A 72,089-nucleotide genomic window follows, 5' to 3' on the forward strand; every position below is an offset into this window, starting at 1 on the left:
ATGCCTTTAGGGTTTTTTTAAATGTACTGTATACTTTTCTAGTATCTTGCCAGTATTGTGATTCAATTACACATTTAAATCCAATGTGTACTTGTGGGTCACGGTTATGACTGTTAATATTTCAGCACTGATCTGTCAAGCTCTCGAAACATATTTGATATGCACATTAGCAGCAAGTCTCACAAGAAAACTGAAGTTAGATGCTTAAAGAGATCATAGGAAAAAGAATTGTAGGAGCATATCCTTTGGTAGAATATTATCTAGACTTGAGCAGTAAGTACAATGTATTTTTCCAATAAACATTAATTAACAGGATATTGAATCACAAACCTTGTTGATTAAAACAAAATTATGTGCAACTTCAGAATTTCTGGGATATGAGCTGTACAGATAATGTACATTTTCATTTAGAATCCAGTGTTCTCGTCAGACTCTGTTTTGTTCTGCTACCTGTATTGGGAGTTAAAGCTAAAAACGCAGTTACTTGTACATTTGTTGAGAAACAAAACTTGGAAGAAACAATCTAACCATATGGTGTGAAGACTAAGTTAAACCAACACTTACTGAAAAACAATCCAAAATAAATTTAAGTATTTCAAAATATAATCAGTCTGATGTAGATGTTTCTGGGAAAAAGGCTTCCTTTTTCTGCACAGTTATGTTAGACAGAAACCTGTCTAAAATGTGATAATTTTTTCTGAAGGAGCAGTGCATATCTACTGTCTACTCTCATGTAAAAATTGTAGATGACGGTATATAGCTATCACAGATAAGCAGAGAAATTCAAGAATACCAGAAATATAATTTTGCTGGATTTAACATGTATACACTGCCCTGTATAGTACAGTCTAGTATATAATGTAAAGTATGCCTTTCTGGATGTTTCTTTACAAATCTAGCTAGAGTAATCATAGCACAAAACCCAGGTTCAACGTAACAATTCTCTAGTAGGTGAAATTACATCTCATGTACATTTATTTATGACCTGTCTTTGAAAGGTATCCTGCAAATCATACACATTCCCTTACTTTACAGGTGCCCCACAGAAAGAGGGCTTTGGGTCTGGAAAATTGTATCATGCTTGGAGGATTTTTTACAGTGCAAAACTGAATCCTTATAAAAGCTTAAAAAAGCTACTTAAATGAATAGAAACTTGTGAAACCAAACTTATTTTAGATCTTTTACTCTTTCATAGCTGTTCAGCAAAATTAAATATACATAGCACTACAATAATATATACTATATTTTTGTGAAACTGTTTTATTTTGGTTTGGTTTCTGGCTTGGGTTTTCTTGACTGTATTTGTATATTGTGTGATAAACAAAGCATGAGAAGGAATTCAGGCTGGGTAGGCAAAGCTCATGTAAGTCTATATGCAGTACACTCTCTTCCCTTCCTGTGCATATAATTATCTGATGGGTTTCTAATGCATAATTTAACTTTTTTTTTTTTCTGAAAGAAAAGACAATAGTGGCAAATCAGCTGCTAATGTTATACACATCTATTGACTAAAATTATTCATTCAATTTCATAAAAATGGCTGAGTTTACATTCGCTTGAGAATATTAGTTGGAGATGCTTGAAAGTCTTTGTGTGTGTGTACGTGTGGGGTTGTTCCTCACTCATAAGATAAAACCTTTCAGTATTTTCTATGCTTTTTTGCTCATTTTCAATGAGAGAGAAGCTTTTTGGCTTCCTTTGGTTTTAAAAAAAAAAAATCAGATATTTTGTTTTAACAGCAGGGTGAAATTTCTTCAGAGTTTTGTATTTGTTCAGCAACAGTCTGTGCTTTCCACCCTATTTTAACAATATTTTACTCTCTGATTAGGCTGTAAAGCTCCAAGGGATTGTATATGTCTCTGTGCATGTATTTCTCCTCCTGCACCAGGAGATAAGCTGTAAGAATTTCATAGGACCAACCTTTAACTGTTTTTTATACTTTTTTCCAGTGTGACACTATAAAACAGAGTATGAAGTGGGGTTTACTAGGGATATGCAAGATTAAATTCAATTTTATTTTGATACAAGTTCAAAATGAAAATGTATGATCCATTCTTCTGTTCTTTGGAGAAAAAAAAAGCAGCAATCCCTCTTATGTTGGAATCTGATTCTGTTTCCACTGAAGCCACCTTACAATGTAGCACTGTTTAGAAACACTAAAGCTTATTCTAAACAAGTGGATATATTTACGTTGAATACTCAGCTACAGACAGCCTGAATCTGGCTTTTCAGGGCCATTATTCATAATGTACTGTGATCCTGTATTTGACACAATATTCTGGGTAAATCTGTCCCTGTAATTTAATTTAGCTTCTAAAATGTTAAGCCTAAATTCTGCTTTAAAAATCTAACCTGTATATAGGAAAATTAGCAATTTGTTAAGTATTCACTCCAAAGAAATTTTATTAGCTTAGCTGGTTCTGGGAAACATAAGTGAATTACTGAACTGCTGCTCTATGTGTGATTTTGGAACTACCTGGCTAGCCAGGTATGCACTATGAATTGCAGACACAGCCTGTTCATCTCAAGAGTTTAGGGGGATCTGGATTAGATTTTGGATTAAAAGGAATGAGGAATGATGGTATAAAATATGACAGCATTAAATAGAAGTATTTTGGTAAGGATGATATTGCCTAAGATATAAAGCTATAGATATACTGATAATAGTGTTGTACTTACAATACTACAGAAACATATCTATTTGCTTTAGGTGGATTAATACAGCAACGGAGATGGCTTTCACAAAAACATCTATTGACAACATGTATGTTTTTAGTAATACTTCAGACAATAAAAGTTCTTATATAATAGTGAACTTCTACAGTATTGAACTATCTCTATTGAAATAGAAAACATTAACATCCACCAATTCACAAATTATGACTGCACAAAAATATTTAAAACAAAGTATCTAGTTCTTGTTACTTAATTTACCAAATACTTTTAAAGCTGCAGGTCTTGGCACTAGTCCACCAAGAAGATTGCACAATGCTGTTCTCCAGTGTGATCTGTACCTATTTCTTGCGTGTCTAGCCACATCTGCTGAACTCACCAGTGACAATGAGCTTGACAGCTCCGCCATTGACATTGAGGATTTGTTAGTTCAGCCTTGGTAGTGAGGTCACTGTTGAGATGGACTCGATGATTGATAGAACAGCCTCATCACTTTGTGCACAAGCTGGTAGGATGATGGTCTGGCCAAGCCTGTAATGTGATGTAGAAGAGTAGAGCTGGAGACGCTGACCTTGTGAGCGGGGTAAGAATGGTTTGATATGTTCCAAACTGAGCAGGACGTTATTAAGAAACTTAAAAAGAGCCTCTCAAAACTTTCTGGAAGATTCTACTACTTTACTGAAAGATTTATTCTTAGGTTCTTAATTTTTTTAATCTGTTGCAAAAAATAAAGTTAGTATTTACATTTAACACTAAATATTTCCAAAATTAGCAAGTCCCTGTTTTAGGCTTTCTTCTGCCTGTCCCCTCCCAAGTATTTGTTTCTCCTTTCCATGGCAAACTTCTCCCTGGGAATAGCTGCACTTTGGTATACTTAAAAAGGAGGTCAATAAGATAAATCATTGCTGAAGCTATGCAAGCAAAACTCAGCCAAACCTGGGAATTTTCTACATACTCTGCTGCTGTCACAGTTTGCAGTAGATGATGAAAACCATCACCTAAATAGTAATTCTTGTAAAGTAAAGGACTTTTGCCTCATACTTACTCTGCAGCCTCTTGATTAACAATGTAAACATGAGGAAATTGTTAAGCTGAGAAGCTGAATCAATCCTTGCTGTATCTGTAAAGGTTTTGTTGGAATTTGGGCTAACCAGTGCAGATTATATAGTATGATTTTAGGATAGGCATATAATGAGCAAGCAAGTAGAGAGTAGAGCATGAGTCATAAAGTACTATCGCACAATAAATAAAAATAAATATTATGCATGTGTGTGTCAAACATAATTTGATTTAGTAATTATTCTGCCAGCAGAAAGAAACTATTCATTCAAACAAGTCAACGGAATATAATTGTGACAGAAGAGGAGTTGATGTCTGTATTTAGGGCTATATGCTGCCCCCCCTCACACCAGGAGAGCGCAGGGACAGTTTGTCAAGTATTTTACTTCAGTCATCCTGAGAATGAAAAGCACTCTGGATACTCCTTCTAAAAATAACAAGCACTCTGGATACTCCTTCTGAAAATAACATCATACTACTCCATATTAATTAACTTCATGTTGTTTAAAATAGTGGTAGTTTGTTCTTGAACATATATAGCTAGTTCTTATTTTGATATTAAATTAAGAGGGCTCAACCCAAAGTTCCCCAAAGATGACAAAGTCATAGAGTCAAATCTTACTCCCTCCTCTTCTGTTGGCAAGGAGTAGGTTCTTGTACCAAAGGACAGTCTGGCCATCTCCTCCCTGGCCCTCAGTAGGGACCATACAGCTAGAGGTCCACAACAAAGGCCAGATCCTGCGCTCTGTCACACTGCTGCTCTGCGTGTCCCATGCACAGCTCTCCCAGCACAGCATTTCTAGCAAACAGGTGGGCAGGGAAGCATAAGGCTTAGCAACATGCTTCACAGCACCCGCATCGGTTGCAGCTAGATGCATGGTGGAAGTGGTGTGGGTGTGCTGAGGGAAACAGGGACTCTTTGGTTAGCTGTCAGTCTGGGGCTCTGGGGATGCCTGAAACTGCAGGATGTGGCTCTACACAGTAACTCTGCTCCAAAAGCACTCTGCTGCTGCCCAGTTAGAGGTGCTGGAGAGTTTTATCTCTGGATACTTTTCAGTATCTTGATTTGCCCTTTTTTGTTGTTGTTAAGGAAACACTAAACTAGGATCCACTATATTTGGAAGCTGATGACCATTCTTCTACCCCTTAGCAGAACAAAAATTTCCCAGCATTATTTAACAGCAGCTTTGCCCTCCACTTTCTTTGCCTGTCAATTCAAGGTCAGTCTTGCCTTCAAAGCACACCAGCTGCAATCCCTTCCTACCTTTCCTGCAGCAACCCAGCCGAATGTGCATGCTCGTGCTTTTTCCCATGACGCAGGTAGGCACAGGTGGCACCAGCAGCCTAGAATACAGAGTCTCTTAAAAACGCAGGATCTGGCATGAAATGATCCAAATCACTAACCAATGGCTTCTCTTCTGTTTTCTGGTGTAATACAGTAATTTTTATTGTTCAAAGTCACTACTAATTCTGCTTCTTTTTCTTCTTGGTGATAAATGAGTCTTTTCAGCTAAATAGTTATAAATTGTGCAAATATGCTTTGATTTTTATTTTTATACATATATATATATTTCTTCTTTGGGATGGCTCTTGTAGTAATGCAATCAATGTTTTGCAAATGAGACACCTATTGTGGTTGTTGGGGACACTGGATTTCGGTGACCAATGGGATCAGCAGGTGATGAGGAATTGCTTGCTTAGCCCCTGTCAAGGAAGTTAACTGCCTCCCAGATAGACAAGTTTGTATTTAATTTCTACAGGAGTTTTGCCACAGGTAAGGATCTCCAGATCCATCAGGAGGCAGGGAAATACTGCTGTCTCTTCCTATAACAACTTCTGAAATGAAAAACAAATTTGTGGCTGCATCCAGCAGGTGGCAAGCACAGCACACTGAATTATGTCTGAGACAGAGCTGCTTCTGCCAGGGGAAGCTCCCAATGCTGCTCAGCATGTGCACATGTGTACATGAACAAAATATCATACAGCAAAATGGCAAGCTCTGTCAGTCATTTGTCAATTTACTGAGTGCTGAGGCAGTGGTACTGTTCGGGATGCTATTTAAAATGCATGTGATTATTGCCATATTCATTTTTAATGAATGGCTGTCTTGCATGTAAGGATAGATATAAGCTAAATATAAAGCATTCTATATAATAATTTAACTGTGTCTTTAAATGACACATTCAGGTTTCAAATTTTGAGATACTAGCTTGCAATTAAATGAACTTAAACCTTTAAAGAAAGAGCATTTTTTTTTTTAACATACAACTTCAGAAGTTTTAGTGACTCCTGACAGTGCCTTGTGACACATATAAGTAGAGATTGTTCCCATTTTTGCAGCTGGAAGAACAAGGGAAAAACTGAAGAAACTTGCCTTAAAATAAGTAAATAAGAGCAGGAAGAGGCACAAGACTCCCAGACCTGGTTGTAGTCCCGTTTTTTCTTAAAAGGTATTGAACTACATAAATAACTTCTTTTTTTGTTGTGATTTGAAGTAATTTCCTAAAGTAAAAAAATAGTTTAAAATATTGTTGTATATGCAAGAGACTGATAATCAGAAAATATGGATAATCCAACCACTTTCTACCTGAGACAAAGCTGCATTAGATGTATAATTTTGAAGATTATAAATATTGCAAATTCTCAAGGGTCACTGTAATTGTCTACACAATATATGTACAGTTTTGGAACTTTCTTAAGTTTTGTTATGCTGAAAAGTATTTATGAACTCATTTATCTTTGAAGATAGTAAATGAGTGTGAATCAAGAATACATATTTTCTGGAGTTCATTATTTCAGGTAAAAAGGACATCTGAGGATATCATTAGTTGAAACTTCCTACAGTGCTTATTGCCTTTCCCCCCTCACTTGTATGAAGAGTTTGAGCCAGACTTTTGTTCTGATTTATGCTAATATAAATTTGATCCATACACATAAAATGGGAGCAAATACTCTAGGCTTAGTTTTGTATAGATGGAGAGAAATTTCATAAAAACCAAGACTAAAGTTTGGTCCTGGATGTTCTGTGATGTAACTGAAAACATTATTAGTTAAACTGCAATATAAGCATTGTCACACTTTTGCTTATCAGAATGTGAATTTATTAAATGTCCAAGAATTTGAAAAATTGAGTAGATCTGATTAGTTGGTAAATTCTCTCATTGAGTGGTTATTATACAAAAATAGTTTGAAGCATTCTCATCATCTCTGTCCAAGGACTCACATTTTCAAACACAGAATTTTAGTCTCACAGAGTATGGAGTCAACCCCCTCAAAAAGTAATGTTCTTACAAGTCAGTGTGGCTATCATGAGGAAAGGTTGAGTGAACCCCATTTTTGTGTGTGTATATGTATAGTTAATTTTTTTTAAACTACTATAAAAATACCCACTGGGATATAAATGTACATTTATGAAGCAATGTTTGAAATTTATGAGTAGGAATATAAATCTAAAAATATATTTATTCTATATTTAATAAATAAATCTGCATTTTATTGCATATATTATTATGAAAAAATTGCCATTTAAAAAATGAAAAATAGTAGCATAAATCAGAATGGGACCAATTTAAAGGACCTTAAATTTTCATTTAAGTTTAAAATTGGGCCTCTATATATAGCATATATTTGAAAATGTATTATAAATATGGTGATATGACATTTATGTCATTAAAAAAACCCCAACAAAACAAGCAGTGTAGTTCCATCAGCTCCTTGAACAAAATTTGGAATAGCTCATGTATGTGCAAAACAGGTCCTTCATAATTCATGTAATTTATACAAGCTTTTCCTTTAAAAAGACCTCTGAACTTTGGAGTTTTCTCTACCCTTCCTTTGTAGTTCTGAGTAAATGGCAGGATGCTGACAGAAACTCTGACATGCCTGTCCGTCATTTATGTTCCTTTCAGTAAAGAAAAACAAAATGAAAACCAAGCAGTCCTCTTGACAATGCAAAATAAAAGGCCACAGCTAAATCTTTACAGTATGATTTCTCTGAGGTGATCTAATGTTTCTGTAATGAGCAGTAAGCTGTGATGTTCAGGACTGCAGATGAATTTTGTCATTCTTGCTGCTTCGTTCACAAGGTTGTTCAAAAAAAGTATATTGCAAAATGCATCACTCAGTGTCGAAAGACCCAGCAGTCTTTTTAGTGTGCAAGCGTATATTTTCTGATGGCCGATATGAGAGGGAGCTCATTTTTGTTGTTAGGCTTGGATGTGCACTGACATTTGGTGGAATGTATTTTATTAGCTGAAGGAAGTATTTTTTAAAGTTTTTTCCAAAAAAAACATAAAAAAAGGGATTCAAACAGTTGTTAAAGTAAGCGATGCAAATGGTGAAGGGCATAGCCGTATCCACAATATCAGTGATTTTGCAGTCTGTTATTACATGTAATTGAATTAATACATCCAGAAAAGTGAACACTTGATGAGGAATCCAGGAAAAGAAGAAGAAGAATACTATTGCCACAATCATCTTAAAAATATCATCGTTTCTAGTCTTATTTTTTTGAATTTGATATGCCTTCTTCAGGGTCTTCCAAATTAAGGTGTAGCTTGTTAATATAATCAGAAAAGGAATTAAAAAGCCCAGCAGATTTTTGGATAAACCTAACCCAACCCGGAGCGTTGTGTTGTTGTTGTCATACCGAAAACCACACACTGTCATGTTCAAGTTCTCAGCAAAGAATATATTACGGTGAATGATAACAGGCAAACTGGCCACACCAGCGAGAAGCCAGATGACAATGCAAGTTATCCTGGCAACAAACATGGTACGTCGAATTCGGGACTTCACTGGATGTACTATGGCCAAGTACCGGTCAATACTGAGGCATGTGAGGAGGAACACGCTGGCGTACAGGTTGAAACTTATCCCAGCTGATGCTAACTTACATAGACAGTTGCCAAAAGGCCACTGGTACTCCATGGCTGTGTAGGCTGCCCAGAGTGGCAGAGTTATTAAAAAACACAAGTCAGCCAGTGCCAGGTTTAGAAGAAAGATGCTGGCTACTGTTTTTAATTTCATGTAGCAGTAAATGACAATAACAACCAGGCTGTTCCCAAAAATGCCTATGATAAAGATGATGCTGTAAACAGTTGGAACCATAATGTAGATGTAACTGTGCCTTCCTGAAACGGGACAGTCGACATGGATTCTTTTAACTGTTTCTTCAGTAGAGTAATTTGGAATCATCTTGATCTCTTCAGCTGTAACCTAGTTTCAGGAGAAAAGATGAAGTTCACACCTAGGAGGAGAAAAGAGGAAGAAAATGTTATTCAAGACAGGGATTTAATTTTTAAAAAGTTTAAATATCAAGTTTTTGTGTCTCACACAATGTGTCAATGTCTTTGTATTTAAAAATAAGCCATTTTCAAGTGTTTTCTCATCCAATTTATATTGTAATATAGACTTTGTTTGCAGAATAAAACAGAGGTAAGAATGCTACGAGTTGGCTGAATATTGTTAGATTCTTTTTTAACATAAATGAAATCTAACAAATGTCTTTCCAATTAACAAGGTTCCAAATTAAAACAAGACTGTCTAGTGAACATGTGTCATAAAAATAATAATAGATTCAAAATAGCAGATAACTATAAATTCAGGAGAGTCTTTAGGCTATTTTCTTTCAATAAATAGGGGATATATCTAATGAGCAAAATTATTCAGGTATCTCAGAAACTACACTTATGCACTCTGAAGACTAGTTAATTCTGTAAATTCAAAGTGTAATGCATTAAGAAAAGAAGTGAATTCAGGTACTCATTTTGATCTCTGTGAATCACTAGAATTGTTCTTCTATAAAGCTTAATTCTTTCACAGAGAAAGATGAAGACACTCACACAATCTAGTGTTCTGTTGTACCATAAATACCTTAAATATTAAGAAGTTACCTAGCTCCCCATCTGGCTTGGAAATATGGTATTTAACAACTAATGAGGAAAAAAATAAATCTGTGAAAAACTGGACATGGGCTGATTTGTTGCACATTAATAACTGTAGAAAGAGTTTAAGAAAGATGCAAGGGGGAATGACAATTCATATTACCTTTTCAGTTACTGACAAAATTTATGTATCCAAGAGTTGAAGTTGTAGTTTTAGCATATGAAAAATATTTCTGGACTGTATTAAGTGTATGGCAATGGTATGAAATCTCCTGTGCAGGGCACCTGTTTGGTTTGCCAGGGCTTGTGGGCTCTGCAAGAAGGATTTCCTTATTAAGACTTACGACTTTAGGAAGCAGGTAATATGCTATAAATGACTCTGATATTAATCTTTTCCAGAGCCTACAAATAGACAGTCTACCCTCAAAAACAGTGGATATTTTAAAAAAATAAAATAAAAAATCAATACTTATTGCAGAGTAGTGTTTATTGCTGTGTGCAGGACCCTGGCAGCTGTCAGCCAAACCCAACTTGTGCTGCCTCAAACACAGATTAAGTGAAATATATTTGCTTTAAAAAAAAAAAAAAACCAAAACCAAACAAACAAAACCCTTATAAATGTAAGTCACTTCTATATAGTTAAATATGCACACCCTAAGACCCTGAGCAGTACAGATGCATTCAGAAAGAAAAGATGCCTGTCATTATAGAAATACAGGCTATGTTGCTATGGAGGTGGTTGCTCATTATTTGCGTTGTTCAGCACTGACGTTCCTGTTAAGTGCAGAACGCTATCTGTTAAGTGTTTGACATGCTCTTGTTGGGAGACAAACCTTATTCCAAATGGATCGTCTTTTTAATAGGGAAGTGAGGCATCAATATCTCTTGGCAAAGCCCACGCAGGAAGTCTGAAGTGGAGTCAGGAACTGAATCCAGAATATGGGTTGCAGGCAGCATCTTGTAAGCAAGGGCACCCTTCAGCGCTCTATTTATTAGATTTTAAAAGACTCAATATTTCTCTAACTTAGCTCATGTTCTATAATATGTTTGCATTAATAAGATCATTCATTTCCATAAAGCTAGCAGGGCAATTTCAAGATTTAGGTTCTTGGTAATTCTATCAAGTTTGGAATAGCTAGTTAAATGCAACTAATAAACCCTTTGTCAAGATGTACAAAGCGACACCTCTTGGGTTTCTCCAATTCATTCTGTGAATTGATCCTGTTGCCTCAGTTGGTACAGATGCCTCAAAATGACATCAGATATTTTTTGCCATGTTTAAGAAGTTACAAAGTCAAGCAAATACAGCTGACACAAAGAAATGTACGCCACCCTGATCACATGGCACTGTAATACATCCTGAGCAAAACTTCCTCGCTTTCTAACTGTGCCAAATCTAGAATACATGGTGTTTGGCTCTGTAGAAGGTCATACTATCCATAGGACAGGGAAAACCACAATAAAAAGACTTCAAGATAAATCCTCTTATCTCATCCCTTAGTTGTGAAAGTGCCCAAGGAGATTTGACAATAACTGATAGGTTCTGCAACATCAAGGTCTAGCAGTATTTGCCCTGTCCCAGCTACATGCTGGTGCTGTATGGTCTATTCATTGCCATAGCCTTTGCCCACTTATACACGCACTGAGATTAGCCCAGAACTTAGCAGTAAGAAACTGTAGGGAAGTCTCTACTAAAAAAATCAACACTGCAAGTCAGACTTGCAGTAAAGAAGATCAGGGCCGAGTTAAGGCTGAGAAAGACCTTTCTCCATGACTATCTTAATCAATCACTGGTACTATTTGGCAAATGCATCCTGCTCTGTGTGTACTAACTAGCAGATTCAGTGACTAAGAGAAATGTAGCTGATGGCGAATATTCCCCCTCTGATGGGATTGTTTCTGTGCAGTGGTAGATGCCAAGGCACCTTTCTCACAGTCACTTCATCCACCCCTTCAGTGTAGTGTGCTTCATTGTTCAACTTCCAATTTCCCTTTTCTACTCACATGGTGGCCTCCACCTTTTCATGCCAGCAGCTGCTTTACTTGATGTAATTAATAGCATATGTACTTTCAAGAAAGTGTAATAATGATTATATTACATTTTCAGAAATGTGTTAAAATAAAAAATAATTGAGTTGGGAAACTTGTGTCTGGTGCTCTAAGATACTGAATTCCCTGAGCTTATTTTGGAGTGCTTGGGAAATTAAAAACGCAGAACAATTCCCATGAAGAATTAGGAATTTGGTCAAGAAATAGTATGATATTTCAATTTATCTGTGTAGGACTGTAACCATTCTGGAATTAAAGGTTTTGGTGTAACAGTGAAGTCAGTGGAACTGTGCAAAGGATGTGTTTGGTATGTTACCAGTTTTACATTATACTAAGGATATCAATAAATAATCTATTTCAGTAAATGAAAAGGGAGCAGAAATACATAATGTGGTTGCATTTGGGTAAATAGATGTGGATTGCCGTATCTATAACTGAAAACAGTTCGAATGTTGCTGTGAGAGTGAACCTTGTAACAGCCTTACAGCTGAAGCACAGTGAGGAAGGCACTGCTCATTCCAAACAGAATTTTTAAATTGCCTGGAAATTTTAAAGTTACAGACCTAGCCTCGGGTAGATCTGCTGCCTTGATGACATCTGTCACTATAGAGCATTAGGAAAAACTTCAACACAGGAGAAGAAAGTAATTTATTTTGGAAGACATGGGCCCATAGCCATGCTGAGTGGCAAGACAGGGCAGCCGTGGTGGTATGATCTCCTTACAGGCAATGATTTCTTTGCTGTACCACTGTCATTTTTGCTGTTATTCTCACTTGCCACAGTTCACCTGCTTGTCACAGGATCATGGTTATATATATTCTATGCAAAGCAGATACTTCTACATGGGAAGTACTGCAGATTGTTTAAAAACATTACAGAAATAGATGGCTGGTACAGCTTTTATGCTGCCGGAATTCACCAAAGCAGGTTAAACCACTGGCCAGTTAAATGCAAGTATTGAAATTGTGCATATCGATAATTTCTTTTAAAGCATCTCAAATGACCTGTGTTAACATAATGATAATTGGATCATTTTAAGGCTGATACACAAGGAGCTTTCTCTAAGAGGATTGAATTGATGCGCCTGTGAATGGTGCGGCAACATCAATCTCAAAGCAAATTATCTGGTGAGCAGCAAACCCCTGTTGTATGTTACCGTCCTGTTTGACCTTTTATCTTTTTTAATTACAATGATTATAATAAGTCACTGATAATGAAATGCTTCAGACTGCTCTATCAACTATTATTTACCACTCCATTCATTGCTTCTGTTGGCTGAACATGCATCCTAATTAAACTGCCTGTGGAAACAACAAGGAATGCTGAGCCCATGCAAGGTAAACAGCACTTTGCCTACTGAAAGATAAGACAGCACTGACTGTGGCTTTCTGTGAGAACTTCATCAGCTATAAATAGGTAAGCAGGTGTCACAAGTCAGACTTTAGACAAAAATGTGGTTTTGATATTTGCTTTGACAAAGACTAAATGAACTCAGGCTTACCAACCCTGCCACAGTTTAGCTACCTCACCATTAGGTAATGTGACGGGTTTTTTTCCTTCTGATGGTAGGTGGATTATTTGCTTTTCTTACTAATGAGAAGATATTTCCATGTTTAAGAGGATGATGCATTCTATTTTTATATAAAATTATTGCACAGGGAGGACAGAGGCTGAAAAACGTCAGCTATATTGGAGCTATATTCAATATATTAGCTATGTTTATTTCTTTCTGGTGGCATAAGCTTTCTTCCTTTATCTCAAGAGTTTAGTCCCCCCCCTTTCCTAATTTATTCTTTCTTCTCTTCTTAATTGCTGAGAAACTAATGACACTTTCCACATGCTTTATTTCACAGGGTTTTTTTTTTCCCTATCCAGCAGAACAACCCTCTTTATCTTCATTGCCTTAATGAATATAATTTCTTCTACTTCAGCATCTTCTTTACTTTTCTGGAGTTCCTGAGCTGTGAAGCCACTGTGAAACCATAAATTTACCTTTCTCCTAGTTCTTATTTCTGCTTCTCCTTCTAACAGTCTGTACTCCCCAATCAGGGATTTCGTAAGTATTTTTAGTCCAGAGTTGATAGGTGAATTGTGGAGGGTGAGAGAAATGCAAACACTTGGGACAAATAAAGGCACGCAATTCTGTGGCCTTGAGGTGTGCAGAGGCCTCCTGTCATCACTGCCACTATCTTCCACAGAGGTCAGTGTCTGACTTCATCGTAAATGACAATAAATCAAAATATTACTGAAATGGAACTGCAATAGGCAGTACAGGACCAGAACACTGCACATCAGTTCATGAGCACCACAAATCAAGCTTCAGAAGATCTGTATTAGTAACTGTCAAGCTGGCTGTTGCTTTTGCAATTTTGGATCAGGAGGTGGTCTGACGTGAGAACAGAGTTTGCAGGACCTTGTACTGGCCTGTGCTTTTTCATTGAATAGCTGTCCTCCTGGTCAGTCTTTCATGAAGTAACTGCCAGTCTGTTGAAATTGCTGTTAATTTTGTGGTGTTTGCTTTTTTTATTTTAAAATATTTATCTTTTTAATTCTCTAACCTATACGTGGATCGTTTTTGCCTTCCCCTTGCAAGAGTTGAAGCTGCTCTGCTTCATTTATGCTAGCTTTATATAGCTGGAAAATAAACTGACTGTGATCTTTCTAGGATCTGGTTCTTCTATAACATCAAAACTCTAAATTGCTTATTACTTATTTTGTGCTAGCAGAGGAACAGTTATTGCTACCTTGTAAATGCAAACTGTTTATGTATTCTGACCTTCTCTGTCAGAACTTCTCTGTATTTATTTCCTCCAGCATACTTCAAAAGGAGTATGTCCTTCCATATGATAGCTTCATAGTTTATTCTGAAAAGAATGAACATCTCTCTTCTGTTTGTTTTCATAGACTACTCTCATTAATTTTCCCTTCACCTCCCAAGTATCTTTCAGCTGTATTCAGTTTCAGTCATAAAATTTATGTGAGAAAAGGACAGATGAAAGGACTTTTTTCTCTGAGAAAAATCAATGCTTGTGGAATGACTGAACAGTGGAACTGGGGGTGTGTGTGATTTTGAGTGATTGGGGGGGCGAGGAAAATGTAAAGGAAAAGGAAAGTAACACAGTTAAGCATAATGACGTTTAAATTGCTTTGAGACCACTAGAGGTCTGTATTTCCTATTTTAAAATAAGAGAATAGCTTTATTTTACATTCAAGTGCCATCACTTTTCAAAATATCCCCTTCCTTCAAGATTATTTAAGATGCAAACAGAAGGCAAAATACCTATCACTGAACTTCTGCATTTATGTAAAGTATAATGTACCAGAGTGAACTATCTTAAGTTTATTTTAGTATCTACTAACTGATATCTAATTTCCTTTATTCTAATACATACCTGGTTTTGCTAACCTTCAGTCCAATTCTTGCACTAGTAAGCCATGGAACAAAATCCTTGTATTTTATTTTTTTCAAAGACATATGCATCTTAAACTCTCTAAAGTTTCTGAACAAAATTAAGATGACTAAAGGGAGACTAAAAGTATAGTTTACTTTAAAAATGCAGATAGAAAAATAGTGACACCTACTCACTAGACTAAAAGATTATTTTAAAACTAATTAGACATGTTATTAATCATACAACTCTTTTTCCAAATATCAGCCAAGGAGCATTCTTGAAAGTAATTCTAGGTTAACTTAATGCAAATGTGTATTTTCCTTTTTGGAGGAAGATATTTACATTGTTGAAAATGCCGCTTCAAAAGTATTTTTAATCCTTTTTTTTTTAAAGGGATTTAAAGGATTTTTGGAAATTGAAAGGCAAGATGAGCCTACACATGTTTTGTTATCCAAAAAATTTTTAGACCTCAAGTGCTGTATATAGCTCATGAATTGTAAACAAATTCACAATTTGAAAATGTAAGCATCTTTAACACTTTTTAGCCCCTCTCCCTCACCTCTTTTACTAATACACCTGGGTTTGTCATTATCCCTTTGGACAGTGTCAGTGCATGATGATGTTACTCGTTTCAAATTATTTACCTAAATAGTTCTCTAATGCTAGTAAGGGCAAACAGCTTTCAATCCAGATAGAGAAGAAAGGTTGTTAAGTGTTATGGTGACATTTGTTTTACTGAAACTAGGAGATGAGCAAAGCAGAACAAAAAAAGTGGTATTAACTATATTGTCTTGTGACAGATAAGTAATCAGTGTCTTGTCCTATATTTATGTCAAATAGATTATACAGTATCAGTGTATTTCTATGCACTTAAGGGATGTTTGGGTACAAGCATATGATGTTTCTATCTTGAAGCTGCTAAAAATAGAAGCATTTAGAGAGAATAGAGGTAGTATCTAGAGATAGAAAACTAGCAAGCAGTTGGCTAGATTGAAAATGCAGAATAAAGAAAAGTAATCTTTGATTTGCACACTCAAGGACTTTGTGTTAGAAATGGGTATGGCAAAAATTGGCATAAGTGAAAGGCCACCTCTAAAATGCTCATTTATGGGGCCGTGAAGTGATGAATAAAATCTTTCAAGTACTTTTTTTGGACATTAAATGCTTAATAATACTACAGTGTAGTGTGTGAAAAAAATTCTGCATGCTCTTTTTAACAGCCTACAAGTGTAAAAATGTCATAGTTATAATTCTAGCAGTTGCAGCAGCAGTGAAAGTTTGGACTATTTTTTCAATACACTCTCGAAGTACTTACAGAGTCCAGAAACATTGGAAATATTTCTTCATGCTACTTAGCTCTTTGGCCAAAGCTAACTCTACCAATTCCTTCCTCATATAATTTTTTTTTCCCAGAAGTTGGGAAATCCTGGTGTACATATTTCTATAAAATTTTACTTGCAGATGTTAGTGCCAAGGAATGATTGCACAACTTCACTAGTTTCTCAGTGTCACTAGAGCTTAGTGGTTTAGTGAATGCTAGCATAGCAGTGATTAAGGGTGTTTTTTGTACAAAAATTTGTTGACTGATTGATCCACAGAGCACTCATTATAGTTAGCCAAAAATCTTTCAGCTGAGAGTAAGTTTCAGTATTTTAGTTTATAGGTTTCATTTTTTAGATCCTGTAGGTTTAGGTTTGAAAGTACATGTTGTTTTCTAGGAGCTTTTCCTCTATACACACATAATTTTGTTTTCTCTGCTGTTAAGGGGAGGAAAAACATTCTTGGGTTCAATAAATGTAGAACTGGACTCCAAAACACCAAAGGATTAACCATTCTCAACATGGAGTGCATTTAATCTCTGGGGGAAGATCAGTGAGGTGGTGGTTTTAGAGATCACTGGTTGTGGCTTGACAGTGTACCCAATATTCCAGATATCTTATATTTTTCAACAACATTTTCTGGTCTCTTTCTTTCATGCTTATCCATCAGAGCAATCTGCTTTCCTTCTTTGCCCAAGGCTGCAGGAATGTGTTACAAACTCTCTGGTGTTTAATGTGTCTTAGGTATTAGATATGCTTTAAGAGATGTACATATAAAATTATCCGCACAGCAGTAACTTAAAACTGAAAAAATAATTAAATAAAGTGAAATATATTTCTAGCTTAATACTTCTAGTTCAGTACTTCTGAAACTAAATATCAAAATGCTAAGCCTCAGAAAAGATGACATCTGAAAGGTGAATCTCCATGTGATATCCCCTTGTCCCAGTCACCTCAGTTGCTCTGTCTTGACAGGAATGAAGATCATCTTTTCCTTATCTAGGTTATTAAACCTATAGATTAATTATTTTTTAAATATGAAAAATTAATTTTTATAGCAGGAGGCAGTTGCTCTTCTCATTTATACCACAGGGTAAAGAATTGCTTCTTTTTCTAAAAGAGGCTGAACACACTTAGACGTATTAAGACTTTGAAATGAGGGCATTAACTATCATCATCAATCCAGCACGGATTTTTGCACCTCTGTTCCAGCCATTAGCTTTACCAAAAAGGAAGGCTGGCACCCTCCTAGGAGATAAAAATGATCAATAATCAGCAGACTAACGTAAAGTCTGCTTATTAAGGACACGTCATCTCCTCATATTGCTAACAAAGCCATTTACTGCACATTAGATGCCAGGAAAGAAAAAATAAATCTATTTCTGATCAAGGTAGGACTAGAATTTCTAGGGTTTTCAGAACTAACATGAAAAGATTTTTGAAGGGTAACACAACATCAGGTACTATTTTATTATGAATATACAGCTTTCTGCATATTCATAACTTCAGATTTGATGCCTGGTTACATGGTGTCTTCAGGGTATTTGGAAGTACCCAAAAGAGTCAACAGTTAACAAAAATTAAGCCATCGAGTCCCAGAACGAATAAAAGTGGGATTAGTTTGAGCTGTGAAAGGTTACATGCTGTACAGTTACTTTCTCTGAATGATAGTAAAGGAATGGATTAACACATTTCCTTTATTGCAGCTGGAATTGCCTATATAAAATATAGTGTGCCCCATGTGATCATTTTTAATAAAAGACAGAAATCAAATTCAGGTTTGTTAAGTGTGAGTGAAATCATTTGATGAACTTTAAGCTTTTATTCTTATAGCTTAGTTCCATGGAATAATAAGTTTTAAAGTATTCTTTTTTTAATTGCAAAGCAGTGCACATCCAACACAAAGGTAGCTTCTGGATACCTAACCGCACACCTAACATTTCTGTTGGCAGCATTATTTCCATATGGAATGAACCATAAACTCCTACTGTGAACTCCTCCAACCTGAGGAGTAAGGGAATTTATGTTAATTCTGGGCTCAATCCAGATCTGTCTATCAGCTTTATATTAAAAAGGCTGTGAAGAGGCAAGAGAGAAAAAAACCTTACTGAAATTAAAAGCGGTGCTGAAAGCCCTTTCTAACAGAACAGAGATCAGATACGACGTGTGAGGTATCTTACCTCCTTTCAGATCATATGTAAAATCACAATTTGACTTACTGGATATTTCATATATCTATTAATCTGTCTTCAAGGTTATGCAGTCTTCACTAAAGCTTGTGGGTGCCTCCATAAGTATACGAAAATAGCAATAACAACAACTGTTCTTCCTTCCCAGCTTGTAGGAGAAATACTGTGTTATATTACTGTGATTTCAAGCACACAGAGCTTAATAAGGGGTTACAAGACATTTTCCATGCTGTTTTGACTATCATTGGTTTCTGGTCATTCTTATTTCTTGCTGGAGTGAATGTCTTTGTGCATCCAACACCGAAAGAGTTCTTAGTTTCACTATCCAGATCTTTTCAGTATTAGTCAATGGTTTCACCAGTAGAAGGTAGCTATCACCTCAAGAATGGCCTTTTCGAGGGAATAAAGGTTACTTCTACAAACTGCTATGAATGCAAGACAGAGCCTTTTTCTTCTACTGCTGTTCCAAGGAAGAGACAATGTTCTGAGCAGCACAGAGACACAGCCAGCAAATCAGTTTATTGCCTTGCTGGTTTTTAACAATATCTGAATTTATAAAGACAATAGTTTCAGCTCCGGATGCAACTTGGAGATCCCAATTGTGCCAAGAATTGCTGAGGCCAGAACTGGCTCTGACAGGAAGAAACAGTTCTTGCACATAAAGATCCTTTGTAGAACTGAAGATCTTTAGTTTTTTATGCCCATTTTGAAATTCAAAACTATTGAAAAGGTGTCAATATGATTATCAAACTGAGATCATCTCCAGTGCTCAAGGAAAGGCAAATTTTCTGGGTTTCTCTTCTTATTGGCATGATCTCATTCCGTGATTCAACCAGCTGACTTGCCTGTAATTCAGCCACCTGCTCTTTCTCTAGTTTCACTGAGGCATCAAGAAACTTGCCCTGTAGCAATGCTGGGGCTAGTCTTTCATTCCCACTGTGAGCTTTTTATCTTTACAACTTCTTGAAAACAGAGAAGTGTGGAGTCTACAAATATCAAAGATCCTGTAGCAGAAATTATGCATTTCTGTTATCTAAAATACCTGAAAGGATGATGCTTTAGAGTGCTGCTGTGAAAGGCACAGCCTTTTGTATGAAGGAAGTTGCTTTTGCTTAGAAAAGTATGTAGTTACCACATGCTTTTACCATGTAGATTTTACAAAGCTCCTGAAACTCAGCCAAACTTTGGGAGACATACCCCCACTGGAGGGGATGATGCAACTCCTACTGTGGTCACTACAGACAAGGTCAGGCAAATGCTGGAAATCTCTCATGTAGATTGTTGCTCTTTTGGTGTTGTGTGAATAGTGGCTTTTCAAAGAAGCATGATATTAAAGGCATGAGCAATATGTAAGATGCAGGCAGAAGCATCTTGGAAGGGTAAAGGAAAGAAGGCTGGGCTTTGCTAAGGAGTCCAAACACAAAGGTTTCAATGAATCTGATGCACCAGTGTTGGTAGGAAAGGGTTAGCCCCTCTTTTGTTAAAACATACAATGGAAATTCACAGTATATGGAAATTATACAGCAGAAAGGAATAGGAGGTTAGTAATCTCAGGAGTGTTATATAAATCTTTCTTTTGGGAGCTGAATGAAATCTTTGCCTCTTTAGAGGTTATTTGCATTCTGGGATTTATCATTTGATGATCACAGTTATGGTGTAAGTAATGTTTTAGGACCTTGACAGTAACAGCTACTCACATAGACTATGGCTTGTAGAACTGAGCCCCAAAATACTCGTGTCTCATGGGGATTCCTTGCTCACAAACTCTTATTCTGTTACTGACTCCAGGACATGTGTATTTACTGACTCTTCCTCACAGTTTTTGCAGCATATAAAACTCTAACACATTGTTGTATTTTAATTTGAAGCCTAAAATATTAGAAATGTGCATTACTTAACAGGGCTGTTGGCCAGAGCAATTTCTGCAAGGTGGATTTCTCTCCTACAGGGACGTGGTGCTACCCCTACAGGCAGCTGTGACAAGCAACAGGTACACAGTTCACTTCTCCTCTGGACTGCCCTGCCTCCCATGATGAAGACCCTCCACACTCTCAGCTTTTATTAATTGAGATGAGCCAATGACAAAGGTAAATGGTTATATCTTTTAGTTCATTACGATAGCAGTATTTCAACATAATGTGTGTAAAATGAAACATTCTGTTGTGAAACATGGGCCTCTTCTGCTTTCTGGTCCAGGGAGAAAAAAATGTGGTAAAGGATAAAACACCTCTCAAATTCTGTTAAGAGTGTTAATATAACAAAATGACATGAGGCATTAAAGGATAGAAATAAGTATAATAATAGGAGAATTTAAAAAGCAGTATAGCCAGATAAGGACTGGCTATAAGAAGGGTATTACAGTCTATTCTGGGAAAGTCCAGATACTGAGTGAGGTCAGTAAGTATATGCTTACCAGCATCTGGGTAGAAACAGGTAAAATTTACAGAAGTTTAAACTCTTGGCTGTATTAGTGGTTGTTGATAATTTAGCAGAAAATGGGATTTCATGAATCTAAATTAGAAATTATAATATTCTAAAATGGTTAATCCATGAGTGACATGCCCACAGCAATATGCAATCCCTCTCAGAATCTTCTTTGTCACTGGCAGAGATCACAATAGAAAATGGAATGGAAAGGCCAAAGCTGCAATTGTTTTCTCATGAACCAAATCACCTACTTTCAGGAGAAAAGGATTTTTCTGAATCTAGGTGCAAATTCTTTGGCCTTTTTCTGGTTTACAGCTTTACTGTGAAAGACAACTCAATCAGTGGCATTACTAGTACAAAACTACTGAAAGTGATGTTTTAATCAGGTTTCTGTTGCTTCCTCTAGGCAAAGATGTTTGTAGGAAGAAGGATATGGGACATAGCTAATAACTTTGTAGACAAAGATGGGACTTCCTTGTGGAATGTCAAGTTAGACCAAATAGACATTTCCTTGCTTTGTCCTGGTAGTTTAGTTTATTGAGAGACCATGGTGTCATTTGCCTACTCTCCCACAGTCATGTTACTCTTCTTCTGCTAAGCCCGAAGATTCAGAGGCAAAAATTAACATTATGTATGCAGCTTAAGCTCCTGAGCAACTTCCCATAGCTAAAAGTGAGATAATAACATGATGAGCAATGAACTCCGCAAGGTAACATTACTTCTACTTTTCTGGTACAAGGAACTGCTTTTCTGTACTTTCTTGTAAAGCAGTAAGAAAGGTGTATGTACATAGATTTGCTCCAAGCCGTGCAGCAAATCAGTAACATTTTGACATGTGTGGAAAAATTCTGATGTGTGTGAGGCCTTACATATACATTAATCCTCAACAGGACATTTTCCTGCCATTAAGCTAAATCACCAGGGTGGAGCCATGATGCACTTAAAGAGTTCTACAGGCTTAATACACAGTCCCTTCTGTAGGATGTGCTTTTGATTTTTACTCACTCTCTCCCCACCTGGCAAAATAGAAGGCAAGTGTAAATTGATAACACAAGCTTTAGAAATGCATTCTGCAGAGCAATACAGTTATCTTTATCTACCACAATGTCTAATTTGTCAGAAAGTGGGAGGGAAAATAAACACTTTAAAATTCCTTGCTTCTACTCCAGAAATGGAGAGACCTCTGTCAAATGGAGGTGTTCCACTCATCTAACTTCCATTGGAGTGTTGGCTGAGAGTAGGTCATGTTGAACATTGTTATCTAAAAAGACTTCCCCTCTCTAAAAACCTCTAACAAATCACATCCCTGTTTCTTACCTATCACCAATGTGGTTAAAGTGACTGACAGAAGCTTTTGCTTTGAGTAATGAAAACATTAACTGAAAAACAAGCACACGTACAGATGCTGCGTGTCTATGTGGACACAGACATGTCAGTACCACTATCTGTCATGTTAACTAAACCAACTAATGTGGTAGTTTTATCACTACATTTCCAATACCATGGCTAGTGATTTCCACATAACTTCCCGCTACTTAAAGTGTTATGGCCCTGGGGAAAACAAACCTCCCATTGAACACTTTTTTTTCTTTTGACTTCAAGCTGAAAATTAGGGTTTGTCTTACTGGAGAAGGAAAAGCAAATGTATGTGGATTTCTGTGCAAGGAAATGGATGTTAGATTTCAACACCTTAATTCAGAGCAAGCTTTGTCTTCCATGTGTGATAATGCAGCAATGCATAATAGGATTTGGTTCACCGTGTCTGATTGAGACACTTGATTACTTTTATTTTATATAATTAATTTAGATATCCTTACAGTGGGAAAATACAACACAATGGCAATACGCCTCAGAAAATACTTTTCTTCCTTAAATGAGAATGTTAGGAACAGCCTGGAGGGAAAAGTTAAAAGATTAAAAGCAAAGGATCAGCATGGAGGCTTCTTAATTAATACCTCATTAGGGTCAGAAAAAGGGAACCAAAAGCAGAAAGGGAAGAAAACAGTATGAGTAACTGGTAAAGTACAAGAGTTTATTCAGACCAAAAAAAATCTTTTAAAATGATAATGCAGCTAAGCCCAAGAGAAGTTAGTTACCATTGTAACTGTTAGTAAGTATAACATGGAAAACATAGAGGCCCAATTGTGCTTTCACTTGCACAAAACTCCTATTATGGGCAGATCATTACGAGGACTAGAAGAAGATCTGAGCAGCCAAATATAAAGACAAGCAATGTATCTGTGATTTTTGTACAAATGAACTGGACAAGTGAGGTGCTAAGGGATTAGTCAAAGAGAATGAAAGGTCAGATACCTTAATCTATGTCAGTGTGAAAGGTATTATCACCCATGGAAAAAACAAGATACTGTGGTCCTTAGCACTTTGTCTGGAAGGCAGCACACTTAATAGAACGATACCAAAATAGCTGTTCTGCCAAATTTGTACAGCTTGTTTCCTGTTTTTTTCGAAGTAAAATTTATTGCTCTATTTTGAAAATAAAATTCATTAGTGAACTCTCTTTACTGTCCTGGCTCTGAGACGTTACTTGTGGGTACTCAGGACCAGCAACAGAGGTAGCAAAGCAAAGACGGCTGTTACAGCCATAGTGCAAGCTAAGCTATGATGCTGTGAATCAGTGCATCCTCAACAAAGTGCCGTCTTGGTTCTCAAGCAAACATTAACTGCACAGATGCCTGGAAAGGGTAGCGCTGTGCCCTCCAAAAGGTGCCACATGAGCTTTACTTTAGTGCTAGGAAAACTACCAACTGAGCTGAGCAAATGCTTGGATGTGTGGCTGTCCTGTACTGACATGACTTTTTTTGATGGTATGTTTAAGAACATGGAACAGCATCATAAAATATATTTGAAGGCAAGATACTTTTGAACCCTTTTCCTTTGAAGTGCTTTTTAGGAAGCCCATGAGTAAAGAAATATCTTTTACCTGAAATAAAGCCTTATTTGAGAAAAAGAAAAACTGTAATTATCTTATGGTAAGCTGCTAATAACAAAGCCAAGAGGAAGACAATAAAGATGGACATCTAACAGCAGAGCTAGAGTCCCACTTTGAAAACATATGTTGATTCCTGCCCCACGTTTTCCATTTCTGACTGTTGTACATTAAGTAATGTGAGGAGGGAGGAAATCCTGAGCAACTTGAGTGGTAGCAGACTAACTCTTGGGCTCAATGTACCTCATAGAGATTAAAAAAAAGGAAAATGGTATAAACTTTTAGGCTTGGGTAACATGAATGAGGGGAGAAAGGAGAAAAGATGAAAACTAATTGGAGTTTATAAAGAAAAACATGAAAAGGTAACAAGTCCTATAAACTTGGATTGGGAGGGGCATGCATGGTTCCTCAATAAACAAGTTCAGGCTGCATCTTTGTACATTGTGTGCTGCCTGCTTCAAGCAAATGTGCTGATGCTAAATCAGGGTTAGATGGAGGATAACTGCCAACAGAACATTTTTTAGGGAAGTCAACTAGTGCATTTTTCTCCCTTGCGTAAGCCCCCCAACATAAAAGTACAGCTGTTCAGTGGTTTTCTGGAATGTTTTACTATTTGCATGGGTCCCTCTGAGCTAGAAATGCTGAGGCACAGTACTCTCATTCAGTGTATCCCTCTCAATTTTCAGAAAACTGAGGGGACTCAGGAATGCTGTTTTATTTTCTATTTCTGTTTCTATACTTCATCTACCAATTATTAGATTCCACTAGCCAACAATCTATCAGTAACTGACAAACTTGTATGACCTAGAAGTAAAGAAAGGAATAGGTGAATTAGCTTAAATTAGGCATTTGGTTAAATCATTCTTTGTTTGCCTCAAACAGTGAAATACCATCTAAATATTGACCTTGCCCTAATTCAGTACTAGTTTCTTTAGATATTGCCAGTTACCTTTTGCTGTAGCCTGCTTTTTGTCTTGTCTTCAATCATGCCACTCACTGATGCATTGCCAATCTGATCTCACTTCCCTGCTGTGAGGTCGTCTTCAGTTATTACCCATTTTCTGTGCCTGTAAGAGAAATGCTACTCAACTACAATAAAAGGAGATAAACACCACAAATAGTAACCAAGCTTTCTAGCTAGCGTTGTTATATAGCCGATACCTGGACAGTTTTGCTATCAAACAAAAACCAAATGGAATGAAAATTGTAAAAGACACCTGACAACTCAAAATCTGTAGTTCTTTCAGATGGTGGTGCAGCAGAGAATACTAACAGCATGCCATTTGGAGCAGGATATTTTCCTACCCTTAGTTGCAATTCACTTGAAAGCTCAAAGCAATTTTAGTATAATCCATCATTTATCTGAAGGCCACAAATTATTAGACTAGCCATTCTATTTCATACGTGCTTTGTCTCAAACAATCCTAGCTCTTAAGACTTACAGTCAAAACAACCTCCTTTCACTAGTTTGTTACAGCTGAGGTAAGAAAAAAAATCAAGTACAAGTATTACAACTCCCCTTGTTTGTCAGATTTGTTAAATTCCCTAAAATGTTCAAAAATTACACAGATTTTTCTAGGGTACAGCTGTCAAATTTTTTTTTTTTACCAAATCATAAGTTTTAGAAGATGGCATAGAACATGGTATGAGTGCTCCGAGTACAATGACTGTTGGTGAAAGTGATCTTAAGAGACAAATTTGTTGGTGGAAAGGGAACTAAAAGAAATATTGTGGTTAGCAAAAGCTTACTGGCTTGCTTTTCACTGCAGGGTTTTTAGGACCAGAAGAGAAGACAGAAAATTACACTGTGATTAGTAACTTCTGTGCAATAAGAGCTGTATATAAGAAAACAGCTCCGCTGGAGCCTTTCTAATCTTCAGGCTGTGCAACCTTTGGGCCTCATGCATGAGGTCTACAGACCTTTAAACTCTAAGATAAATTATGTTGCCATCTACTTAAACTCTCCAATGTATTTGAACTCACCTTGCATATCCATGCCAAAATTTTAACTTTGCATCAAATTTTAATTCCAGATAAGTAGCAGAGGTTCAATTCTCAGCAATAGCAACCTTTTAACTCCTGTTAGCATGGTGGAAACTAATCCTACAATAGTGAAAAGAATAAAATAAGTCTTCCCTCCACTTTCCCCTCTCTTCATAAGTGATTCACATTTTTGATTTTGTTTTCAGAATTCCACAAAATTTCTAAAAACTTCTCTTTGTGATGCTTTGCAATTTTATCTTACCAGGGTTCTCAAATCTGATCCTAACAATGCAGACCGTGACTTCTTAAACATACCATAGTCTTGCTTAGGATGAACTGTCCAAAAATCAGAACTGCTATTCAAGAATACTGCAAAATTGTTAATTAATATCTGAGAGTAACTCATGGTAGAACACAACATCTGTGTCACTGCACTTCTGATGGAATTGTTGAACAACTGAGAGCATGAAGCACAAACATCAGCAGTAAACTAGATAAGGCTTGAAAACTGAAACAAGATTATCCAAAGACTAGAGATTTAGCAAAACATACAATAGAGCCTACAATACAAGTAGAGCACCATGGGTCTGCAATGGCCTGTCTACAGCTTGACCCAGTCCTCCCAGGTATAAGCTGTAAATCTTACCATGCTTACAACTCTGAAATTATTTTGAGACTATACTCCTCTTTCTGGAGAGAGATGATGGTTGCTGGGTTTCCAGCATTACTGTTATAAATAGGTGAGGGGTTTATTTTGCTTGGCCGTCCACTCCTGTTCCCTGACTTAACCATTTGGCCACTTTCTTTGGCATGTCTAATATACTGCCCAAGCAGATCTATTCAGACACTGATGAATCTTGATAACCCATTTCCCCAACTCAGCTTTAGGTGTAATATATCCAAATTAAATTTTAGTCTATTTCACCTCTTATTGAGGTGTCTCCTGGAAGATAACTATTAAATTCAGCTAAAAAAAGCATAACATTAGCGATGTAATGCGAGTCAGATGTTGTATTTGATTAAAATAATGCATAAATATACATGTTCTCTATCCAAGTCAAGACAGAACGTGACCTTTTATGAACTCACCAAGGCAGAAAAGGAGACTCAGAAACAATTGAATGCTTCTCACAGTGTGATGAGATGCCCTAAAATCTGGGTAGTAATAGCCACAGGAGAAATTATGACTACTCCTGGTCACACTAATAGCTTCTGGACCTCAAGAACGTCCAGAGAAACAGGAGAGGTAGCAAGCAAATGAGAGTAATTTGTGACTGCTTAAAACATTTCAACTAATATTATGCTTTTGCATAAACAAGAGTTTAACAGTGTAATGAGAGTTTGTAGTTTATGAAATTTTAAGTTACCATATTAATTACTGCAGTAAGGCACTATAGGCAGTGCCAGAGAAAAGGACTACCTAAATGTATTCCTTTAACAAACACAGAGGATAAAATTACCCCAGTGCAGACAATTCAGGAGTGTAAGAAAATGCAGCAAGTGCCTGTTATCTGAAATAAAATTTTTAAAAGGAATTAACTCTGACACATATCTCCATGTCTGCAAACACAGTCCATAGATTTCAACAGAATTATTATTCTAGAAAGTGTAAATAAATCATGTTTACGTTCCGCATCTGCCTCTGTTTTTATAGTGCTACAAATAGTAAAAAGAAATAAGATACATTTTCATATATTTAACAGAATTAAAGATAATATTATTCATTCAGCAGGTAACAAATACAAATCACACATCTTCTTGTTCTAAGTGGACCGTAAAAAGCAGGTTGTGGAGTTGGAATTGTGACGTTTTAAACTGAAAGCATTCTCCTCACTTCTGCAGTGCTGTGGATACTGGCATTTCAGGCTGGTATTTACTGCCTTTTAAACCAGTAACTTCTGGTTGCAATTTGCACATGCTGTCCAACTCAAGCAAGGTCCTGTTTCCAAACAGGATGCCTCACAACACTGGAAATGCGTGCACTTCTGCTTTCCTCCAGTGTGAGAATTAACTCTGTTTCCAACTACTACCTTGACAAAAGTAATGGGAGAAGTAAACTAACTATATTCAAATTTAATGACAAATGTGACTTCTCTTAATCGTACAGAACCACTTCGCTTTCTCAGTTTAGCAACATAAACTAGTTGTAACTGATTTTTCTCCGCTGTGTAGTTCAAGCTGTAGACAGGGAAAGTGTACAGAAATACCTGGAAATATGGAGTGCTGGAAAGGCGTATAGTTAAAATTCTTAGTACATGAGTGAAAGCTTAATTTGTAGGCATTTCATCATATTTTTGAAAGATGCTGTAATTTAAAAGGTTATGGTGGCAACAAACAAAATGGACTGCCATAGTCAGGAGTGTGAAACATTTGTCTGACACTAAAACAGAGCTAAAAGAGCCTTTCTACATCACCATGGTAATTACCTGCTTCAGGCCATACTCAATCCTCAATCCTCCTGTTCAGGCAAAAATCTAATCATGTTAGCAGTGTGCGTTCACGCAAGTGAAAAGAGAAGACAGCCCCCCTAAATGAAAATCCCTCTTTACCCTCATTCGTTGTGGGGGCTTGTGATTTTACTGAGCCCATTTACTAGCCTGTCCCACGCTATGCAACACAACACAATCAAAACAAGTTCTGCTACTTATGGAAGTGATGGAAATTTACAGTGAACTGTCGCACACTCTGGACAGAATCCTGCTGTCCCTTATTGCCATACATCTCTTAGTTCTAGTGGGTTTGCAGAAATATAGACATGGGCGTAACTGAATCCTGCAAAATTACTGTTTATACATACTGTGATCCAATTGACTTAGTTACCGATACGCCAGCTGACTTGCTCAGAAGAATATAGGGCTTGTGTGCCTGTAAATAACTGGTAACATTTTAAGTGTTTTAATGTATGGACAGTGGCACAGCAGGAACTGTGTTACAGGATTTCATCTGAACATGTGGAAGAACTCCAGTCCAGTTTAATTTTTAAGAGCCCAAGCTAAGTTTAGAAGCTGGCTCACATTGGAAGAAAGGAGGGGTGGGGGGGGTGGCATTTTAACTTTTACTAACTCAAATTTAATCTCTGGTTGCAGATCACTTCATTTTTTTTCCTGTAGAAAAGGGAAAAGTCTGGTTATGGAGAGTATATGCTACACAATTTTGATGAAACCAATACTACTTGCTAACTGGCAGAAGTTGTATTGCCTGTTAGACTGAAAAACAGAAGCGTTTGCACAAGTCTCAAAAATCATCAGCATTGCCTTTAGTGATTTTTGATTAATTTATATCATGAGCTTAGCACAATAATAAAAATTTCAAGTGCTCATCTGATCCTGACCAGAGATAAGAGGGCTGCCTCTTGTAGGCTGCTGGGAAGGGCCTTGATGGTGAGAAGGTGTTAGTGCTGCGAGTGCTGTGCCTTCTGTCAAGGGGCGCCTTGGCTTTATCTTCAAACTGCTGACAAGACTCGAGAGCTCACACACATGGCTCGGCTGTGAGTCTGCGGGACATTCAGCTGTCTCCGAAATAATTATGCAGTGTGGGTTTAGCAAGCGGGCCTCGAAGGTTAAGCGGGGAGCACAGGGCTTCTGTACCTGCATTTGTCCGCACCAAGACTTACTCTGCCCACTAATCAAAGCATCGATTCAGCAGGAGGCTGTATCAGAACCCACAACCACTCTCCTTCCCCCGGGGGGGCAGGCAGCGTGTTGCCGGCGAGGTGCAGGCAAGAAGCGGCGGCAAACTGCCGACCGAGCCCCAGCGGCACCGCGCCGCGCCCGCGGAAGCCGCGCCCCGCGCCCGCGGAAGCCGGGGCGGCCGGAGGGACGCGCCTTACCTGGCTCCGCGGAGGGCTGGCCGGCCTCGGAGCGGCCGCAGCCCGGCTGGGGCGGGTGGCTCAACCCCGGCGGCGCTCGCCGCGCACCATGCCGGGCCGGGTTGGGCTGGGCTGGGCTTTACGCGCTCTCCCTTCCCGTCCGCACTGCTCCTCCCGATCCGCTGCGCGGCCCCTCGGTTTATAGCGAGGGGCGTTGCAGCCCAGCCCAGCTCGCCCGCTGTCTCTTCCCACCCATCTCCCGGGACAGACCCCTCTGACCCGTCGCCCGCCCACTTCCCCCCGCTTTCCTACACCCCCCCCTCCTGGCACGGCCGGAGCTGGAGCCCCCCTGCCCGCGGCGGGTGCGGAAGCGGCCGGTCCGCACCGCTCCGCCGGCAGCGAGGGGAGCCCCGGGCTGGGGTGTCGGGCGGGACGGGTGTCCCCGGGCTGGGGTGTCGGGCGGGACGGGTGTCCCCCGGCGCTGGGCATCGCCGCGCAGAGCCAGCGCCCAGGGACTTGCAGTTACTTCGGAGGAGGGCGACCGCCAGCGCGGACGGGATGCGCGGGTAGTGCGAGGGGTGGACATGGGACGCCCGCTCTTTCCTTTTGCCTCCAGGTTTCTGAAGCAGGGGCTGCAAGCGGCGTACAAACATTTCCAGTCTCTCTAGGAATCCCCCGGGCCGCCTGTGAGCACACCTGCAATGTTCAGATCATCACTAGTGAAGTTGCAATATATGTAAAATTACCATAATAAATCTGTCAAACTTTATTCTCTGGGAGTAGAGGGGAGAAGGAAACAGATATGTTAAACCCCTTTGGAATACATGTCCTAGCAGGTATGCTCTCTATGTCACTGCTGGCTGACGTTTTAAAAAGGACTTTGTGTATGAGGGATTTTGTTTGTTTGTTTGTTTCTCCCTTGTTCTGGTAAACAGGACAGGGAACAAGTTTTCAGGCAGGATATCTGAGATTTTCATGCTCATCAAGAACTGAATTTCAGAAGTTCTGTTCTATTTTAGGGTCATCTAACCATAGTTAGGGACAGAGCTAACGCTTCCAATGGGAACTGCACAACTGCAGATTGCTTTCTAAACTTTTTATACACCTAGTGTGTTTCTGAAGGCCCTCTTAAGGAAGGCCCATGACCTAGGATGGTAATATCTTTCAGGGGTTGACAGTGTAACTTTATTGTGGCCAAAAGTAATTAGGATCTACTTAGTGATAGGAGAAGGCAAAGCAAGAGGAACCATTTGAATTATGCAGTAGTAACAACTTTAGCTGGAATAATAATTGCTTTTCAGCATCTGCACATGTATAATCAGTAAAGTCTTGTCTGGCTATAATTTGTTTTTGAAAGTCTGTTAGCTAAATCAGAGGTTCAGATAGAAATGCAGAACTGAGGCACATTACATGAACTTAATTGTTCCAGGCTGTGTCCTGATGGGCCATGAGTGCGTTACATGGAGGCATTAATTCACCTGTGACATAATCTTTTGCTCTGATCTTATTTATGTCATGTCAAGAAAAATCATCTGCATTTTCACCAGAATGACAGTCAGGGATCGAAGCAGTCTCTGTTGGCAGCACACTACCCTCCTGCCACTTGGGGAGTTTGTAATTGGCTTCTTCCTTGAAGAGATCGTGCTGAGATATCTTCTAATGATGAACTGTGTGCATGTTCACAGATTTACCATGACAGGGACTGGAAGCCACTTGCCACTAAGTACTATTCAGGCCTCCACAGTCCCTCAAGCCAGCTACAGCAGTGTGCTCTTTTATTCCCATATATGTTGTTGGTTGTATTACATGGGGCTCTTGACATATGGGACACATTTACTCTGTCCAAACAACTATTTGTACATGTGTGACTGATTTCAAAACTCTACTGAGTATCAATGTATTTGGCAGTTATTGCACAATTCTGCCTCAGTCTGTTCTATGGTAAAACCTGCTGGATGGAGCTGATGGGGAGGAGACCTCCATAAAGTGATGCTTGCAGGGATTTGTCCTCTAGTGGTCTTTCAGTTCTCCTAGAGCTGAGCTGAAGGAACTGAAGCTAAATCCCAATGCCAGCATCGAACACCAGCTACTTAGAGTCACAAAATGCCTCTGGATGTGTGAATCACTGCCTGGGGTCAGTCGTTCCCTCTATTACCTTCCATGTCCCTTCTCTTCAGGAAATGGATGGGGAAAGTAGATGATAACTGTATTTTAAACCAGAATAAAATGAAAAAATAAACTTCTTTTTTAATTGGATTATTTTTTTAAAGATGCATATAAAATTGAATTTGGGTCTGCATCTCTCTGTTGAGTTCAGTCCATCTCTGGTCGATGTGCACAAGAGAGAAGATGTAATTTCATGTAACTTTGGGAAAATGTCCTCATTACAAGCAGTTTTGTGTCTGGAATCCCAGTAACTGAATTGTAACATGATAAGCTCTGAAACATGCACTCAATATAGAAATGTGATTTACAGGAACATCCAGTGAATAATAGACTTGATGACTAGAATTCTGTTTTCATTGAACTGCTGTAAATAAAGAGGCTTCTTCCCACCAGAATTGATTGAGGTGTCTGTAATGCAGAAAGTGCTTCAGGGAGCAGGTTTCATTCTACTGCTTGTGTTAGAGCAAACAGCTGTCATTAAAGAAGGTGACTGGACTGGGCAATTTGATTGTTATCAAATCAAATAGATAGCTCTTCTAATAGCAATGGTTATTAAAATCCCTAGTACTATATTGAGAATAAATTGTTTAAAACAAGTCTTCACTGGGACCTCAAAATCATATTGCCTTTAAAACCCTCTGATTTTTAGTAATAAATACATTTGGAATGATTCACATCTGAAGCGTTTGGTTGTGGTTTTTTTCACATTTTCAAGATTTTTGTTCTGCAGGAATGAGAAGTAGAAAATTATTTTCTTTGTTGAAAGCTGATGTTCCATACATAAATCCCTGTGCTTCTGGGTGTCAGGAGCCAGGCTTGAGAAAAGCACCACAGGTTGCGAGATTTGTGGCATGCTGCTTCTGTTCGTTGTATTCTTTTGTATGTATTTCTGATGCATTTTCCCACTGTTGCTTCTTTCAGGAAATAGATTGGACTTTTGCACATAGAATGTAGCTGTGCATTTGCTTAGAAGAAAATGAGCAATTCAGAGGTAGGGCTTTGCCTGTACTGGAAGCCTGTACATGTCCTGGTAGCAAGCTGATTTGAGTATGCTGATGATTTGCCCAAAGATAAGAAAATTTACAAATGCTTTTTTAGGAACACTTCTTGTCAGAAGACTCTCCTTCTGCCACATGAGTATTTCAGTCATATCCTGTTTACATATCTAAACCTCTTCTGAGAAAAGGGACCAAGAATCGATCCCAAGTCAATGCATCTATTTAGAATTTTTCATCCTTTTTTGTCAATGAACTGTTTTCAGAGTGTGTTCCCTTCCTTCATGTCTACTACTGGAAAATGTTAAGGAAATAAAATTTTGAAAAAAAAGTTAAATATTGTAATTCTTACTGTTCTCCTCTTGGTCCCAAACTTGTTCAGCTGTAGGAATAATGTTAGTAGCTTGTCTTGTAGGAATAGGAATGTATGCTATTGTTGTCATCCATTCTCTATGTTAGACCATTGGAGACCGTAAGGTTTTGCTAAGGCTAGAAGACTCTACTAAGAGTAATATATATTTGTGTATATGAGAGAAGGAGAGAGCAGGAGAGGGAGAAATGTCTTTTAGGACAAGCGAGGGAGGTCATTTGCAGACTTTTGAGCAGCAGTGGTGCTAATATCCACAAGGTCTGCCTCTCCAGAGCTATGGAAATTTACATTATTATTTTTTTTCTGATGAGGTCCGTGAATAATTAAGATAGTTAATCTCTTCCCAGGAAGCTATATGCTTTAACTTCTAGTCTTCCTCAGCTTGTATGCTTTAATTGTATCCCTTGTAATCATTATAGCATACAGCAAAAGGGGAGGCTGGAGAATATGAAGACTCTAAGGAAGCCAGTGTTTCAAATCTCATCATTTTCTCAACACTTTAAAGTTTAACTGGTTTTATTTTGATAGATAAGTAGTAGATATTTTGTTTGACTTCTACTGTTAATTTAGGAAGCTGAACCAAATGAGGTGTGTGTGACATCCTCATTTTCTAAAGTTTACAAAATAGAGCAATTATGTACTTATTTTTATATCTAGATTGGGTTTTGCTAGATCATTAGTTTAACTACAACAACAACTACTTTGGGGGTTTGGACTGTTGAATTCGGTGCAGATATGTGTAATGGGCTTGGATGCAGGAGTTGCTGCGCAGGTGGCCAGCAAGAGCAGGCTGGCTGCCTTCTGGGTCTGGATTGCAGCGAGACTGTACGGGACCTGTGGGTATATAGTGAGTGCAGTGCATCCAGCCCCATGGGCAGCTGCTCTTACTAATGGGGAGGTACTATTAGATGGTTCTGTGGGCAGAGGAGGGGTGGAGACCTAGAATCATCTTTATTCCTAGAGTAAATCCATGCTTGATGAAACTGTCAGGTCACCAGATTAACGCAGAACCCTGACCCTTCTCCCAGAGCTATTTTTGCGACAGACGGAGACTGGCTGCTCTGGTGCAAACTCTGTGTCCCCCCATAGGCTTTATTGGGGCTCCCAGGAGAGTGACAGAGCCATACCATTTTCTCATTGTCCTGGGAAGTGGATGACAGAGAGAGGCAGAAGTCTCTACAGCAGCAGCAAGTACTGTGTGCTGTGCTGCTGGGACGCAAGACCTGAGCCAGACGAGGCCAGGTGGTGACAAGGCACTGACAAGGCAGCAACCAGGGTCTGGGCTGGGCTCCCTGAACTGTGCTCCTGCTGCTCTCCAGTCCACAGGGTTGGGTAACCATAGTCATCTTCCAATAACTGGAAAGAGTAATTTGGGAGGTATTTCCTCTTCTTTTAAAGACTTTCTTAAGGGTTCATGACATTAAGTTCATTGCTTGAAAAATCCTAGACAGCAATGTTGAAATACGTATTACTCAATGAGCACTAACTACACTCTTACCTCATTTCCATGGCTGCCCTCAGCTGGTGGAGCTGCAGTGGGTGCAGTGCACTCTCACCTTCAGGTGTGGGCACAGGCCAGGTGTGTGGGATGTGGAGAGAAAATGCAGGGAGGTTGGATTTGCTGCTTGTGGGCTACTCCATCTGCATAATCACAGGAGTTACTGCAGGACTGGCTGTTCCAAAAACCAGAAACCTGTCTTCCCGTGTGGGCAAAATATCTCTGTCCAAACTGGATGTAAACTAGACCCTGGTTTGCTGGACATATTGTTTAGTTTAATATTCAAGCAGAGAGGGATGAGGGGGTTTTTAACTGCATGATGTGTTTCCTTCCTGAGTATCCTTCCTTTATCTCCCTCATTTGTCTTTCTTGTTCATGTCAAAAATCTGGTGTTTGTTTAAATGAATGAAGAGCACTCTGGGTAAGGAACCTTTTATTCTGCTCACGCTATCTTTCACTTGTCTGGGGCAGGGAGAACCAAGAAGAGCCATCTTTTGAGTGCCTCTAAGAAATGTTAGACTGGAGTAAAAGTATGCCATTTGTGAGGAGGCAGGTATTTGGGGTCCTTTTTTCATCAAATGCATTGCTATGCTTTTGGAAATCAGCCTTTTTCCCTCAGAGTTATAGGCTTTACTTTTTAATAGTGTTTCATCACAACCACATATATCATTTAGGTTGGTTTTGCCATTTAAATCTGGCCTGGGGATGTTCACTCATTCTGCATGATTGTGGCCATATTGTTTCTGGGAACTGGCAGCAAAATGTTATATCTTAAATGTGTTTTCTAAAATGATACATGCCATTAAATAAAATGTTACAAAGATATGCCATTCAAAATAATATTTCTACAAAATTCAGCACAAGACACTGAACACGGAATGTGATTACGATCCAAAAGTCTGAAGCTTGGTTCCCGTTTCTGTCACTGACTGTTGTGTCTGTCTGAGATTCAGCTCTGATCTCCACACAGTGCCATGCTAGTGGCATCATTTATGTTTCAGGTGATAAAAGGCAGAATTTGAGCCAAGAAAGTATTCCTGTAAAAGGAATTATGTTTAAATTCCTTAGAGCTGGAAGCAGTGATGATGGTGGTGAAGTATATTTGGAGAGGCTTGTGATTTATTCTCAATATGTGATGCTATGTGTGAACCGAATTTAGTTCTGTTATTGGGGGAACACACTGTAGCCCTTCATTTATGCTTCCTCTGAGTAAATTCATCTCATCTGAAGTTAACTTTATGTAAAAATTACATTCAGGATTGAACTGAGTTAAAATTTAAAAGGAGCATATTAAATACTGAAATAGAGAAATCTGAATTATAAAATCTGTGATTACTGTATACATGGTTCTTTTATTGTGCAGTAGAACAAGATGGTTGGCACACCTTCTGTTGACGTGTTCATGATTTAAGGCTCTTGTTGGTCAGAACTATCCCATTTAATTTCTAACTGATCATAAAATTATCAGTTTCTGGAAAAGGCTGTGGTTATGGTAAAGCAAGATGTTGTTTGCATTGCTTAATCATCTCTGAAAAATGGGTTTGGATTAATGTGTAATTAGTAATTTTTAAAATGTCTTTTCTCAAAACAACAAACAAGACTTCCCATTGTGGTAAACTTAAATACAGTATGTATTCATAAAAACACATTTATACTTTGGAACAAGAGGAGAAACAAAAATTGCTGTTTGAACTGGCCTCTGCTTCTTGTTGAACCTAATCATTGTGATTAAAATTTAATGGAGAATGGGCAGTGTTGCCAGTGATAATTACTATGTGAAAAATCTCTCTTCTCCAGCCTAACTGTGGAAAGACTTAGAAGTCAGTTTGTACTTCTGAAGTTCTGTAAATTTACCAAGAATTACAGCTATGAGACACTTAACATTATTTACCATCTTCTTCAAGCTAAACGTAAGCACGAAAAGATGGATTTTCCTCTCTGTGCAGGTGGTTTGGAGAAAACACTGTTTTCTTGTTAGAAGGGTGTTTTGCTGTTTCTGAAAAAGAGATGTAACCAATAGGAGAGTAAAAGACGGCATTTTTAACACAGAGGTATTAAGAAGCTGCATTTGCTTCCCTACACAAAAACATCATTTTTTCCTTCCTCATCAGAGCAGTTAAGAGTGAGGATAATAATTATTGTAGTTGTGGCTGAACACCCAATTGTTCCAGGCACATATTGGTCATCAACCTAACCCTGCTCAATTCTGTGGGATGAAAATGGACAGGGCAGAAACATTATTATCATCATTTCACAGGGGAATTAGGCCACTTAATCACTCAGTAACTTGCTGGAGATCCTCAGGAAGCTTATGGCAGAGTGAAAATTCAAACCCCCTACTGTCTCAACCCCAGAGCAGTGCTGTCTGCAAACCACTATGGTCTGAGAATCATCACTTTCTAATCAACTTATTATAAATAAGAGCAAACATTTCATAAAGTAAGATAAAAGGCAGCTAAATTCCAATACTCAACAGCTTGATAATGTTAAAAATAGGTGCAAGTTTCCAAGTATGGAGTGATGCCTGATCTACTGTAGAAGTTAACACTTCCTCTCAAGTCTGTCACTGCAATCAAAATCCAATCAAACTACCCAGTATGGTACTGAAAAGGTGTGTATGAGCCACAGAACCAAACAGCTTGACTCTTCATTGTCTTACGTCACTACTTAGACCTATATATGGACTAAGTATAATGTCCTGGCAGAGGAAAGATGGAGACAATTAATACCCAGTGCAAACATGTGTAAATGGCTAGAAAATGGGAGCTACCATTTTGCAGGAATTCTCTACATTTCAAAATATGTGTTTGTCCTGAACTGGAACAAATAGTTGGCCTCTCTTGTGAAGGGAAAAGTTTGGAAAAGACTGGCCTAGAATGATTAGATTGATTCAACAGGTGACAGTATAAAATCCTATACATGTTGTGGTAAATGTAATACATAATAGTATGCTATGTTATTTAGGACAGTAGGAAAACTAAGGAATATTTTTACCTTTAAAAACACATCATTGCTTCATTGAAGGCACTTACCTGATCAGAATGATTCTATCATTGTCTGAAGATCACTAAAGAGAATTTATCTTGTTTCAGTGCATGTGAAATATTTGATTTGTTTAAATAGCATGTGACTGTAGCATAAATATAGGAATTTTGAATAACCACCTTGGATCAATAACATCTGTTTTGAAGGTCCTTTATACTTTCCTGACTCCTATGAATAGCTTAAGAAGTATCCTTGCTGTATCACCTTTTGCAATACAAAAGCCAACTTCTCAGTATGTTTTGTTGGTGTTTACAAATTTATTTTTCCAAAACAGTGAATCTAGATCAGCTTGCAATTTTCAAACACTCCTCCACCAGTTTGTAGTGTTTGCATTGGAGCCAGAACTTTTGTTTTCCAAATTTCAAAGCATAAAATCCACCAGAGAGTCACAGATTGGCACATTCAGCATGCATTTTGAAGTCCCTCTATTGCAGAGTTGGAAGAGTACCTGGATGAACAGGCTGTGGCAGGAGCCTCCAGCTCCTGTACCTGCCCATGTGGCAGGACCTTCACTGTCTTATCCATAAGGGCTCTGTGTTGCAGGGCTGTGACTAGTGAAAAGATGCTTCTGCTGTACTTTTTCTCTCTGCCCCTCCGCTACATGTCACAGAGGATGGACGGCCTAGAGAAACATTGTGGCACTGCTAAAAATCACGGGGGAGCACTGGTGGGGCAGAGGGAGGGGGGGAGAGGCTAATTAGTGGGGCTAACTACCCGCTTGGAGTAATTTTCTTTCATGGTTAATAAATGTCGAGAAGACCTAGTTATTTGTGCTAATTTTGATTGTCAATGATCCAAAGAATCGGGACATATCTCTGTACAATTACATATGATTTAAAAGTCTAATTTAGGTGGCTGCTTTCTTTATTTAAATCTTGGCCGGAGAATAGTGCCCTCCCTATTTGTAAACCATTACCTCAGTGCTCTCAGACAGCCTGGCCAGGCCAGGGTGTGTCTTTGACACTCCTGTTTCATAGCTTTCAGATGTTATCTCTTTTCACTGCACTTTTTGGGGGTTGGGTTGTTTATCCAGACATTGACTGTTTTTCAAAAAAGTAAAACTAGTTCCTAGGCAACCTTAATGAACGGTAAGAACACATTCATTTGTTCATCATTTAGATGACTTTAGCTTGTTTACTGTGATGTTTAGTTTATTGCAATGGGCTGGCTTAGCTTGTTAACAGTGAACCATGTAAATAGGAGGATGAGAACAACAAACCACCAGAGGATCACAGCATGGTTATCAGACTTTTTTTCTTTAAAGTGTTTTTATTGAATAGGTTTATATTGTTAAGTTTTTAACACCAAGGATTAGCAACATTTAGAACGTTTTGATCTTTAGAAAGTATGAATTACAGAAGGTGAATGACAGTTTCCTAAAGCCTCTCTTAGTGTACCTACAAAGAAACATAAAAATGTAAAGACATGTGAACATATCTATATATAATTACCTATATTCTCTGTACACTTACATAAGCATATGTGTGGGAGTGTCAGCTCTGCGCAGCTGTTGGAGATTCAATATGTTAAGAGTCAAATCATGTGTTACTGGTAAATGATTAAGAGGCAAGTCGGCATTGGCCTGTCAGCCCTGCACAGCTGTAGGAGATTCAATACTTAAGAGCCAAATTGAGATCAGCTGATCAGCTCAGCCAGAGATCTCAGTTTGGGGAGCTTGGTGAAGGTGGAGACCTCTGCTCAGGAGAACTCTGGTGAGCCAGGCAGGAGCTCTGTTCTGTGCTGGTTTGGAGAAGCGTCAGCTCTGTTTTGCACCAGCCCAGAGAAGCAACAAGGCTTGGAGAAGCAGGCCATGGAAGAAAGATAAGTCAGCTCTGAGATAGCATGTAACTGTTTTTGGGAGAAAGGGTTGATGACTGTCTAGTAGCTGATTTGCTAACTATGAACTAAGAGCTAAGGTAGCGAGAGCATAGTAAGAGCATAAGTACGTACCATTGTAATAACAAAGGATTTTTCTTCTCCACTTCAATGGAGAGTCCGTGCCTCAGTTGCCACACATATGTAAAAAAGCATGCCATGTGTTATAGTTGTCATTCAAAATTTTTTTCTCCAAAGTACAGATCTATGTTTTTGATGTGGTTGCCCTTTATAGCAGGCACTTGGAGTCCCGGGGTTAGGAGGACAGTTCTGGTCACAATGACCGATGTTCTTAATTTTCTCCTCTGAAACATACATAAAGGGTCAGGATCTCTCCATGTTATGCAGTCAGCAATCAGATGTTGAAATCATCTAATGGGTGATGTCAAGATGTTGAAATGTTGCTAAAATCAAAATACTAACACAAAGACATATAAATGCTTTTAGAAATGTACTGGATGATATATATGTGCTTCCTACAGGTAATCAGGGACTGAGGCTGTATTTATGAACACATTTAATCAGTAAGGTAAACTTTTGAAAGAGTTTGGAAAATAGAATGTTTTTCTGCCATTTTCAGTTTATATTCAGCCCAGAGCACGTTGTCCTGACCAATTTACAAGGATTTGGATACCTGTTTTCTGAAGGAAGAGCTGACACAGTCCAGCTGGAACAGTGTTGTACCACTGAAGGCATGTATTGTGCTTTGAACAGTTGATGTGAAACATGCTTACTACCTCCCTGTTATGGCACGTAACTCTAAAACACATGCACATACAAATCTTTGTGAATTGATACTACCCTATAAACCTCTGTTTGGAAGTGCCAGGTACATCTCTTTGTCCATATTTCAATAAACTATTTATAGGCATCAAGATTCTGCATGTTTTTTGAGAGCTATTACTTCTTTTGCAGAATTTGGGTTTTTAGCTTTGAGCACAGGGTTATAAGCACAAGAGATTTATTTCAACATTTGGGCACATTGACTGGAAACAATGTCTGTTCTGGTTTAATCACATTAAGCCAAAAAAAAGAGAGTCCATACAGGAAGGTGTAGCTATGTGATATAATAACTCTTTATCAACTCACAGAATCAGCAATATTCTTGGTAATTTGCCTTGTATCTGAGCAACATGAAATTGGCACAGTATACTTTGTTCTGGTTTTTCTTTAGAGCCAAAACATGCCATTCTTTCTCTCACAGAACTGTATTTTGTTTTCTAGTCTTCCTATTTATGTCTATTGGCCTGTTCAAGCAAAAAGCTAGCTGTAATTTGGAGTGAAGTGGAAGAACCTCATACTAGGAAGATAGGCTTTTACTTACCTAGAAGCTACAGTTGTAGCGTACTCTCCAGAATTGCATGTGGAGAAGCTGGCAGAACAAGAGCTATCTGACAGGTCTAACTTTCACTTCAAGTTTTGACACAAGAATCCAGAATCTAAGAAAGTCACAGAGATGAGAGGAGGAGTATTTGTTGCTTCACCAAAGAGTATGTGTACAATGGGTTTCAAACTATGAAAATATTGGGCCAGACTGTGTCAGCTGTGTTGCAATTTAGGGCATGAGTCTGCTTCTCTATACCAGACTACCAATAGCACCCAAGGAGAGATTTTCATAGCTGGGAAAAGAAACTTGCCACACTGCTCTTGTGTTCTTTATGCTGTGTCTGAAGCACGAATGAAACAGGAACGGTCAGTGCTGGTTATAGGTTGCTTCAGAAGCTGGAGTCTCATAGAGGTCAGCCTCTGGACGTTAGGACAACATTGCTCTTGGGCAGGCTGCTCTGAGGCAAAGCGGGATCTGGCTGTGGCAGATTTTTCTTCCTCAAACTTTCATCCATAGGCATCTTGATAGGAGGCCTTCTGCAACCAGCATATTACTTTGTCTTTTGTAAAGGATATTCCACCTTTTAGCAGTGATCACATCCCACCTCTTGTTGCCTTTTCCTTTCCTCTTCTATTAACTGTGTTTGTGTGCTTTTTCTTCCTCATGATTTTGCTGCCTTAGCACCTCTGACCATTTCTTCACTGAGGGGGGTCTTAGAGGATTTGTCTGCCTCTGCACATTGTTTTGGTATCTCTCCTGCTTGTGTGCTGTGAAGAAAGTAAAAGCATAGGGTTGGTTTGTTTGTTTTTAAAAGCTAATTCAAAAGAGCATTAGCATTGTAGAAAAGCCTGCAATAATCAGGAAATGAAAGAGAAGGAAGAACATTATTTCACAAGCAGATATTTTACCTGCTTCTATGCACTCTCAATTAAACCTCATGGTTTTCTTTTATTTTTATAGTACCCCAGTATCTTAAAGAAGCATTAAGGTCCATGACTCTAACACAAGTGTTTGAAGTACTCATCATTTCCTGCTTTAAGTGATATGTGTCCATAGATTGTTTGTAGTGGGGAAACTCATAGTAAAAACAAGAGTTCAGCTAAGTGCAGTAGGATGTTGGTAATAGGAATTCATAGTAAGAGTTTAGGACACCTTTTTACTCATGGAGACAGAACAGACAGTCCTGATTAGGAGGCTCTGCAAATCAAAAATTATTATTACTTTTTTCCTCTCTGGCCATTTTTCTACATTACTTGAAATTTCACCAGTGCTTACAATAGTCTATCCCCACTATCTCAAAGATTTATTTTGAGCCTTTCTTGGGAGACTTTTGTTAAAATAGCTGGTGCTTGCAAATGCATTTGAATGACATTGAATATTTTCTGATCTGTAATTTGGTTTTTGTTTGGTTTTGGTTGGTTTGTTTGATTTTGTTGTTATTTCTTGGTTTTGGTTTTTTTTGGTGGGGTTTTGTTTTACATTCCTGTATCACCTAAAATATGACTTAGAAGAAACCAAACTGCTTTGAGGGAAGCTCTTAATTCTGTTTAGGTTAAGTCAAAGTGAGATTTAATTTGCCTTACTGTGAAAATCATAAGTCAGAATTGAAGTGCTGCTGCAGGCAAAACTGAATTTAGTAGAACACAATTGGCAGAAACAAATAACACGATTTTATTTAAAATGTTATTTTATTTAAAAAGTGGTGAAGTTGGTCAAGAATAAAATATAAATGGAAAAAAAACTCATCAGAAAACCAAAATATTTCTAGAAAGAATATCTGCCTGCTCAGCACCCAAATTCTACCAATGTGTAATTTTCGTGTCTTTAAATGCAAAGGTTTATGAACATGAATACTCTATGTTCCTTTTTCTTATGGCATGACTCTACGGAAACAAGGTGTGAACCACTACGTGATGTATTTCATTGCTGTTCTGTGTTGTCTCTGGGATGACTGTAGTTACTGACTGGAGATCACCAATTTTTTTGTTTGTTTTTGTCCATTTTACATGCTGCTTTATGGAGAATGTGGGAGGTTCCTGCAGTGTTTCTTTTTAATGTGCCTCAGTTTTACCAGTTTTCTGGCAACTATTTGGATTAGAGATACAGCATGCTAGAGCTACATGTTAACTCAATGGAGTAAGCATGAACAAGGAACTGAGCTCAATTATCACATACAAAAGGAAATTCACATGACAGCTTTTGTGTGAAGCTTTTCACAAGCTGAAAAATTGCTTACAAATCCAGAGGAATAAACCAGTTCTGCTCAAATGGAAGGACAGAAAGATGGCAACCAGAGAATGACAATATTTGAAATGCATAAAAGGTTACAGGAAGGGTTTGGAAGATGATAGCTAGAAGGAATCAACATGATGCACCTGGAGAGGACAGGATCACTCTTCCAACCCCATGACTATGTAAGCAGAAAAAGAAAAGCTAACAGTTTCGAAGAGTCATGTGTTTGAATCTGACTGCTGAAACTGTCATCTGGGAGAGATGAATGCTCAAATTCTGTCATTAGTTAGCAGGGACTGGAGCATACATGAGATATGGTGAGCCCTGTCACACCATGGGAAGAGTCCCAGCTGGTGGAATGGCTGGATGTGATGGCTTTGTTGTGAAAGAGATAAAACAGTGTGTTCTGAATGCCTAAAATGTAGCAGAGCAAATTGGTTCATGTTATTTTGTGGAAGAAGGAATGGAAATGATAGGACCTGAAGGAAGTAGCTGATGTAGCTGTGAAATGATGGGAGAGGGGGCTAAGCTGCAATAAGCTCACCACAGTACATTCACGTGCATCGCTTTAGGAGAAAATAGATGGAAAAGAAAACAAGAGAGGAACTTGGTGAGGGCCTATTCTGATAGTGAAAATAAGAGGAAGTAGAAATTAGTCATAACTAGGATTCATTAAAGAGAGTAACTGTAGTCAGCTGCAGAAAAATGGAAGGACCTCTTCAGGGTTAAATTCTCCAACTCATGAGGGGCTTGAATGGACTTGAACTCCAGCTGGATGATGAGGAGCTACAGCTGTAAAATTTGGGTGACAGGGAGAATGTTTGGAATGAAATATAAGCATTGTTGCTAATAGTAGTGTCACTATTCCTTCAACTGCTGTACTATTCTGCTTCCTAAAATTTATCAGCAATTTTGAAAGGTTCAGGAGTTGCCTCCTCCTGTTTGTAAGCCTCTCACCTGTTTAGAGCTTGTTTTTCTCTTTGTGGTAATGGCGGTCATCCACATTCACGTAGGCATGAGAGCATGAACTGCAGTATTCAGCTAGTCTTCTATATGTCTGGATCCCTTACATAGGCTACAAACAGATTCTAAAGTAGACCAAAGTTAACCCATTAAACTTGTTTCTTAGCAAGTCTGCTCTAAAATGATTACTGGAAAGTCCTGAACAACTCAGGGTTTGGTCAGCAGAATCCAAAACATTCACATTTTGAGGCTTGCCATAAGCCAGACACTACTGCAATCAGTCCCTTCCTTTCGTTTTGGACAAATCTAAACATGCTTGTTTTGCTGACTAAAATTTACACAGTCAAGTTTATCTTCCTTGTATTCTCTCACATTGATAAGTGTCATATATTCACCAGTGCTTTGCTTTCTTCCTCTCCCTGTTTCCCCTCACGTACACATGGAATGAAATATGTCCTCTGAAGGTCATCACAGACTGTTGTTTTTTTCTACTTTACAAAAAGTTTAAAACATCTGTTAGTGAATTAAAATGCTGCAGTTCTGATGTACACAAACTTGTCGAGGTTGGTTTTGCATCCCTAGATTACATGATTATGATACTAGTCCTGAAACTTTACCTTTGTGAGGTTTCCCTTTTTAATTTTGTAGATGATGACTTGGTAGCTGCAGGCTCAAAACAGCCAAGGTGAATTTTTTGTCACTGTCTGGGGCTCAGAGGTTTTACCCAAAGTCTGCTGACCTTAACAGAAAGGTTTTCTTTAGAACCTTTCTTTAGATCATATAAATCTTTGTGTCCTGAAAGGCATATCTGTAACATAAACAACTAAGATGGATACAGCAATGGCTCACAGATAGAAATCGTGTAAACTAATGTGGAAAGAGATGTTAACAGTGTGATTAGTGTGGTCTGTGTTATCAGCCATTATTTCAGCGATGGTAAGTAGCAGGTTAAATTCTCGGTGGAATTTTCCTTTCTTCTTTCAGGCAGTGCTTGCAGCATGCTCATCCCCTCGCTAAAGGGAATGTTTCAGTGAATACATGTTACAGTTCTTAGCAACAAAACCGTGATTCTTTTTGTGAAATTTTATGCCATATAATGTTTCTATTAAAAGGTAATAGTGGAAAGAAATTGGTAGAAGACTCCCCCCTCTCCCCTCCACCTTCTTCCTGAAGAAATTCATGAGCAGTAATAACTGTTTTCCTGCTCTTACTTTGTCTGTATCTAAGATATTGGAGTACTTTACAGATGTTAATTAGGCTTTACAACAGATCTGACAGTAGGAAAAAATTGTTCTGTTTACTTCTAAAACATAGCAAGTTCTAAGTGGAAAATGATAGCTGTTTTAAAGCTAATTGTGATGCTGTGAAATAATCTGAGGGAGGAAATTGCACGTATTGTGACAACCAAAATTTTAGAGAAAATTAGGGAAGAAAAGTAATTGATTAATTGATTGGAAAAAATTGCTTGGGGCCTGGTGTTAACAAACCTAAATTTCAGAGAAAGTACAATGAGTTTCATAGTGACTATATGCAGAACTGCCCTTCAAAAATTTTCATCTTACCAGCAACAATTTTTATATGTTAACAAATTGTTTTATAAATTGACTCTGAGATGTAATTATAAATATCGTATCTGGCACCAGCAACCTAATGTTGCCTTGTAGCACTTTCAAAAGCAAACAACTACCACATTCAAAAACAGGAGCAAGATTAATCTGTACTGTTCCTACAAAGTCAAATGATTATAAATGCTCTGTTGGCTTAAGGCAAAATCCTTATTTTCTATCATTGTGCAGTGTGCTAGTGCTGACCAAAATGTGCAGGAGCAGAGGGTGTTCTGTGAGGGTGGGGGTTAAATGTTATACATTTCACACTTTAATGCTAATCCTAAAAGAAGCAATCATTGCACTGTCTGCTTCCACCTCAGCATCTGTTCGCTCTCTTAGGGGCCTCAGATAAGGTGGTGAGAGTATGAAAACGTGCATTAGCTCACACCTCCCGTGTGATAGTAAACGTGTAGTAAGTACATAGTGAACTTCCCCAACTGGGCCCCCAGTTCACTTATAGCCTAGTCTACAGTCTGCCATCAATGGAGGGACTGGTTTTAATTTCTGTAAACTGTGGGCCAGGTCTCCAGTGTTTAAAAACAGTATTTGCACATTTTTTTTTCTTTCATTTTTAATACAGTGAGACAGATTAAAATTTTATGATTATCTTCCTTGCAAATTAAATTTTGTTTCCAAAAGGTCCTAATCCTAGCTGGAAGTGTTCTGGAATAACAATATTGAATGAATGTTAATGGTACTTAAAATCCATGTAATTAATATACTTAAAGACTTCAAATGATAGATATTGTCCATAAAGTCTGAAATTGTGGGAGGATTATATACACTTTAGTCCATGTTTAACTGTGTATATTTTAATAAGATTTTAAATTTCTAGCTTGTGTTTTTATTTCAAACAACAATAACAAAACAATTATGTACAAAAGGGATTTATAAACTTAAAAAAAACCCACATAAAATTCACAATGTGCACTAATGCTTATTATCCTAATTACAATGGTCCCTTCTGAGGTATGCTTTTGTGTAAAATAATTAATTTTGATGCCTGCAGCTTAAGATGTGTAACTTGCTTCCGCCAGTTGTCTTATTGTAGAGCCCACAAGGGTGCAAACTGATGCTTAAGTATATTTTGTTATTCTAATCAGCCTTTTCGTATCTTTAGAAGCCCTGTCTGCCTTTGAGAGATCAGATCATACAGTGGTATTCAAGGTTAATATGGATGTTCCCTGTTAAAAAGAAATGTAAGAGTTCCCCAAAGGACATAGGAATATAGAATTGGATTTATTTTTGCATAAAATTGGCTAGTAGATGTTTGTATTTTCAACTGTGTAACTATCTTCCTTCCCCAAATCAGAGTTAGCGTGTTACGTTTGGCTAACTTTTGCACAATTGCTGTAACAGGTTTTGAAGTTGATCTTGGAAAGGCATTATCAATTTGAAAAGGGCTTCAAGGCACTCACAGTGATTGTGATTGATGGGTATGGCAGATGATTAAAAATACTTGAATATTGGAAACAGCTTTGAAATAATGACAGCCCACCTGGGGTTGATGAGGTGCTGTGAGGGCTGTTAGCTTCTGCCTGCCCCACTGGTGAAAAATGCCTAACACTGGAGGTGGAGGCTTAAGTCGGAAGAGGTGGTACAACCTAGTTAGGTAGGTTTCTTTTTCCTAGTGTGGTAATTTGTTTGGTTTTAGTGTCTTTTGGCTCATTAGTAAACTGGGAGGTTATAAAAGTGACTGGTTACCGTTCCAATGTCGAGCGCCTTGCAAACTGGTTGGGCTGGATGTTGCCAAAGGAGCTAGATCACGTAGTACCTGATGATGTGCTGAGAACACTGAAATTAAAGCAGCTGGCAGAAATGTTGGTCTTGATTAACTGCTATGTATTTGTTTTTAAGTCTGCTTTACAGTTGTTCTTACCTGCAGCCAGAAATCTCTCAGTGGCTGCCTGTTGTCTCAGACCTTTAAAACTGTAGGGAAAGGGCTCCGCCCTTCCTCAGTAAGGCAGCGGTCCACTGGGATTAGCCTTGCTTTAGGGAGCTCACACTTAGCTCAAGGCTGGTAAGTAAGAGAAAAAACATTGTCTAACACTGGCAGGGAGAGCAGGAAAACAAGAGAGGCAGAAATAAAATGAAAGATAATGTAGTCATTTATAAATATGGGTCTGAAGGAGATGATGGTGGGCACATACATATATTTCTTAAATGCTGTTTCTACCAGGGAACAGTATATTGTTTGTAGGCTTTTCTATTAGTGAGGAAATAAGAATTGTGATTTTTATTTTTGATAATTTGGCTCATCTGTGAAGATGAGATGCCATCCTTAATTAGTCTTTGTCTGAGAGTAGCTAGAGAATTTAGGTTCTCTTTTTCTCAGAATACATACTTTCTCTTACACCTTTATACACCATGAAACTTTGACTGAATAAGATCTAGATATCTGTGATCCCATATACTTACTCAGCTATTTTACCCTTATTTTTATTTATTGTCCTTTTCATTTCCTTTGTAAGCTTTCTTAGAAGGTGCAATGTTATTAGAAAACCCTAGTTTCCTTTACCTAGACCAGCAAAATTCTAAGTCCATATAAAATGAATGATGTGTAAAAAGTTCAGGTTATTATTAAAAGCCTCTCAGGAGGAAAAGTTACAGAAACCAAATAAGAGTTTAAAGGAAGGAGCTTTGTTTCTAACTTTGATGTCAGATTTGGGTAAGTCTTCTGGCTCTTTGGAAATGTTTGTTTCTTTTGTATACTTTGGGGGTTAGGAGATATGTGGTAGAATAGCTAATGTTCTGTTTAAGGACCTCACCCCATTGATGCTTCCTGGAGTAGGCAGTGTTGATTCTACAGAAAGAGTAGTTAACTTTGACTTGAAATGAGGCAATTAATTTCTTTTGTTACACACTTATTTGCACCCATGAAAAGATGTAAAGTGCAATTTCTTTTCTTGTATTCTAAGGTAAAATTTGAAGGTTTCTATCTAAAAATTCCAACTTGTTAGCAGTGCTAGACAAGAGTCAGCCATCTGAAAGACCATCAACCCTTGGAGCCTTCATGTGGCTAATAGAGAAATTATGCTCTTTTCTCAACACTACTAAATGTTAATAGAGAAATGCTATTGAAATGTCAGTTAAAGCTTATTTTTCATGGCTTAGTGTAAAGTCTGTATTCTGTTAATGACTTTAGATGAACAATAAGGGACTGAAGTTACTGACTTTGACTATTCCTCCTAAAGTTAAAGTTTCAGATTAGATAATGCAAAAAGACCCCTTCAATTACACTAATAGAGAAATGTCACTTGTCTAACATCTTCAAGTTCTTTCTCTGTTGTTGGCACACAGTTGACTTTGGGTGAGCAGCTTTTTATCTAACCTTGCTCATCAGTGAGGACTATAAAAACTGAGAACAGGACTGCAGATGCTGATATGGCTATCTCTTCCAACGCATGTCCACAAATGGCCTGTGAAGAAAATGAAGCACAAAGGCACTTCTATTGTCTCTTTTTGTTATAACTGTGAAATTAAGTGAGCAAGACATGGTATCATGAAGGAGAGACAGGATGGTTTTCTATTTAAATTACTGGAGTGGTGAAAGCCCAAAACCAATAACTACTTCGTCCTTTTTGTAAAATCTGAAGTGTTGCAAATGTTGGGGTGTTTAATAAATATCTTGTCCCAGGTTGCCTTGTGACCAGTTATTGGTGAACTTCATATCCTATCTCAGTATCAACAAAATCTCATTTGTTTTGATTAATGTTTTGAAGAAATACATTTGAGGCAGGTTGGAGTACAGTCTTGCCATGTCTTGTTTTGTACGTGAAGAAATTGTTAAAGGTGGCAAAGTGCACATCTGTTTATTTTACAGTAATTGATAAGAAAACTCCTCATCAGTGTCTGTCTTGCTTCTGACCTCCTGCATATTTGTTTGCTAATTAAAATGGGGGTTTATTATGGTGTCTATTGCATAATAAGTAGCAGATTCCTCTTATTCACAACTGTTTCGTCAAAACCTATGTTGCCATTATTTTTTTTACTGTGTTAATGTATGCAGTGGTCATAGCCACAGTATCAGAGACATACTTGCCAAGGTGGTCAGTGGCAGCACCAGCAAGAATCAAAGGCCAAATAAGAGATTCAGTGGGACTGGTTTCATTTTGAGAAATAGTAGCAAATTCAAAGGGAGTAATACTGATAAATGAGAGCTTGACTGAAGAAATGCATTAACAGTATTCTGTTCTTCAGCCTCAGAAAATTAGTACTCAACCTCAGTAACTGAATGAGTGTGATTCTCTACAGTGAATTCTGTCTCCTGTGACAAATGTGGATTTGGATGTACTGTAAAACTGAATCACATCTGTGAAAAGTGGCATGTTACAGACTATTGCTAAATCTTCTGATTCTGAGTCCTGATGGGATGATGAAATCAGTGGTAGGCAAAAGTACTTCTCTCTCATGGAATGAATTTTTGGAAGATGCACCTTTTACAATGTTCTCCTGAAAATCTGTTCCACATATGGAATTGCTCAATATTCACTTGCACAGAGAACATCTTGTCAATTTATGAAAGCTATTTTGTGTTAATATGTTAGTCTACCACGCATGGGTGTTAACTTTGGATACATACATATGTATTTGTTTAATCCTGTCCTTTTAGTATATGCTGTGATGAATCATTCTTATGTCATGATTTATCTTTTTTGGTGAAAGTTTTGCTGCAAATTAAAGACAAAAGTGTTTTTAAAATATAGGGCTCAGTACCTTGTGTTGGCAAACAGCGATGTGTTGCATTGTAAACTGTGAAGCCTTCACTCCAGGTCACCTGAGTTCTTCCCCTCCTTGAAGTTACTTCCAGTGTTTCATTTAAGCTCCCTCCCTCTTGCTGGACTCCCTTCTGCTCTCCAGCTGCAGTTTATGTTGGATGACTCCTTTGGTTATCTATCTGTTCTAGCTTGTCTCATTAACATACGTCTTCACACTTAACCACAGTCTTCCTCCTTCAGTAGCAGTGCAGTCTCATCCTGGACACTGGGCTGCCAGCAGACCTTTAACTTGTCTGGTTTAAAAATAAACAAAGTAAAACCTGTCCATTTTGAGTCCTGGCTTTGCCTGAGCTAACATGGCCTAGACAGCTTTACATGCCTTGTAGTTCAAGGCAGAATTTGCCGTTCAGCTGATCATCAAGGTGGCTGCAGACAGTGTTCAGGCTTGGTTTCTGACAGGGCTGTGTAACACAGATGGAAGCAGACCTCTGTTCCCACTTCAGATGTCTCTGGCTTTGGCCCTTTCATCAGCTTTACTCAAGGAATTATATTGTCTTTTCTTATATCTAGGAATTGTAGAAATATACATTAAAGAGAATTTATCTACATGCCATTACTCCTTTTGTGATGCTTTGGTGCTGTTTTTCTATCTGCTTCCTAATATTTCTATTTGCATGGAGAAATACTGTTGTATCTGTAGGCGAGCACTGTGTGATGTTTATTGTCCTATATGGAGAAGATCCTGATCTGAAACGTGCTTGATTTCCTTTGGCCATGCTTGCTTTTAGGAATTGGCTTTCAGAAAATCACAATGTGTTATATGAGTTTCTAGCAGAATAACAGGTGCCTGCCTGACCAAATCTTGCCACATCCTGTGTGCTAAATAATCTTTTAGCTGTTTTTATTAGCCTATGCACATTTTGCGACATTGAAGGGCAGCTGCCCTGAAGTATATATGGTCTGAATATGACACTTAATGCATATATAAGTAGTGTTGATAAATACTAATTTTACTAGATATTAGCATATAATTATAATATAAATATTAGCATTAAAATATGACTTTTGGCTCCAAAGTGAATCAGGTTGTATTCTGGGCAAATTGTTTATAAGATTATATCTGCTTTAAAAAAAGAAGTTTTAAAAAAACCTTCATAAAACAATTAGCCTTTCAGTATTCTCTGAATCTGTCCTTCTTCCCATGCACGCCCTCAAGAGTGTGTACAGGAGACAGCTCACTTCTGTTGTCACTAATATCTGCTCCTTTCTTTAAAATCCATTTAGACCCCTGAAATACAAAGGTTGACTGGCAGGTGATTATTATGGAGAAATTGCTAGTGAAGTATAAAGCAGAAGATTTCTAGGTAAAGAATAGCATGTCCAAATTTTCAAAGTATGATTCTTATCAACTATTCTGATTTCTAAGAGAAGGCAGAAATTACTGAATACTATCTAGACTTATAGTATCCCAAATTTACTTTTATCAGACCAAAACACTGACAAGGTATCAACAACCATCATGTTGTGTCCTGAAAACTGTTCTCAGAAAGTAAAAAGAGAAGGGAGCACAGCTCTAAGAAAAACAAGAATTACTTTTAGCTTTGCCTAGTTAAATGAAGAGTTGTTGTTTTTTCTGCACATTTTACAGAGGTTCTGTTACTATTGAAGAGTGTGTTACATTTCTACTCTTAGAATAATACTGGTTTTTAATTGATTGTTGATATGAGTGTGGACTATGGGACTGGTCTGTGTGTAATCAAATACTGACTTTGCAGGAAATTCAGCATGTGTGTATGGCTAATAACAACAATCTTTTGGCAATGCTGATCCTTCAGAAACTTTCAGGTCATTTATCTGGTGATAAATGTGCATTGGTCTGTATCTGTTCTTTGTTTCCTGTGCTTGCAATGAAAGTAATACCTTGTGAGCTGACAAATACCCTCCCTTAAGTTACACAGGACAAACAGCATTTTCTGTTTCTAACCAAAACCAGTTATTATTGATGCTTTCCTTCCAAGTGATGCAGTATGTTAAATTAAAGAATAGGTGATGATACAGAGCTGTAATCAACTGCTCCCTACTTCAGGAGTCACATAGCTCCCCAATGATTTTCTTAGGCAATGCAAATCAGACGCATTTTGGTGAGCCTAGCATCTTGCGCTCCATCTCTGGCACCCTGTGTGTCGTTTCTCTCCTCACAAGAGAAGGGACTCTGTGGCACCTGAGGTAAGTAGTCCTTGAGGAAGAGGCACTGCCCCTTCACTGAGCAGTTCCAGTGATGCTGCACACTGAGAGAAGGTCCATTTGAAGGCTCATACCTGAGCTGAGCAAGGCAGCGCACCCCCTGTTGTGTATCAGGACGCATCCTTCTTGTGCGATGACCTGGGCAGCTGTGCCTACCCTGTTGCCTGAGGTGTTGGTTCCCACACAACAGGAATAAATGCAAAGTCTGCCTGGAGGAGAGCATGGTTTCTCCTGAGGGAGCTTAGTTACTTCTGTGGATGAATAGATCTTTACAGCATTTGTAATTTTTGTGAACTGGATAGTTTTCTGAAAGAGCTCACCAGAGAATCTAGGAAAAAAGCTATTTTGATACTTGCTCCCCTTCTATGTTGGATGTGTCTTTTGGGCTTTCTGGCAGTTTTATATGGATGTCTTGTTCTCTCATGCTCCACTAGAAGCTCTCAGTGGTTTCTCTGATGTAGTCATCCCTGCTTTGTTGCATTGCCCTATTCCCCTGTCAGCAATGACAGCAGCTTCTAGCTGATAAAAGAAAAAAGCTCTATTTTTAAATTTCTTATTTACTCACTGAAGTAGAATTAAATACGCTGTTACTCTAAAGGATACTAGAGTAGGGCCTTAGACCTACGCTTTAGTACCTAACAACAGCAAGGCATAATATATTATTACATCAGCTCTAACCATTAACCAAGCCACTCTGGCAGTGATACAGCAAATCAATACTGCTTTCCCACCTGGGCAGGGAAATCACTGTTGCTTGTTGGAATGCCTGCTCCCTGGTTTCCTGTAACCCAGAGTGATGCATCTTGTGCAGCAAGATGTCTGTCCTGGGGCTCCCTGGAACTATGACGCATCTTTTGTGCTCATCTAGATATGAGTCTTGTTACCTCTGAGGATAGTATGTTGTCATTACTGTCATATACACACATTGTACTGCCAAACAGCTGTTAGGAATGTGAGATTCATGTTCTGCTACATTTATTTCGCACTTCACACGTTTGTTCTCGCCTCCAAAGTACTACATGGTGCTGCGTCTAATCATATTTTCATTTGCAGGGAAAGGATATTTGCAGAGCAACTCACAGAGTGAATGATTTACATTACTAATAAAATAACTTGGTATATTTGAGAAGGCTGATAAACTGGCTTTATGCTATATTAACAGACTAAATCCTAAATTACTAAAGATTCATACCTTGTGTCAATGTTGCAAAAAGCTACTAATGAAAAAGTTTAGGTGCATTGTGTGTATTTTTTCTTATACACACACGTGTATATATATAAAAAAGCCTTCTTGTTATATACACCTTCCATATGTATATACACATACACTTCTAATGCAACCTGACAGCTACTGTTTGTATAAACAGCTACTATTTATATAAATGAAATTAAAAATAAAAAAAGCTCATAAATATAATTGGGAAGGGCCTGTTTGCTTTCAATTGCAAAGCATCATAAATACCAGTGACTGGAGTCCATTCTACTGCATGCTGTGCTAGGATCTGATTTGTCTGATTTATTTAATGAATCGCTAAATAATTCAATTCTGAAATACAGGAGATACTGTACCAGTAACATTTCAGAAAGTGAAAGATTTTGAATATATTTTAATACAATAGTATTCAACATTCTGCAAAATGGGTCCCAAACAGCAAAACCTGATGGTAATTGGACATTATTTAGGGATATAACTCTAGACATTTTTATTGTGTAATCTATCTTCATGTGTGGGAACAGCTCCATTGGTAAATAAGGATTTAACTTCATTTAACACCCATAAAATTGCTGATTGCTTTGAAGTTTAGCAAAATTAATTCATTTCCAGTATGGTAAAGGAGGAGATTGTGTTTTGGTCCATTTTTTATTACAAATGACTCAAAGAGCAGCTTCCTATTAATCAGAGTTGGACAGCAAAAGGAAAGTGCTGGAGAGAGACCAAGAGATATCTGAAATGGATCGAAGTACCTTTCTTCTAAAATTCTTTGAAAACTCTCAATATTGAGTGTCATCTGTGCCTCTGCTCTGTGCTTCAGCATGGTGGGTGTGAGAGAGCAGGCTTACTGTCTTAAGAGAATGGCAGATTTGAGTAATCCTTCCTTAGGGAGTAAAACCCCCCCTGCAGCTCTGCAGGCTCCTTTCACTAGCAGAATGGCTCTACCTTTCTGGCTGCATAGGTGCCACAGAGATGGAGCTATAACATGCTGCCAAATTTAACAAACAGTCGGTCATGTTATTTGTGCTTTATTTATTGCTTCTGGGGAGCTATATCATGGGATCTGTATTTGACCCTGCTTGGTCTTAGTTGTGCTGTGTATGGACTGCTGCCCAGGCTAACTTTAGTGGTGCAGCAGAAGTGTGGCCAAAGTCAGGACTTAGTACCTATAGGTAGCTTAAATGCTCACTGTGTAAGCGGCTGTGGAGCTGGTGCTAGTGTGGTGTTTTTAACACAACTCCATGAAGTTTGCAAAAGGAACTGTAGTTTTCCCAACACTAGCCAAATAGAGTATGATAATAGTAATAGATGGCTTGTCCTGCCCTCTCGGGACTAATGACACCATGTCACTCCTGAAATTTCAGAGGAAAGAAATAACTGATTTTTACGCTAAGTCTTCTAGATATAACAAACCTAATTTATTCCTTCAACTACAAGACCTAGTTGCTTACTACATGAAAGGAATGGCTGTATTTTATTTAAATTCCTAGTTTACCAATCTGAATCAAAAAAACCCAATTTATCACTCTGAACAAAATTCTCATTTTTAACCAGAACAACTCCTTGGATTTTCCTTTATCTATTTTTACCATTCAGTTATGAGATATTTCTTAATGTGTCTGTGTTAAGATAACACTGCCTTGAGTTCACTAACTCTTGGGGCACATAGAGAGGTACTCTACAAAACTGTGTTGAGTGGCCAAAATGTAGCAGATAAGCTTTGGTGTAAGCAATTCAGATAATGCATCATGGAGGGAACAGGCCTGCGTGATCTTGGACTTGGAGCTGGCGGTTAAAACTCAGGAAAGAGGGCTTTGAGCTATCATTTACAGTTCCCTGAAATCATCGTGTCAGTGTACAGTGGTCAAAAAAGTCCACAAAATGTTGGGCATCCTCAGGAAGGTTATTGAGAGGGCAGCAGAGGTCATTGCCTATATCTGTTAGGATGCTAAAGAGAATAGGCAGAGATGTGTCCTCTGGCATTTCTAATTGAGGTAAGCTGCAGATACTGGGCAAGGCAGAGGAACTGCAGAGAGTGTGCTTATGTGCTCTTCCCAATAGTTTCTCTTAGTGCTGCCATGTGCAGTATGTTTGTGCAGTAAAATGTATGCCTGGTCCAGTCCCTCATGTAATCAGTTTAAATCTTACTTTTATCTTGAGTGGACAAATTGGAACAGTCCCTCAGCTGTTGGGTAGAATAATTTTGGTGCCATTTTGTCCATATTTGAAGATAAGAGTTCATACAAACAAACATACATATGTACAAAAAAGGTTAATATGTCACCTCTTAGTGTATTTCCCACAGTAAACCGGAAACATATCCTTAACCAGAGATGCCTTTTATATTTATGAAAAATGGTTAGCCACTTTTCTGTATCATCATTAACATTCCCCTTGGATAAAATCCAGTGATGAACAACTTCCTGATGGAAGAGGTCATGGCTTTTCCCTGTCCCATAAGTATTAAATGTCAGTAATATGTTTGAGACTAGTGATGCAGATAAAAATTTAGAGCCATGGAGCCAGTGACATTAAAAGAATAATGTAAGTTGTCTGCCAAGACTGCTTTTTAAAAGAGGTACAAAGCATATTTACTATTAGGAACAGGGTAAAAAATTAAAATTCTTTGAATTTCTTGTTGTACCTACAGAACCCTAAGCATGGTACAGCTTCTACCCGTGTATGGGAATTAGTGAAATTCTGTGTTTATGCTGTTTAACTGTGCAGAACAGTGGCATATCAGACACAAGATATTGAGGGTGAAAGAAAACCTTTAGGCATGCAATCTTCCTTGTTATTTGAAAGCTGCAGAAATTTAGCCAATTTATAGACCTTATGAATGGCCCGTACTAATGGGGATACTTCAGTCCTTCCCAGCTACCAGCAGGATGGAATCCACACTGTGGCTGGTGATGCCCTGCAGCCAGCGTGTATGCATGAAGGGCCACCTTGTGCCTATAATGTGTTAATAGCATCACAGAATAGTTAATCCTCTCCAAATTCTACACTCTTGTTTCCAGTAATATTGAGTTGCGAAGTGGCTGGACATCTTAATTTGGATAAGGAAGTCATTTTTTGCTGTATAGTAAAGCAAAATACTTCCCTCCCCCCTCCCCCCGCATCCAAAGAGTGCCTTTTCTGATCTTTTTCTTGGTTGTTGTCAGGGTCCCAAAATAATACCTAACTTTGATTCATCGAAAGAGAGATGTTAATTTGTACACTGAAGACAGCCTGATAGGAACTTTTTCTCGCATTATTAGTGGAAACATAGTCATTGTTTAATTATGAGCTTAAACTAAAAACTTTTCTTCTATTTCTAAATGAAACCTTTGACCTTTATTAAAGCCTTTGAAGGAAAGACTTTGGTCTCAGAAAACGCTGTAAAGTTAAAGTGATGCTTTTTCTTTGACAATCAATCAGACTTGTGTGGTCATTTCCCCTTGGCGTCAGAGCTAAACTGTTATGAGATTTAAGTTTAAATGTGTGAAAAATGAAGAAACGAGTGGATGATTCAGGACTCTTGTTATCTCTTTTTGGGGCAGGAGAAAAATAGCTTTCAAGAAAACTATCTGGATCGATTACTAAATTCAGTAAGGGAAATGAGATTTTATTTCAGAAAGTGTCTAAATTCAATTCAGAAGCCAATATTTTAAGGCTTTCTTCTCTATCCCACAACACAATAAAGCTGGTGCTTCCAGGGAAAACAATTTATCTCCTGAATAGATATATGGGGTAAATTATTCTTATTTTATGTGATTAATACCAGATGTTGCATTTAGGAGAAATATAAATATGCCCTACTAATTGTATGTTTCAAACATGCCTATTATTATCAAACATCCCCAAACTAAACTGGGCCAGGGAGCTATGTGAAGAGCAGTGACTTGGGATTTCTGCCACTGATTTCAATAGGAACAAGAATTTGGTCCAGTTGACTGTAAGTACCAAATGAATTATTACAGAGCTGGAGATGTAGGCTGTTCTTGAGTGTTTTGTAGTACAGACCAAGAGCTGGATGTTAGTTTTCTGTTACTTTTTCTGGATGGTTGCAACATTGCCATCTTTTGGTGTGCTCCTGTGTGCTGCAGTTTTCCATAATGGTTGCCTGTCTGAAATGGAAAAATCGGGCAAGGTGTTAGTCACAACTATGTCTTGAATTTTGAGAGAATGTTTTTCATAATCTTTTTTTTAAAGAAGGAAGATATATTTTAGTGAACTTCTATATTAGAGGCCCCATGCTTTGGAGCAGGATCATGAGCTTTCTGCATGAAAACTGGCTTTAGTCACTTTTTGCACATGCTGTTTTGTGGAAAAAAGAAAAAACACCTTCTCCTTTCCTAATTCCTCATGTCTGACACCTTGCATTTGTGTGTCAGGTCTGAAGGCAGGGAATGTGTGGTCTGAAGCTTCATGAGGCGAGCAGGGAGGCCGTGGGTGTTGCAGCTATCAGTCAGCAGTGCGAGTGGTGGGGATTTCTGTGTAGATGTGCAAATTCCAAGTCTTGTATCTGCAAATTTTGCATTCTCTGTTTTGTGATCCATGAACTGGTTTTCTCCTACTTATGCAGACATCTGCAAGCCAATGATGATGATAAATTTTGTTAGTTGATGGATAATCTGGAAAAAAATCATCATGAAAAGCTGTTGCTAACAAACATGTTGAAAGAATGGGTCCAAACACTTTCATCTGTTCTTTGTCCTGGTTTTATAAAGCCAGCCTAATAAATGTCAGGAAGCAGAGAGGCAGTTAGGTGTTTTAGCTTCACTTCTTCCCCTCTTTCTGGGAATATACTCAGTAATAAAACTTCTCAAATGCTTGGTTCTGTAAACGTTACACTGGCTAAAATTCATGTTACCAAAAGAAAGCCCTAGCTGTACTCTTATTCCGAAGGTGAAGTGTTTTACATATGTAAAATTTATATACCAGCCCTGGAAAGATAAGATGTATGCAGAGTGCTGGAAGGTGCACTGTATTCTGCAGTCCCACAGTATAGTTATCTGTACTCAATAGCATTCAGCCAGCTGTCTCAGAGACCTTTTAAGGGGTGTTTGCATGTGCTAAGGTAGTTTCCACAGAAGCTTTAAATGGAGCTTAAGTGTGGAGAGGCCTTTGAACATACATGTCTGATTTTCTCAGTACTGAATCATTAGAGCTACTTGCCATGATACGTGTATATATATAGTCATCTGCCTTTTTACTAAACTCTTCTAAACCAAAAACAATGTAGAAATAGTATCAAAGGATATATTCAGCCTTTTATGAAACAGTTCTTCCTTCACATGTAGTCCTTGTTGCTGTGCAATAAAATCAAGTAGTAAATTCTAAAATCCATAATGTCAACTGAAATGTTTTAAAGATGAAATTGCATCTGTTATTCTCAGGCTTTGTGCTTTACAGTCTTGTGTTACCAACCTAAATCTGTTTGTGGAGGTTTTGCTTTTAGTGACAGATCTATTATATAATCTAAGAGGTATCCATTGAAGTGTTGTAGGAGTTAATTAGGTAACAGAAAAAAAAAATATTCAGCATATGGTAACTTTATGGATACCCCCCACTCCCTCTTCCATTTCAGAACAGCCTGATTTGCAAACTGATGGAGTAATGCACAATAATCCTAAAAGGGTCTTCAAATGGAGTTCTTGTGAAGTAGTGTTGCACGGTTGTAATCCTGGTGTGTCCAGCCAGCTCTCCCACTGAGCATGGAAGTAGGAGAACGTTTGGCACTGAATTGCTTAGGCCTCTTCACGTGCTTCTTCCAGAAGTTTTTGAAGTTATTTTGACTAGGATCCTTTGTCTGTGAAACAACATCTCATTTCTATAGTGGAGTTGGAACACTTGGAGGGAGGGACATAAATATTAAAAAAAAAAATAAAAAATAGGAAAGCAACCAACAGAAACAGCTCAGGAAGAGAATGCCTGACAGGTTTTTTGTATTGCAAGTTTAGCTTAACATAGTTAAATATACTGAAGTATGTAAAGGGGACAGAAAGATTTCATTCTTCATACACTGTTGACATCTTTCCAAACCCATATTCCATTGACCTGGACAACTTTGAAATAATGTGTTTTCCTTCTTGGCACAAGAGATCTTTTACTCTTAGTTATTTAGAAAAGCCATTCCTTGTGAGCTATGTTCTCTAAATAAGTGTAGGCAGTATTTCTTTTTTATAAGTTAATGGTGGCTTTGTGCAATCAGTGATATTTTTTCAGATAAACATTTTTGTGTGCTTTTTTTCTCTCCAGGCAATTTCTACAGATTTTATGTCATTTAGATGATCTGTTTTCATGGAAAAGGGCATGCCCACCCAGGAATATCCTGGGCCAGTAATTAGGACAGTCTTGATCCATAGAATGAGACTCAGCTTGAAGCTTGAGTTCAAAATAAGAGTGAGGTGCAAATCCTCTCTCAGTTGCATGGTAACACTTGATTTAGTGCTTGCAAAGGCATTGTTATCGTCTAAGGCAACATGTCCAAAACGAAATCCATTTGTTAATGCAGTGAAATGTTGGGCAATGAGCTAATGAACTGTTTTGACAAACGATATTTTAAAAAATTATTGTTGGATGAAATTTACCAAACTAGAACCAAATTAATGATATTATTTCAGTTCCTATGAAAACATGGTTTTGGTTTTTTGGGTTTGTTTTTGTGTGTGCCCAGCTTTAGTGTTATAATTTGCTATCAATGAGCAGTTTCTATGGAGTGTGTTTGATATAAACACAATATCTGTTCTTTTCTGTGTATATTAGGGCATTTTAGTGCCAACATCCACCTCAGCTATGTATGAGAGCTAAATCTGGCTTCCTTTGAAGTAATGGGAAGGCTCCCCTGATTACTTCAAAAACTGGAAAAACCTAAAGAGTTAATCACTTCGTTCCTTACTTGAATTCAGTCAGAATGCTTTACTGTTCCTGACCTCCTATTTTTTTAAAACAAACTTTAGTGAAATTAATTAAACTTTGCTTCTTATACTGAAAAACATAACTCCCCTTACTAGTAAGGGCAAGTGCCTTCTGGTTACTTTAGAAGTAAAAAAATTAGGAGAATATGATGTCTATGCCGATGCTGTCAACTTCTGTCATTTAGCAAACATACAAATTTCTTTTACACTAATTACTGGGAGTCATTCTCTTTTTTTTTTTTGTTTTTAGAGGGAGTGTCCATTGAGCTCCACAGTATGTTTTGCCAATTTTAGTCTGTTCCAATCCTCATATTGGTTTAAATCAGGATGCATTTCATCAGATGCAATGATGTGAAAGGATAGGTGGACTCTCAGGTACACCACTTTAATATTAAATACTAAATACACCAAACTTTTAGTCTATGAAAGGCAAAAATTATATTTTTGTTCCTATGTATGTTTAGAATAATGGGGACTTAATAGACCAGGTGCTGCTCCCTGCTCCCCACCCCCCTAAAATGTTAGTTAGAATGAAAAGATAAACATCAATTCATGAGGGGAAAAATGTGATAAGGAAAAAAGTATCAGCATTGACAGCAGTCTTGCTGGTTCCTGGCAACATGGAAATATGAAGGGTGGCAGGCAGGTATGCCCATGTAGATGCTGAGCTCTGTATACGTACCTGGTCAATTTTCTGCTTAGATTTCACGAAGTTATTCTTGTGACGCTTTGTAATGTAATACCCATTTCCAAGGTTGTAAGAGGCTTATATGAATTGCATAAATACTTTAAAGGAGAAGAAATTATGTTTACCACCAGTCATCCTGCCCTTTATCAACATGAACAATAAAAATCTACAATGTTTGGGTGTTTTTTCCTTTGTGGATTCCCTTCTGCATTTAAGTAGTTTCTGAGTAATAAAACTAATGAAGCTTGGCTTTCCTACGTTATCACAGATGGTGCCACATTTCTCCTGCCTACGGACAGGAGGAAACACCAGAGCTGTACATATGAAGACTGACCTGCCGATGTTCTCTCAAGCTCGTTGGTTCTCTTGATTGCTTGGAAAGTCTGGAAAGCCCTGACTCTTGGCTGCCGCACATGAAATAAGTGGCTTTAGGGACAGCATGGGCTTGCATGATTTCTCTGGGCATTTGCTGTAGAACCTGCTTGTCTGAGACCTACAATCCTCTGTCACATTTGGTTGGAGTTGGGCAGCGTGTTCTGAACCTAGTAAGAGGTACTGACATGATCATGTAGGAATAGTTTCCTTGGAAGACTGCTCAGAAGAGTGTTTTTTTTCCATGTTTGGCTGCCAAGTTCATCTTCATGGTGGCCTTCATATCCTTTCTGGTCTGCCTGTCTTCATTAGAGCATCCTTCTCACTTTCTGGCTTTCAGTTCATGTCTGTTTTAAGTGAAACTGCCATGGAGAAATACACTTGGGGTGTAAGTGCAATAAGGAGCATGGAAGGGCAAGCAAAAAGACAAAGTGCCTCTTTGCTGCTGTGATGCACATATTTTCTATTAACAGTTTGATTGAGAATTTTAGCGGCCTGATAACTAAAGTCTTAATACCTAGTTCTTGTAGTGGCTTGTTACATGAACATTCATTTTTTGCCTTTTGGCTGCCCCATCTGTAAACAGAATCTTGTGATAACTTTCCTAAAAGTTTTTGAAAAGTTCATTAAGCTCTGCAAACAAGAAATAGGTGTGGAGGTATTGCAAGGTATCTGGTCACTCTCCACGTGAGAGGAATTGCAGACAGAAATACACCTATGGTGAATCCAGCATAGCTTTGGGAGTTTTGTATTTTCACCCCTGATCTGTGTATTTTTACACTTTCACAACAGTTTTATGTTTGTCTAATGTATTGCTTATCCTAGTTTTATTTAAATAGCAGTCCTGATCTACATCTAATTATGATATTTTTTTAACACACGTGACTGGTAAATGTCTCGTATGGAGATCTGATATACCCCGTGACTGGAGCTGAGGACTTAGTCTTAATAATTCGACTTTTTATGCTTTGAATAACTAACTTGTTCCCCTTTGTGTATTTGTTTTATGGTGAAGTTTGAACAGACAAAAAATAGTATGTTGTTCCTTGTATAATGCCAGTGAATTTTAGAGAAACTGAGGTGGAGCAACAGTGCCGGAAATAAAAGTAGAGCATGGATTTTTCAATTTCCAGTGGTGTACCTGCTAAGCCACTTGACAATCATACCGTTGGTTGAACTGGTAGAGCCAAAATGAAAACAGGCTATAATATTCAATGGCACCTCATTCTTCAGTTACAACACAAGCTATAAAACCCGAGCAAAAAATTTCTCCCACTAGCTCAATTTATATTAATGAAAGAATAAAAATCCAGAAAAAAACCCAACCAAACCCTTATGCACAATTTGTAGTCAAAAAATAGTAAGCTCTGAATCTGCTCCATTTTTACCATTTTGAAATATTTTTCTATTAATGGAACTTCTTTGTTTTGAAAGTGCTTTTTTTTTGCCTTCCCAGGAGATTCCTTTTAATGTGGGAAAATTGGAAAAAAATCCTTTAAATGAACTACATGATAATTTCGAAGGAGTCTTGTCAAGATCATCAAAATAAATGGGGATTTACAATTTAGATTTATTATACAGTTGTGGAGGGGGAAACCATCTGTTATCTGGTTTAAACATAAACACAGCAAGCACTTCTAAATACAGGATATATAAGCAGTTCTCAGTATGCTAAATATTGTTGTGGTTTAGTGCATATACCCAGCATAACAGACAATTGTATAGAAAAATCAAAGAACACTGTAAAAATAAATTATAATCTGTAACAAATAGAATGTTCTCTTTTCCTGCACTGCTGTTTGTTCATGGATGATGTCTGGCTCAAATTGGTTCTCTACTCATTTGGCTAGTATTAGTATTTCCTCTGTGCAATCAGAATAAGAAAAAAATACAAAAAAAGCAAATATGAGACTAACATATAGTTAGTATGGCTGAGTCAAATAGAAATATCTTTCATTGTAAACTCCAAAGCCCTAGTTGAACTTCAAGCTGCTTTGGATCTGGTCTTAATGAAAACCTTGAGGTTCCAAAGAGGAAAGAATCTTCCATAAAAACAGATATTTATATGGGAAAACCATGACTTGGCTAACAAAAAAAAAGGTTGCAAGTCAAGAAAGCTGTATAGAGAAGCTGCAATGTAGGTAATAAGCAATAAGGATTTACAGGTGCAGGTGTATGGAAACAGCTTTAGTACCAGCTTATTTCAAAGTAGGTAAAACTTTTATAAATAAGAAGCTTCATCTGATAGCCACTTGTCAGAGACAAATATTGTAGCAGAATCAGATGGAAATTAAAATAGGGAGCAGAATAAGAGATTTATAAGATTTAAATAAAAAAAAAAAAGAAAAGCTAGAGACAATATTAGTATCTCAATAGTAAATACTGACATTAAAGATTGTACAGGTATGTTCATGTTTGGATCCATGAATACTTTTTGAGGGGGAACAACACTATTGTTCCTTTGTGTCTGTGGAGGCCATGTGACATTTGAATACTTAGTTGTCATGCATTCAATATTGAAAGTTTAAGCCTGCTGGGAGCTGTAAATTCTACATGGAAGAAAGTTCCTGTATATGATAAAATTGTTCCAACACCCTCACTTTTAATGTTGATGCCCTAAAAGAAAACGTTCTCTTCTTGTGTCTCATTTTCTTGACCTTTTAATTTACATTTCATATTTCTAGCCTCTAGTGCATGTAGGCAACTCAACTTCCTCCATAGTGCTGGAGACCTACTTCAAGCATATTTGTTTTCACAGAGGAAATTGATTTTTTCGAATAACATCAGATTGAGGAGTTGGAACCAGAAGAATGGCATTGCCGATGTTTCTAGGTTTCCATCTGAGAAAGACTTGGAAGCTGGGAAGATGTCTAGCTATGTTATTGCTTTGATTAAAGTCGTGACATGACATATGCTTTATATACAGTTGAATGAATATAGCTTTGGAACAGGGCTGGGACACTGCATTTTGTTTCTAGATCTGCTCCTGACCAGCTGTGAAATGTGGGTAAATATTTTAATTTTTTCTTGTCTTGATTTCTCTACCTGCAGAAAGAGTATTGTCATGATTTTTGCATAAAAGAAACATTCTAGATCAGAAGGTAGAATTCTTATTAGTGTCAGTGTCATCAGTCAATCTTGTGTAATTCTTTCTATAAAGATAAAAATATCAGATGGTGCTGAAGCAATGCAAGTTCTATTATTCATGATGTGCCACTTGTCTGCACATTTGGATACTAAAATCTAAAGGATGTAAATAGGCATACACAGACCACTAACTCCTGTTCTGGATTCTTATGGTGAGAATGGAGGCAAGAGGGTGTTTATTTGTTCTGCTCAGGATTTAATAAAATAACAGGCAGTTTACTTCATAGTCAGAGGCTGACCACATCAATGTGTAGTGTCCTGCCAAAACCCACTCCAAACTGTTGTGAATGAAATCACAGTTTTTAATTTCATTTGTACTCTTGAAAGTAGCTGGGAACATTACAGTAGCCAAGTGGTAAACTCTGGATAAAGTAAGAAATCGGACAGCTTCCAGTTGTTCCAATTTCTGTTTAGTAAGTACTAATAATATAAGGCAGCCCACAGTTGAGCTCTTGAAATATCTTGTGCAGCACTTTTTTTGTTGTTTCAGATGCAGTTAACAGTAGAAATGTTCTTGTTTACTTATCTCTAGTACAGTTCACTCGGTTCACTTCCAAATGCAGATGCAGAACTGTGGTCACTGCACTAATGAACTCCATATTTAAGCCATTTTGGAAATTGTAGATGTCGGTGAACTCTGACATAAAGTATAGAAAGATATGCTTCTGTATAAATATGGCTTGGTAAAATGCAATGTCTTGTCCTTTATGTGGGATAAAATAATATTTTCCAGTTTTGTACCTTACATTCTATGGAAAGTGGTCACTAAAATTACTTATATGCACCCATAACTCCTTAAGGTTCTCTAGTAACAGTTTAAAAGTTAATATTTAGGATGCTACTTGTGCCATTAGGTGGTGCTTTCAAGCTTCTCTAGCATGAAGAGAGACGTGAAAGGAGCACGTTGCTTTGTGCAGGACGTGCTTTTGCAGTGTTGTGGAGGGTGCAATAATGAAGCCCAGCTGTGTCAGTAACAGGATACAACTGAGGGGTTGTGGGAGAAAGAGGCGGCTGAGGCTGAGATTCTGCTTGTGAAAAATTTGATGAAGTCATGTGCGGTGTGTGTGCTCTAAGTCTAGAAGATGATTCTGAGCCAAAGAAGGTTAATACTGTTTTGTATTAGCTGAAAATCTGGCTGTTTGCATGCTGACTTTGGATGCACACTAATGTCTTGAGCTTTCTCACTTTGCTGTTGCTTGCCTGCTTTGGTATGCTGCCATATTTGTTTAGAATGAGATTAAGCTCTTTTCCACAAAACATCCACAACTCTTATTAGAAGGAAGGATTTTGGAGGTGTGTACAGGCTTCAGTGAATGCTTAGGAGTATCCTGGGGTCCCAGTTTTACTGGGATCAGTCTTAATCAGGCCAGTTCCTGGCTCCTGGGAAGCTCTATGTTCACGAGGAAAAGGAATAAAAAGTTGAATCTGAGCCTGTCAGGGCAATTGGATGGTGAATATTATTTACCTGGGTTGCTTTCCAGGTAGTGATACTTGGGCACTGATGAGAAGTGTAGATACTTTACACTTTTTTGTTGCATATGATGTACTTAACTCTTCATCATTGTATTAAAGGGTGGGCTGGGGACTGGGGAAGTAGTATTGGTTCTTGGGTGATCCAGACATGAGTAGGAAGATGTCTTTGAGCTCCTTGCTAAGGTGGTGTCCTGCTCAGTAGGTCTTCTGAGGTATATACTCAAGAACTATTTTCTTGATTACTGCACCTATGATACACAAATGATATGTGGCCTCAGCAAACTGCTGAGCCCCCTCTGCTCCCTGCCTACACCATGTAATGAAGTAGGGGATCAAAGCCTGTGTTTGTCTTACCTTTTGTAGTGATATGACAGAGAATGAGTCCAGTGCTGAAAATGTTCTTGGGGCTCATCTTAATCAGTGGTAAAAATGTAGCCATCAGGATCTAAGTAAAAATGTCTATGGGCAGAATAATCTGTAACTGTCCATTTTGGGGATTATGGCTGTTCTGGAGAAATGTTTGAAATCACTGTCAGCGTCAGTATGTTTGCGTTGTTGAATTACAGCTGTGGTCCTATACGGCAGGTCCGATAGCTCTATAAAAAAGGTAACATCATTATGTTACCTTTTTTGTACCTATATCTCATACTTGCCAATCTATGATTGGAGTTACTTTACAGTAACTCTGTGGCTAAAATTTACTATTAATTTATTCCTTGTTCTGCTGTTCACCTTTACATGTTTTCGTTTTTATCAAAGTTCCAAATTTCAATATAGCTGATAACCCCATTAACCAGCTGCTCCTTGTTTTCAGAAAGCTTGTGGTGGCAAATTCCCACAATATTATAATGACCAACAACCACATGTAACATCCATTGTAATACACTGTCATGAGTTTCTTTCCTTACAGAAGCCTGTGCTTTTGCACCTTTTATTTTCTTTTTCAGTTTCCACAAAAAACTAATTCAATTGTGTTTATTCTAATGGCTCTGTTGTGCTACTGATGCTATTTTTCTTTTCATGGCAAGATCTGACTTATTTGGTTAATACTACAGAATAAACCCATCTTATTTTTAAAACTAAGTTTAAATAAGATTGGTATTCATTTGTCCTGGGTTATTTTTAATCTAATTCCCAACGTTCTATTTCTGCAGATCAGTTCTTGAACTGTTTTTCTGGTATTTGAGGCTGGGATCCCAGGAACTATACAAGAAATAATTTAACTTACTGTGCTTTCTTATTAAGTGCTTAAACTTTTTGTCACATTTTTGCACCAGTATTTATATTGAAATAGTACTGCAATAATTTCTCCAAGATTGAAATCCTTTTCTGCAAGGTACTCTAAACATGTAGTAGGAAAAACATACTGTGGGACTCCTCAGAAATACAACATATTGCAGGATTTGAGCCTACAGAGACCAGCCAAAGAACAGGAGGAATAAAGTATTGCTTCAATATTATAGATGAGGAAATGAAACACAGAGAGAATAAGTGATGAGTGTAAGAATACACAAAAGGCCTAAAAATCTGTTATGTATTTTCATCATGAGTTGGTAGGATTTTTTTATTTAATGTGTATCTTAAATTTTAATGAAATTTTATTTTTAGTGAAAGTCTGCTGTTGGTGTACAGTATTCCAGAAAGTTGGATAACAGGAGCTTAGCAACAGCTTGCCACTATATTTTAAAATAGTGAAACAGTGGTGTTTGGAGTTGTGGGAAGTTATTAATAGCAAGAGAAACTTAAAAAATAATTTTAAAAGGTCTTTAAAAGAGAAGATGAGCATAAGCTTTGCTTGGATAGGGGAAGTGAACATGTTTCCTAGTGATGGGAGAGCTCAGGTAGATTTGGAAGAAAGATGTGAGAAAGCAAACAGTAAACCCCAGTCATTCCTGAGCAGGAATGGATTCCCAAGGAAAGGCTCTGTAGAAGAAGCAGCAGCCCAGAATTTTTTAGTCATTCGTAATCTCTGGGTTTTTTGTTCACAACCTTTTTTCTAGAAATTCTGTGCCAAGCTTTTTTTTCTGTGTGCAAACCTGTTTGGATATACTTATGCTGTATCTTCTGAAGAGTTAATCTTCAACAAGTGATGTACATCTGTAGTGAGAATTTGCAAAGAGGCAGCTCTCATGGGGGTTGGTGATAGACATTGTAATTTTGGGTTCCAGCTGCCCGATGAGGATGTGATGGACTAAGCTTGACTTAATAAACTGTTCCTAGAGATCCAAAGATTCATGGATAGAACCTAGGCTCTGACCAGGCTCCTAGTGTTTACAAATGCTGGATTTTTTTAGTAGTTGGATCCCTGAAAAATCAGTCTGTTAAGTATATGAAAACTGGGGTGCTCTATCAGGCGCTATTACAGCAAAAAGTGCTATTACTCTCTGAGCATGGGAAACTGAGTTTAGAAATTGATGGAAGAGTTGAGATTTCCTGGATCCCTTGTGCTGTGACCTTCTGTGGTTTTCTTCTACTACTGCTAAAACCAGAAACTTTAAACCTGTTACCAAAACCTTGCTTTATTTAACACAGTCTGTTGGTCTTTAAAGCTGAAAATACACGAAAGACCTCAGACAATCTGTTTCAGAATTTGCTACTTGGACATCTCTTGCTTCTAGTAGCCATACCTACTGCAGAGTGGGCCTCTCAGATACGTACAGCATTTGATCTAAAAGTATTTGGAAACAAAGGAGAGAGAGAATTCCAAAATTCTCACTCCATGTGGCTAATATTATATGCACTCAGGAAATGGAATCACCTACCATTGTGTTAGTTTTATGCTGAAGGTGCAGTGCAAACATTTTCATGCATACAGGTGGAGATTGGGATGAATCTTGCTGAACTTTAAATGTGTAAGGTGTGAATACTGGAAAAGAATGGTGGATGATTAAAGGAATAGTGAACCTGTGGACCAAAGTATTAGTCTCACAAATATTAATTAAAAAATGGTTTTGAGTTAGGTATTCTAATAAATAAAAACCAGCTAGGAAATAACTTAGAAATAAAGTTTATTCTGGGAAATGTAAACGTTGGGGATGTCAGTTTGGTTTGGGATTTTTTGTGGGGGTGTTTGAAAGAAGCTTGAGTTAAATATATGCAGACTGCTACTTTATAGGAGATAAACATTTGTAGAAATGTTTGGGTTTTTTTCAAAGAGAATTCCTAAATGAATAATAGAAATACAAAGTTACTCTCTGGATTTTATGTTGATAGATGTTTGAAGATATAACGAAGAGTTTACAAATAGAGATACCCATAGTAATGATTCACAGAGAACACTTTTCAGACATACTGATGTCTAAAGGAGGTACCTTTAAGGAGGGATGAATTTGAAATACAACATGGTATTGTTTTAGATAAAGATTTTTCAAGGAGGATTGCATTAACTCCATACTGTAGCAGCTTTCCTCTGGAGCTCTTTGGGTTTCTGCTCAACTTAATGGATATTAAATATTCTTGCAAGTTCTGCTTCCATAGTTATGTCTGCTCTTTTCCTTAAAAGTCTCACTGCAACTGGGATCTACATCTATTTGTGCACAAGGGAAAAGAGAAAATTCATCTCCCATGGGTTGAACAAGAGAGTTAATAGTTTCAATACAGGAGTTTACAGAGAAATTTTAAATACTTTACTATTCTCTAGAGTCTTTGCAGTTTAAATCTAACACTGGGAAACTATTAGTTAGGGACTGGGAGAAATAATGGCAAACTATTAGTTATGGTAAGTGGTAGAAAATGTACACAGCACATAAGGAACTGTTTAAAATATGTCAACAAAGAACAGTTATGAACAAAATTATCTGGATGGAGATTACTACTTATTTCCTCAAGGACTATCTTGGAGAGAATTACTTTTGTGTTTTTTATTAATGACTTTGGCATAAGCAATTGGATTATGTTGATGAAATCTATTGATGACAAAAATTTGGGAAGGACCATAAAGACAGTTATTTTAGATTATAAAGGAAAGAACTGGGCAGCCTTGGAGACCAAAGTAATAGAAAAATCAATAAAACAAACCCCAGGGCTGGGCACCTGGGAATCAAAACATCTCTTCTGGAGGCTCACAGCTGGAAGTAGTCACAGAGGAGGAAGATCTGGGTGCATGATTGCATACTCTTCCTACACAGGAAGAGTATTGAGCCATCAGTGTGACATGGCTGTGGAAAAATGAAACGTGTATCCAATGAAGTGCTCCCAAAGGGTGAGTACTGATACTCATGTTCAGGCACTTGAGAGACCTCTCTGGGTATGTTGTGAGTTATTCTACTTACTCATGATCAAAAGATGTGGATCCAAACTGGAATGTCCACTCAGGATCATCAGAGGAATGGAGAACTCCCTGTACAAGATAAGGTGAAAAAACATGACTTATTCAGTGTCAAAAATGAAAAGGTGAAGAGGCTATTGTGGCTGTTTATATCAGGGAAAAGAGCTTTTTTTTGCACTTAACCTAATATTGTCCAAATGATACCAAATAGCTGTGTGTAAATTTATAACTAGTATATTTAAAAAACCAAACAAACTAACTGCTTCCAATTACAACAACATGAAAGTTTTGGAATTGCCTAGTTACTTCAGTACTTTTTTGATTTGTTTTTAAAAACAGAAGGAGAAATTGAAGCATGTTTGTCACTGTTATATGTAATCTCTTTCCCTTCGGGTAGTCCATGGCAGAAAGTTGTATTTTTGAGACAAGAGAGTAATGAATTTCTAGGTCTAATCCCAAATTCACAGTAGTCTGTAGACAGTGGGTCAATGCTTTTGAAGCAGCAGTTGCTTGAACACTTCTTGTAGGTCAAGGCTGAATCTCCAGATTGGTTGCCCAAGACTAACTCATTTACCTGATCCTTAACAGCACAGTATAAAATGGTTTGGGGAGGAAAAAATAACTTATTCAGCCATACTGAAATAAATGTTTAAAAGTATTCAGGTAAATACTTCATCCTGATAGATACAGTTTCAGTTTTTGATCTCTCAGAAGTTCCTCACCTCAACTGTTTCACTCCTTTTATGTGATCACCAGACTAATTGCAGATTCTCTGATCTAGCTGCCTCTGTGGACTCAGCTGCTATTTTGAAATGCGGTATTACTGTGGTTATGATTTTCTTTTTAGGCCTCAGTAGTATATGTGGATAAACTAATGACTTAATTCAGTATGATTTGACAAAAACAATTCCCCCTTCAGAACATTCCAGTTGTGGTCAGCTCTCCTGATGTTTTTGGCACATTACCATTCAGGTCTGAGTGACTGCGAGACTAGGGTCTGAGGCAGAAAGGAAAACAAAATGCTAATTCAGACTTGAAAACAGAGTGTTTTCTGCCTTTCACTTTCCATGAATTCACTGCTGACCTTCACTAGCTTATGAAATTCAAACCACTTTCAAAATCCAGAGGGAGGAATGCACAGTGCTCTGTGCATCATGTTACACCTGTCATTCACAGGATCTTTACGCAGACCTCCTATATGAAGAATTTTCTTTAATAAAAGAATGTGACAGAGAATGTATATGTAGAATTTTAAA

The 72,089-nt window shown here is 37.9% G+C and overlaps 1 protein-coding gene across 2 annotated transcripts; it reads right to left on the reverse strand.

Moving 5' to 3' along the window:
* Positions 1 to 267: 267 nt before the first annotated feature.
* Positions 268 to 29,948, reverse strand: AGTR1 (angiotensin II receptor type 1). Of its 2 annotated transcripts, XM_074877531.1 has the most exons (4): positions 29,753 to 29,948; positions 24,890 to 25,007; positions 10,451 to 10,602; positions 268 to 8,980 (listed from the first exon to the last, which is right to left on the reverse strand). In XM_074877531.1, the coding sequence occupies exon 4, from the start codon at positions 8,926 to 8,928 to the stop codon at positions 7,849 to 7,851; it is 1,080 nt and encodes a 359-aa protein (XP_074733632.1). In that variant the 5' UTR covers positions 8,929 to 8,980; positions 10,451 to 10,602; positions 24,890 to 25,007; positions 29,753 to 29,948; the 3' UTR covers positions 268 to 7,848. The 2 variants fall into 2 exon arrangements, with proteins under 2 accessions (XP_074733632.1, XP_074733631.1); XM_074877530.1 differs by lacking the exon at positions 10,451 to 10,602 and having other exon boundaries at positions 29,753 to 29,944.
* Between the last annotated feature and the right edge of the window lie 42,141 nt (positions 29,949 to 72,089).

This window comes from Strix uralensis, chromosome 9 (assembly GCF_047716275.1).
Source record: "Strix uralensis isolate ZFMK-TIS-50842 chromosome 9, bStrUra1, whole genome shotgun sequence".
Taxonomy (NCBI): Eukaryota; Metazoa; Chordata; class Aves; order Strigiformes; family Strigidae; genus Strix; species Strix uralensis.

Bases quoted from the DNA above. Each gene is read 5' to 3' on its own strand.
- AGTR1 (XM_074877531.1), bottom strand. From the start codon at position 8,928: ATGATTCCAAATTACTCTACTGAAGAAACAGTTAAAAGAATCCATGTC.